This window comes from Musca vetustissima, unplaced genomic scaffold (genome assembly GCF_032173495.1).
Source record: "Musca vetustissima isolate MV318-11 ecotype Yass unplaced genomic scaffold, APGP_CSIRO_Mvet_v1 utg323967, whole genome shotgun sequence".
Classification (NCBI taxonomy): Eukaryota; Metazoa; Arthropoda; class Insecta; order Diptera; family Muscidae; genus Musca; species Musca vetustissima.
Window position 1 is genome coordinate 1 of NW_026884613.1, and position 57260 is coordinate 57260.

At 36.1% G+C, this 57260-nt stretch overlaps 9 protein-coding genes across 9 annotated transcripts; 3 read left to right on the forward strand and 6 right to left on the reverse strand.

Annotated features, from left to right (window-relative positions):
- Positions 1 to 2126: 2126 nt before the first annotated feature.
- On the reverse strand, positions 2127 to 2630 carry LOC133331650 (rhodanese domain-containing protein CG4456-like). Its single transcript, XM_061540031.1, has one exon. The coding sequence runs from the start codon at positions 2628 to 2630 to the stop codon at positions 2127 to 2129; it is 504 nt and encodes a 167-aa protein (XP_061396015.1).
- A 1190-nt stretch (positions 2631 to 3820) lies between these two features.
- LOC133331648 (general transcription and DNA repair factor IIH helicase subunit XPD) lies at positions 3821 to 6847 on the reverse strand. Its single transcript, XM_061540028.1, has 6 exons — positions 6260 to 6847; positions 5980 to 6200; positions 5380 to 5513; positions 5060 to 5307; positions 4435 to 4995; positions 3821 to 4372 (listed from the first exon to the last, which is right to left on the reverse strand). Exons 1-6 carry the CDS (start codon positions 6779 to 6781, stop codon positions 3821 to 3823), a joined length of 2238 nt encoding a protein of 745 aa, XP_061396012.1. The 5' UTR covers positions 6782 to 6847.
- A 1286-nt stretch (positions 6848 to 8133) lies between these two features.
- On the reverse strand, positions 8134 to 8734 carry LOC133331651 (rhodanese domain-containing protein CG4456-like). The gene is made up of 2 exons (XM_061540032.1): positions 8730 to 8734; positions 8134 to 8653 (listed from the first exon to the last, which is right to left on the reverse strand). The coding sequence occupies exons 1-2, from the start codon at positions 8732 to 8734 to the stop codon at positions 8134 to 8136; spliced, it is 525 nt and encodes a 174-aa protein (XP_061396016.1).
- Positions 8735 to 23468: 14734 nt separating this feature from the next.
- LOC133331641 (phosphatidylserine decarboxylase proenzyme, mitochondrial) lies at positions 23469 to 24784 on the reverse strand. The gene has a single exon (XM_061540023.1). It carries the CDS (start codon positions 24781 to 24783, stop codon positions 23473 to 23475), a length of 1311 nt encoding a protein of 436 aa, XP_061396007.1. The 5' UTR covers position 24784; the 3' UTR covers positions 23469 to 23472.
- A 3473-nt stretch (positions 24785 to 28257) lies between these two features.
- Positions 28258 to 29682, forward strand: LOC133331649 (beclin-1-like protein). The gene is made up of 3 exons (XM_061540030.1): positions 28258 to 28381; positions 28449 to 29493; positions 29567 to 29682. The coding sequence occupies exons 1-3, from the start codon at positions 28258 to 28260 to the stop codon at positions 29673 to 29675; spliced, it is 1278 nt and encodes a 425-aa protein (XP_061396014.1). The 3' UTR covers positions 29676 to 29682.
- A 455-nt stretch (positions 29683 to 30137) lies between these two features.
- Positions 30138 to 31019, reverse strand: LOC133331642 (splicing regulator SDE2). Its single transcript, XM_061540024.1, has 2 exons — positions 30930 to 31019; positions 30138 to 30866 (listed from the first exon to the last, which is right to left on the reverse strand). Exons 1-2 carry the CDS (start codon positions 31017 to 31019, stop codon positions 30138 to 30140), a joined length of 819 nt encoding a protein of 272 aa, XP_061396008.1.
- Positions 31020 to 31656: 637 nt separating this feature from the next.
- On the forward strand, positions 31657 to 32550 carry LOC133331643 (ribosomal RNA processing protein 36 homolog). Its single transcript, XM_061540025.1, has 3 exons — positions 31657 to 31728; positions 31794 to 32334; positions 32394 to 32550. Exons 1-3 carry the CDS (start codon positions 31657 to 31659, stop codon positions 32522 to 32524), a joined length of 744 nt encoding a protein of 247 aa, XP_061396009.1. The 3' UTR covers positions 32525 to 32550.
- A 37-nt stretch (positions 32551 to 32587) lies between these two features.
- On the reverse strand, positions 32588 to 33333 carry LOC133331647 (large ribosomal subunit protein uL11m). The gene is made up of 3 exons (XM_061540027.1): positions 33199 to 33333; positions 32852 to 33136; positions 32588 to 32785 (listed from the first exon to the last, which is right to left on the reverse strand). The coding sequence occupies exons 1-3, from the start codon at positions 33331 to 33333 to the stop codon at positions 32615 to 32617; spliced, it is 591 nt and encodes a 196-aa protein (XP_061396011.1). The 3' UTR covers positions 32588 to 32614.
- Positions 33334 to 35894: 2561 nt separating this feature from the next.
- LOC133331646 (spastin) lies at positions 35895 to 45075 on the forward strand. Its single transcript, XM_061540026.1, has 5 exons — positions 35895 to 36639; positions 39966 to 40136; positions 41170 to 41339; positions 41544 to 41817; positions 44289 to 45075. Exons 1-5 carry the CDS (start codon positions 35895 to 35897, stop codon positions 45032 to 45034), a joined length of 2106 nt encoding a protein of 701 aa, XP_061396010.1. The 3' UTR covers positions 45035 to 45075.
- Positions 45076 to 57260: the final 12185 nt, after the last annotated feature.

Below are 57260 nucleotides of genomic sequence, written 5' to 3' on the forward strand. Positions count from 1 at the left end.
CCTTATTGGCCTGGGCCTCTAGAAAATTACAATTTAAAAAATCCACGCCTTATTGGCCTGGGCCTCTAGAAAATTACAATTTAAAAAATCCACGCCTTATTGGCCTGGGCCTCTAGAAAATTACAATTTAAAAAATCCACGCCTTATTGGCCTGGGCCTCTAGAAAATTACAATTTAAAAAATCCACGCCTTATTGGCCTGGGCCTCTAGAAAATTACAATTTAAAAAATCCACGCCTTATTGGCCTGGGCCTCTAGAAAATTACAATTTAAAAAATCCACGCCTTATTGGCCTGGGCCTCTAGAAAATTACAATTTAAAAAATCCACGCCTTATTGGCCTGGGCCTCTAGAAAATTACAATTTAAAAAATCCACGCCTTATTGGCCTGGGCCTCTAGAAAATTACAATTTAAAAAATCCACGCCTTATTGGCCTGGGCCTCTAGAAAATTACAATTTAAAAAATCCACGCCTTATTGGCCTGGGCCTCTAGAAAATTACAATTTAAAAAATCCACGCCTTATTGGCCTGGGCCTCTAGAAAATTACAATTTAAAAAATCCACGCCTTATTGGCCTTGGCCTCTAGAAAATTACAATTTAAAAAATCCACGCCTTATTGGCCTGGGCCTCTAGAAAATTACAATTTAAAAAATCCACGCCTTATTGGCCTGGGCCTCTAGAAAATTACAATTTAAAAAATCCACGCCTTATTGGCCTGGGCCTCTAGAAAATTACAATTTAAAAAATCCACGCCTTATTGGCCTGGGCCTCTAGAAAATTACAATTTAAAAAATCCACGCCTTATTGGCCTGGGCCTCTAGAAAATTACAATTTAAAAAATCCACGCCTTATTGGCCTGGGCCTCTAGAAAATTACAATTTAAAAAATCCACGCCTTATTGGCCTGGGCCTCTAGAAAATTACAATTTAAAAAATCCACGCCTTATTGGCCTGGGCCTCTCGAAAATTACAATTTAAAAAATCCACGCCTTATTGGCCTGGGCCTCTAGAAAATTACAATTTAAAAAATCCACGCCTTATTGGCCTGGGCCTCTAGAAAATTACAATTTAAAAAATCCACGCCTTATTGGCCTGGGCCTCTAGAAAATTACAATTTAAAAAATCCACGCCTTATTGGCCTGGGCCTCTAGAAAATTACAATTTAAAAAATCCACGCCTTATTGGCCTGGGCCTCTAGAAAATTACAATTTAAAAAATCCACGCCTTATTGGCCTGGGCCTCTAGAAAATTACAATTTAAAAAATCCACGCCTTATTGGCCTGGGCCTCTAGAAAATTACAATTTAAAAAATCCACGCCTTATTGGCCTGGGCCTCTAGAAAATTACAATTTAAAAAATCCACGCCTTATTGGCCTGGGCCTCTAGAAAATTACAATTTAAAAAATCCACGCCTTATTGGCCTGGGCCTCTAGAAAATTACAATTTAAAAAATCCACGCCTTATTGGCCTGGGCCTCTAGAAAATTACAATTTAAAAAATCCACGCCTTATTGGCCTGGGCCTCTAGAAAATTACAATTTAAAAAATCCACGCCTTATTGGCCTGGGCCTCTAGAAAATTACAATTTAAAAAATCCACGCCTTATTGGCCTGGGCCTCTCGAAAATTACAATTTAAAAAATCCACGCCTTATTGGCCTGGGCCTCTAGAAAATTACAATTAAAAAAATCCACGCCTTATTGGCCTGGGCCTCTAGAAAATTACAATTTAAAAAATCCACGCCTTATTGGCCTGGGCCTCTAGAAAATTACAATTTAAAAAATCCACGCCTTATTGGCCTGGGCCTCTAGAAAATTACAATTAAAAAAATCCACGCCTTATTGGCCTGGGCCTCTAGAAAATTACAATTAAAAAAATCCACGCCTTATTGGCCTGGGCCTCTAGACTTTTTTTTAAATCCACGACTTATTGGCTTCTAAGCATAAAGTACAGATCTTCTCATGATAGTAATAAATCGACGATTTTTTTTTTTAATATTAAGAACACATTTTATTACAAACTTCAGGCTTATATTTATTTATGTTCAACATTTAAAGACATTCCAGGAAGTCGGAATGCCTCCAAATATCTTCAAAACATCAACAATTCTTTCCATCAACTCCTTATGTCTACTTTGGCAGTCCCTCCTTTTCAGCCCACTCGGTCCAGGAACCCAAATAATTTTTACAATTTTCAAAGCCCAGCTTCTTGGCAATTTCTGCAGCATTGTGGGAACGTCTACCGATTTTACAATGGAATATTATCTCAGTATTCTTAGAGGGAAAATCACGACCATATTTAGCTTTGAAAGCCTTAGCATCTACATTGCCAGCCAACACTTTTTCAACCTCACCCAGAGGTATGTTAATCGAGGTGGGAATTTGTCCTGTCTCTTGTAGTTCCTTGGGTTCTCGTACATCTATTAATAACTTTTCCGGTTGCTTGGGCAATTGTTTAATTTCTTCATAGCTAACAACGGGGATGTTACTGACGTTGGAGCAGAAATGCTTAGCAAATGCGGCCTGAAGTTGAGTGGTGCTGTAGGCTAATGGCTTGGTTTCGGCAATTTGAGAGACGGCACCATTACGCAAAGCGTTTAAATTTCTCAACAATACAAAGGTTCTGCTTAGCATTTTTTTAGGGAATTTTACTAAAAAACACGAAAATTAATTGTTTATTAGAATTATGCAATTAAAAACAACCGAAGAATCAACAACAACCTCTGCCTAGCAGCTTACCGGTAAACTGTTTATGCGGTAAATCAGCTGGTCTCATTGATAAGTTGTCGGCGGAAAACTACCCAAGTAGCATAGTGTTGATGGTGTATAAGAAGAAGCATCGCAAAGAGATTACTTCGAAAATTGGAGAAAGTACGAAGTGATAGCCACAAGGCGTACATTTTTAAAGATTACTTTCGTGGGACTGCGGCGAGGATTTTTAAGAATATTTTTTAAGGGACTATATAGAGAATTTGTTAAAATGATATTTTTCGAGAGGCCCATAAGGAGTGGATTTTTAAAATCATATTTTTCTAGAGGCCCATAAGACGTGGATTTTTAAAAACATATTTTTTCTTGAGGCCCATAAGGCATAGATTTTTAAAATCATATTTTTCTAGAGGCCCATAATGCATGGATTTTTATAATCATATTTTTCTAGAGCCCCATAAGGCATGGATTTTTAAAATCATATTTTTCTAGAGGCCAATAAGGCGTGGATTTTTAAAATCATATTTTTCTAGATGCCCATAAGGCATAGATTTTTAAAATCATATTTTTCTAGAGGCCAATAAGGCGTGGATTTTTAAAATCATATTTTTCTAGAGGCCCATAAGGCATGGATTTTTAAAAACATATTTTTTCTTGGGGCCCATAAGGCATAGATTTTTAAAATCATATTTTTCTAGAGGCCCATAAGGCGTGGATTTTTAAAATCATATTTTTCTAGAGGCCAATAAGGCGAGGATTTTTAAAATCATATTTTTCTAGAGGCCCATAAGGCATGGATTTTTAAAATCATATTTTTCTAGATGCCCATAAGGCATAGATTTTTAAAATCATATTTTTCTAGAGGCCCATAAGGCATGGATTTTTAAAATTATATTTGTCTAGAGCATATTTTAGACCTTGACCATTCCTTTATATACGTCGTTGAGACTTTCTTCAATTTTCTATCCTGAAAACTCCAATGATTTTTCTCCTGCCTCTTATAAAGAGTCTTTTATTCTGATATATGATTTACAATGAATCTTTGCATTCATATTAACACAACAAGTTATTATATTCTATATTTCAAAAAATATATATAGCTGAACATGCATTCTTCACAGTTCCATAACCTCCCCACCGACAGCTTCTTTTCCCTGAGCTTGACGTTCCAATTTATCCTTCGCCACACTTTCCAGCTGTTCTTTTGTCAGCAACGATATACCCAATTGATCTTCACGGGTAAATGGTTGTGCCATACGTTTCAACCAACGACGTGCCAATTGCATTGCCTCCTCCGTACTAAGATTGCAAAAACTATCCACTAGATGTTCTTGTATCCATTTGGGTAGACGACTACGTTTGTCTTGTCGTGAAAAACGTTTATCGGCAAATATCATAATACCATAATCGGTTTTGCCACGCAAAGCACGGCCAACACACTGGGCGGCGTGACGCATGGCATCGAAGGTGAGAAAATCATTTTCACGAATTTGAAATTGATCACGTAGATAATCAAGGCGGGCTTTTAAAATGCGCGATTGGGTAAAGACATAGGGTATACCGAACATGAGGACAGCACGGCCATAATGATGATCGAAATCGACACCCTCGGAAACTTTGCCACGGGCAACGGCAAGCAGCACAGCTCCTCGTCCGCAGTCACAGGCCTGAGGAAACGATGCAAAATATTTAAAAAAAAAGTAAATGATAATCGATCTTTCGAACTCACCTTAACATAATTCATAAGAGCATAACTGGTCTCGGCATTATCCTGAGTTTCAATGAATAACAATTTGTAACGTAACAGTGTGTCAACAATACCCTGATCATACCATGAGGCCACCACGGACTCTAAATACAAATAGGATGTAAAAAAGCATACAATGCCATCGGGCACTGTTTTAGCTGTTTCCACAAGCAATTGACCATAGTTCCGAATGACCGCAGTATCTTCTCGGGTTTCATATTTTGATGAGATTGCCACCTGATCATTACCCTTTGATACAATCATAGGTAATAGACAGGGACGCGCCAAAGTCATGGTAAATGAACTCATTACCACTGGATCGAAATTCAATATTTTCGGATACATATCCATGGGTGATAAGGTACCCGATGTTATTACCACTGATTGAAATCTTTGAAATACCGGTGCCATTGCTATCGATGAATCTAAACAACTAAAATGCAGTATGGGATTGGCAACGGTGGGAGTTTTATCATCAAATGGTTCGATGATAATGGTAAAACCTTTGGTATAGGTACTGACCAAGGTGGCAAAATGGGTGATCTAGAGAAAATAAATATTAGCTTTGAAGGGTTATTTTGGTATACGGAAAAGCTAAACCACCTACCAAAGTCAAAGCACCATATTCAGTCATATCGGTGATTTCCAAAGTCCTCAGCAAGCTGGCCAAACGTTCGGCACAAAAACGCAATGGTTTGCGTTCTATACAAATTTTGGAAGCCACATCTTTGAGGAAACCCGCCGGCGATTCTTGTATCACATGATGAACTTTTAATCGTGTCTTTATGTATTCAATAAAACGTCGCAGGAAGCTGAGAAAGTGATCGGCATTACGTATATTACCGGGAACAACCTCTGTGAAATAACAAAAGGAACATGTGAACTATTTAGTACGTTGTATGGGGTTCTAAAAAAGTACCTCCTTACCCTTGAGAATATCTGTGGGCAGAATTGGATTTGCCAAAATCATATCTGTGTCTCTCTGTACACTGGCATCTTTGAGACCCTGGACCATACGTTGATATTCATCATTGAGGCGTTCTGCATTGTCATCGCGAATGCTGGAAGAAAATAATAAAATATGGGTTTTATTATATGAGACCGACTATCGTTATTATAAGGGGTCATCCAACTCATTTGGGTCCCTCCCCAGCCTCTATAGGTAATATTTGTACAGATGGCTATGGGAAGCTGCACTGCTTCTACAAACAATGAGTTATAGACTGCGTGACATAAGGGTTGTTTCTATCGAACAAGTTGTTCTCGATCCTTTGACGAGTTTGACAGACTAGCTTTTAAACTCTTGCCTTCAATAATGGAAAAAATATTTTACAATAGATTTACTTACTCCTGCACCAATTTCTGTAGATTATTCAGTGCATTTGTGCACTGAGTTATAGACTGCGTGACATAAGGGTTGTTTCTATCGAACAAGTTGTTCCCGATCCTTTGACGAGTTTGACAGACTAGCTTTTAAACTCTTGCCTTCAATAATGGAAAAAAATATTTTACAATAGATTTACTTACTCCTGCACCAATTTCTGTAGATTATTCAGTGCATTTGTGCTTCGTTCAACAATACGCCGATTGATTTTCACGCTCATGGAATCAATGCAAACATTATCGATATTGTGGGCCTCATCAAAAACAATACAACTTTCACGGACCATTTCTTTGGACACCACTTCGGCAATTTTCGGATCCAGCAAATAATGGTAGCTGTAAACAACAATATGGGCTTGGCCAATCTAAAATAATAACACTTTTTTTAAATACATCTCTGAAATTTCCCAAAAAATATACCTACCGCATATCTAGCCAAAAAGTAGGGACACCAGTTGCGCATGCGACCGAACTCCTTCAGATCATCTAAACTATAAATACCAGCTGGCAGCGATGACTCCTTGCCCTCCAAAGAAAAACCCTCAAAATATTGGCATATCGGTGTTTCACCATCATGTTCATGTCTCTCCCGAACATAGCTAGCCGTTAGACCATAACATTTGCCATCCACGGATTTTCCTTCCCTTTCTTTGCTAACCTCCGGATGTATACACATATTTTTACGTGAACTGAGAACTAAACCCAGCAAGGCTGGTGGATCCGGTGAATTTTTCTCATAGTAAACCATTAAATTTTGCAGCTCCGCTATGACCTTTTCAATTTCCGGTACTGTACGTGAACAATATATGAGCTTTCGTATTGTCTCGGGCCGTTCAATCATATAGGCAACAATTAGGGAGAGCAAAGTGGCTGTCTTCCCAGTTCCTGAAGGCATTTCCAATAGGCAGTGGCCCTTGGCATCCAAGGTCCGTTTAAGTTCCAACATATAGGCATATTGTTCGGGATAAATATATTCGTAGGGGAAATATACCAACAGGCCATCGACACTGATTCTGAGTGGGAGGAAGGGATTCGTTAGTGGGTTAAATTTTATATTTTAATATGGAAACTACTTACTTCATTTTTGCTACTCCTGAAGCTGGTGTTTCACCGGCATTCAATGTTGTTTACTATTGCTGCCTGTCACAATGTGTTAGGGATTTATAGATCGATAGTGGAATATCGATTAGTATGGTTGTCAAGTTAAAATCGGATAAAATGATTTTGATTAAATTGAATTAATAATTATTAAAGCATAATTAATAAATAAATTAGTAGTAAATTAATATTTTAAATTTTTAAATTAATTTTTAAAAATAATTAAGGATTAATGCTTGCTAATGCTCGCCTTGGGTGAGTAGTCCCAAAAATTATTTTTAAAAAATCCACTTCTTGGGTGAGTAGGACCCAAATATTATTTTTAAAAAATCAACGTCTTTGGGTGAGTAGGACCCAAAAATTATTTTTAAAAAATCCACGTCTTGGGTGAGTAGGACCCAAAAATTATTTTTAAAAAATCCACGTCTTGGGTGAGTAGGACCCAAAAATTATTTTTAAAAAATCCACGTCTTGGGTGAGTAGGACCCAAAAATTATTTTTAAAAAATCCACGTCTTGGGTGAGTAGGACCCAAAAATTATTTTTAAAAAATCCACGTCTTGGGTGAGTAGGACCCAAAAATTATTTTTAAAAAATCCACGTCTTGGGTGAGTAGGACCCAAAAATTATTTTTAAAAAATCCACGTCTTGGGTGAGTAGGACCCAAAAATTATTTTTAAAAAATCCACGTCTTGGGTGAGTAGGACCCAAAAATTATTTTTAAAAAATCCACGTCTTGGGTGAGTAGGACCCAAAAATTATTTTTAATAAATCCACGTCTTGGGTGAGTAGGACCCAAAAATTATTTTTAAAAAAATCCGTGCCTTAGTTTAAATGTTCCAAAACAATATTAAAAAACAAGTCATCGAAGTCCGGTTGAATGTATTTTATCAATAGAATACCGTTCAAAGGTCTTCAAACTTTTTTTTTTAATTTTTGTTGTTACAGGAATTGGGTTTGTCATCCCCAATTTAACCTCAAGGGGTTATTTTTTTTAATTATATATTATTTCTATTTCACTACAACCAGAAGAACCGGAAATTATCTTCGATTGCACAGCAGCTTTGTTTTGAACTCGAACACCACTATATACACACACGCACACAAATATATTTTTTTTTAAATTTTTTCTAAAAAAAACTTTATTGCATAAAAAAATTAAATTAATTCTCACAATTGTTTTATAACTTAAATTACTTTTTTATTGGGGTAGACCTTCACGTTTTGACCATTCCAACCATGAACCTTTATAGTTCTTAATGTTGGTATAACCCAATGCCACAGCAGTTTCGGCAGCCTCTTGTGATCTTCTACCCGAACGACAATAGAAAACAATTGGACTATCCAACGAAGGTTTCTCACGCACAAACTTCTGTTTAAATTCTTCGGCGGATGTCTCGGGACCCAACACCTGCTTCACAGTGCCCAATGGTATATTAATACTGGTAGGTATCTGACCAGTTGCCTGTAATTCATGAGGTTCACGAACATCTATCAGCAGGATTTCCGGATGATCGTTGGGTAGATTTTTAACAAATTCATAGCTGACAATTTCAATTTTTCCACTCATTTTTTCCGTCGATGATGTTATGCCCATTGCTGAGGTGCCGTCAATGGCGACTTCTTGACCAAAAACAAATGTCGTTGACGTTGAAGATAAGACAATGATCGTGGTTACGATAAAAACTAGCAGTGTTTGACACTGATTTTGAGAAAGTAAACTAACATAGAAAAAAGAAAATGAAAAACGAAAACAAAATACAGAGCACATCGAAGATAGTTGTGGAAATTTCCTACCTCATAGTTATCGCTCTCTTGGAAGGTGCCTCTCTGGATGGAAGGTGTCTTAACTGTACAAGAAGCTTGATTAAACTAAAGTTTCTATTGAAGTACATACAAGTTTCAAGCCGACATTGAAAACAAAAACATTGGATTACGACATTGCCTTCTGAAGTACAGACGAAGATGGATAGAGAGGTACGAGGGCTGAGATTTTGAAATCAGGTTTGCTGTTTGTATTTTGATATGCCAAAAAAAGCTTCCTACCAAAATTAACAAAACAAACAGATGGAGATATTTCAAAATATGTGAAGCGTAAATGATGATTTGTCAATTAATTTGTTTTATTCCAATTATTTATAGCATACCTTAAGGCGCAATAAGGAAATGAATTTAATTAACAATAAAGTATTTATTCCTTGGTTTAATAGGTCCCAAAAATGATTTTTAAAAAATCCACGCCTTGGTTTAATAGGTCCCAAAAATGATTTTTAAAAAATCCACGCCTTGGTTTAATAGGTCCCAAAAATGATTTTTAAAAAATCCACGCCTTGGTTTAATAGGTCCCAAAAATGATTTTTAAAAAATCCACGCCTTGGTTTAATAGGTCCCAAAAATGATTTTTAAAAAATCCACGCCTTGGTTTAATAGGTCCCAAAAATGATTTTTAAAAAATCCACGCCTTGGGTGAATAGGTCCCAAAAATGATTTTTAAAAAATCCACGCCTTGGTTTAATAGGTCCCAAAAATGATTTTTAAAAAATCCACGCCTTGGTTTAATAGGTCCCAAAAATGATTTTTAAAAAATCCACGCCTTGGTTTAATAGGTCCCAAAAATGATTTTTAAAAAATCCACGCCTTGGTTTAATAGGTCCCAAAAATGATTTTTAAAAAATCCACGCCTTGGTTTAATAGGTCCCAAAAATGATTTTTAAAAAATTTAATAGGTCCCAAAAATGATTTTTAAAAAATCCACGCCTTGGTTTAATAGGTCCCAAAAATGATTTTTAAAAAATCCACGCCTTGGTTTAATAGGTCCCAAAAATGATTTTTAAAAAATCCACGCCTTGGTTTAATAGGTCCCAAAAATGATTTTTAAAAAATCCACGCCTTGGTTTAATAGGTCCCAAAAATGATTTTTAAAAAATCCACGCCTTGGTTTAATAGGTCCCAAAAATGATTTTTAAAAAATCCACGCCTTGGTTTAATAGGTCCCAAAAATGATTTTTAAAAAATCCACGCCTTGGTTTAATAGGTCCCAAAAATGATTTTTAAAAAATCCACGCCTTGGTTTAATAGGTCCCAAAAATGATTTTTAAAAAATCCACGCCTTGGTTTAATAGGTCCCAAAAATGATTTTTAAAAAATCCACGCCTTGGTTTAATAGGTCCCAAAAATGATTTTTAAAAAATCCACGCCTTGGTTTAATAGGTCCCAAAAATGATTTTTAAAAAATCCACGCCTTGGTTTAATAGGTCCCAAAAATGATTTTTAAAAAATCCACGCCTTGGTTTAATAGATCCCAAAAATGATTTTTAAAAAATCCACGCCTTGGTTTAATAGGTCCCAAAAATGATTTTTAAAAAATCCACGCCTTGGTTTAATAGGTCCCAAAAATGATTTTTAAAAAATCCACGCCTTGGTTTAATAGGTCCCAAAAATGATTTTTAAAAAATCCACGCCTTGGTTTAATAGGTCCCAAAAATGATTTTTAAAAAATCCACGCCTTGGTTTAATAGGTCCCAAAAATGATTTTTAAAAAATCCACGCCTTGGTTTAGTAGGTCCTAAAAATGATTTTTAAAAAATCCACGCCTTGGTTTAATAAGTCCCAAAAATGATTTTTAAAAAATCCACGACTTGGTTTAATAAGTCACAAAAATGATTTTTAAAAAATCCACGACGTGGTTTAATAAGTCCCAAAAATGATTTTTAAAAAATCCACGCCTTGGGTGAATAGGTCCCAAAAATGATTTTTAAAAAATCCACGCCTTGGGTGAATAGGTCCCAAAAATGATTTTTAAAAAATCCACGCCTTGGTTTAATAGGTCCCAAAAATGATTTTTAAAAAATCCACGCCTTGGTTTAATAGGTCCCAAAAATGATTTTTAAAAAATCCACGCCTTGGTTTAATAGGTCCCAAAAATGATTTTTAAAAAATCCACGCCTTGGTTTAATAGGTCCCAAAAATGATTTTTAAAAAATCCACGCCTTGGTTTAATAGGTCCAAAAAATGATTTTTAAAAAATCCACGCCTTGGTTTAATAGGTCCCAAAAATGATTTTTAAAAAATCCACGCCTTGGTTTAGTAGGTCCTAAAAATGATTTTTAAAAAATCCACGCCTTGGTTTAATAAGTCCCAAAAATGATTTTTAAAAAATCCACGACTTGGTTTAATAAGTCACAAAAATGATTTTTAAAAAATCCACGACGTGGTTTAATAAGTCCCAAAAATGATTTTTAAAAAATCCACGCCTTGGGTGAATAGGTCCCAAAAATGATTTTTAAAATATCCACGCCTTGGGTGAGTAGGTTCCAAAAATTAATTTTAAACAATCCACGCCTTGGGTGAGTAGGTTCCAAAAATTAGTTTTAAACAATCCACGCCTTGGTTTAATAGGTCCCAAAAATGATTTTTAAAAAAACCACGCCTTGGTTTAATAGGTCCCAAAAATGATTTTTAAAAAATTCACGCCATGCTTTAATAGGTCACAAAAATGATTTTTAAAAGAATCCACGCCTTGGGTGAGTAGGTCCCAAAAATTATTTTTAAAAAATCCACGCCTTATGTTAGGAGATCCAAAAAATTAATAAAAAAAATCCACGCCTTGTGTTAGGAGATCCAAAAAATTATTTTTAGAAAATCTTGGGTTAGGAGATCCAAAAAATTATTTTAAAGAAATCCATAGGGGAGAGGGGGGCACCTTTGAACACTTTTTGCTTTCAAACCTTATCAAATTTTTTATTTTATCATTTTTGGTTTCTTATAAATTTTAACTAATAGGTACATATGTAACCTTTAAAATGAATATAAATATGACATACTATAAGCTTGATAAATATATTTTATTACTGTTTTAATGGACGAACTCAAAGTGTTCAAAACTACCCCCCAGGGGGGCACCTTTGAACAGGGGTTGGCATTTTTGAACGACATGGTTTTTTAAAGTGTTTATGTTCAAATATGTATGTATTTTATTCATACGAATCAGAAATGCATTAATTCATTAAAAAATATATAAAAAATGTTCAAAGTTTAAAAAATTTAGATCAAAAGTTATTAAAACATAAAATGACTTAAAAATACAAATTAATATGGTGAAAAATACAGTTAATTTCGTAATCTTATTAGCCCATTTGAAATTTTGAGAAATCGAAGCCAAAAGTTAAAAACTCCTTTTTTTACTCGAGTTTAATGGGCATGTTCAAAGGTGCCCCACCCATGGCATTTTTCGGAAATTTAAAATAACTTTTTTTTTGTAATAAATATATCATGGTACAATTATAAAAGGTAACAGCAAATCCCAGCTGATTTGATTCCAACGTAATACTAGTGTCAATATGAATTTGACAAATTATGTTTTTAAAAAATCACCCAACAGGAAAATTGGGAACGCATACAATTTGAAATTGTTCTTTATTAATGTGCTCCCGTATTCAAATTACTCAATCTGCCTGCTGGGAATGTTTGAGGAAGCAAATATTTCTTGAAGGAATAACTCGCTATTCCCAGCATTGTCATATGTGTTACACATATATATGGCAATGGCTCAATTAAAGGAAAGATGTGGAAGCGATAGAAATATAAATTTGATAGATTTTCATTCATGTTTTTCAATTTTTATTTTGAGGATTCGAAAATATTCCATTTTCAAAATAAAAATAATTTGATGATAATTTGTTTGTTTGTTTACATTTTTCTGTCAAATGAGTTGACACTAGTAGAAATTACAACAACAAATTTCCATGTGGTTGTTGTATCGTTTTTTGTACAACAACACTTGCTGTTACCTTTTATTATTATACCATGTAAATATATATGAAAGAAATTACATTAGTTATGTTTGAAATGATTGTTGGAATGCAAAAAATTTGTTTGACGAAAGAAAACTATCACAGAATTCTTCCTGCGCCCTTACAACCAAATGAATAAAAGTTTACAATGACACTGAGAAAACATGGTCACCCATGCACAATTTTTCGACAACTGAAAAAGCAAGCCAAAGTGGTTTAGGCATATAGAGAGCAAGATTGCCATATACAAAAATGTGGTTGCGGGTCGGAAAAATATTAAACCAAGATTTTATGAGCGCTATTCAAAGGTGCCCCACGTTCAAAGGTGCCCCCCTCTCCCCTATATTTTTTATTGTAATTTGAAAATTTATTTCTGATGAGTGTACCGAAATCAACATATTATATGGACTCCCCATGGATAGAGATGGTATTTACCGGGTAAATACCCAAGGGGTGGGTAAATACCGGGTAAATACCCATTTGCGGGTATTTATTTGGGTATTTACTATATTGACTCGGTAATACAACATCTTACACCCTATTTCCGGATTTCTGTTATCAAATCGATTTAGAATGGATAGTTTTACGATACTTTAAAGACGTGGGTAAATACTTGGGTAAATACCCGAGTTTTTACCCAAAAATTGGGTATAAACTCATTAACTGCCGAACCACTTGACATAGGCGGCCACAATTTTGCACACATGTTTCTAATGACAAAGCAAATATAGAAATCCAACATGGGGACCCTGGGTCCAAGTTTTGATGTAGCCCCCATATAACCATATCTCCCGATTTAAGGTATTTTTTATTTATTAGACACATTTTACAACCAAATTGGCTGTAATTTGGCACAGAGTGCTCTTTTTGGGTACCAAATGTCCATGCAAAATTTTATGTATGTAGGTCCACGTTTACTGGTAGCCCCCATACAAAGGTACCCCTATTTTGAGTATTTACCCAAAAATTGGCTATAAACTCATTAACTGCCGAACCACTTGACATAGGCGGCCAAAACTTTGCACACATGTTTCTAATGTCAAAGCAAATATAGAAATCCAACATGGGGACCCTGGGTCCAAGTTTTGATATAGCCCCCATATAACCGTATCTCCCGATTTAAGGTATTTTTTGCCTATTAGACACATTTTAAGGCCAAATTGGCTGTAATTTGGCACAGAGTGTTCTTTTTGGGTACCAAATGTCCATGCAAAATTTTATGTATGTAGGTCCACGTTTACTGGTAGCCCCCATACAAAGGTACCCCTATTTTGAGTATTTACCCAAAAATTGGGTATAAACTCATTAACTGCCGAACCACTTGACATAGGCGGCCAAAATTTGGCTCAGATGGTTTTTATATCAATACAAAAATTGAAATCCAAAATGGGGCCCCTGGGTCCAAGTTTTGGTATAGCCCCCATATAACCGTACCTACCGATTTAAGGTACTTTTACGATCAAATTGGTTGTAATTTGGCATAGTGAGATTTTTTTTGCACAAAATATTCATGCAAAATGTGGTTTTTGACACACATGGTTTAAAATCAATATTATTTCCTGTATGGGAAAAGGGGTCTTCAAAACACACGTCAAATAGTTCGGCTGTAAAAGAGTTTATAAATATATATAAATACCCAAAATCAGGACCGCTATATAGGACAGAAAAAGTTGACCAGAGCAAACAATTGGTACTCATAGAGAACTCTCTAAGCCAAATTCCAGCCAATCAAATTGGCTAATAGATAAAAATGTCCTAAAATCGGGAGATACGGTTATATGGGGGCTATATCAAAACTTGGACCCAGGGACCCCATGTTGGATTTCTATATTTGCTTTGTCATTAGAAACATGTGTGCAAAGTTTTGGCCGCCTATGTCAAGTGGTTCGGCAGTTAATGAGTTTATACCCAATTTTTGGGTAAATACTCAAAATAGGGGTACCTTTGTATGGGGGCTACCAGTAAACGTGGACCTACATACATAAAATGTTGCATGGACATTGGGTACCCAAAAAGAACACTCTGTGCCAAATTACAGCCAATTTGGTCTTAAAATGTGTCTAATAGGCAAAAAATACCTTAAATCGGGAGATACGGTTATATGGGGGCTATATCAAAACTTGGACCCAGGGTCCCCATGTTGGATTTCTATATTTGCTTTGACATTAGAAACATGTGTGCAAAGTTTTGGCCGCCTATGTCAAGTGGTTCGGCAGTTAATGAGTTTATACCCAATTTTTGGGTAAATACTCAAAATAGGGGTACCTTTGTATGGGGGCTACCAGTAAACGTGGACCTACATACATAAAATTTTGCATGGACATTTGGTACCCAAAAAGAACACTCTGTGCCAAATTACAGCCAATTTGGCCTTAAAATGTCTAATAGGCAAAAAATAACTTAAATCGGGAGATACGGTTATATGGGGGCTATATCAAAACTTGGACCCAGGGACCCCATGTTGGATTTCTATATTTGCTTTGACATTAGAAACATGTGTGCAAAGTTTTGGCCGCCTATGTCAAGTGGTTCGGCAGTTAATGAGTTTATACCCAATTTTTGGGTAAATACTCAAAATAGGGGTACCTTTGTATGGGGGCTACCAGTAAACGTGGACCTACATACATAAAATTTTGCATGGACATTTGGTACCCAAAAAGAACACTCTGTGCCAAATTACAGCCAATTTGGCCTTAAAATGTGTCTAATAGGCAAAAAATACCTTAAATCGGGAGATACGGTTATATGGGGGCTATATCAAAACTTGGACCCAGGGTCCCCATGTTGGATTTCTGTATTTGCTTTGACATTAGAAACATGTGTGCAAAGTTTTGGCCGCCTATGTCAAGTGGTTCGGCAGTTAATGAGTTTATACCCAATTTTTGGGTAAATACTCAAAATAGGGGTACCTTTGTATGGGGGCTACCAGTAAACGTGGACCTACATACATAAAATTTTGCATGGACATTTGGTACCCAAAAAGAGCACTCTGTGCCAAATTACAGCCAATTTGGCCTTAAAATGTGTCTAATAGGCAAAAAATACCTTAAATCGGGAGATACGGTTATATGGGGGCTATATCAAAACTTGGACCCAGGGTCCCCATGTTGGATTTCTATATTTGCTTTGACATTAGAAACATGTGTGCAAAGTTTTGGCCGCCTATGTCAAGTGGTTCGGCAGTTAATGAGTTTATACCCAATTTTTGGGTAAATACTCAAAATAGGGGTACCTTTGTATGGGGGCTACCAGTAAACGTGGACCTACATACATAAAATTTTGCATGGACATTTGGTACCCAAAAAAACACTCTGTGCCAAATTACAGCCAATTTGGCCTTAAAATGTGTCTAATAGGCAAAAAATACCTTAAATCGGGAGATACGGTTATATGGGGGCTATATCAAAACTTGGACCCAGGGTCCCCATGTTGGATTTCTATATTTGCTTTGTCATTAGAAACATGTGTGCAAAATTTTGGCCGCCTATGTCAAGTGGTTCGGCAGTTAATGAGTTTATACCCAATTTTTGGGTAAAAACTCGGGTATTTACCCAAGTATTTACCCACGTCTTTAAAGTATCGTAAAACTATCCATTCTAAATCGATTTGATAACAGAAACCCGGAAATAGGGTGCAAGATGTTGTATTACCGATTCAATATAGTAAATACCCAAATAAATACCCACAAATGGGTATTTACCCAATTTACCGGGTATTTACCCTTTGGGTATTTACCCACTGCCCATCTCTACCCATGGAGTCCATACAACATTTTAATATAATGCCACCAATGCCGAAGAAATACAAATCTCTTATCAATTCCTCAAAAAAAAAAAAAATGAATGAAGCGCGTGCCATACTACGCGGTATTATTGTATTTGTGAGAAATATTTCGAAATGCTCCCCGTACTTGGTACACTGTGGAACAATATAGAATATTTCGATGAAACAAATTAATAATAATTATCAGAAATCCGGCAAAGAAGACACATGTATCAGTATTTTCAAAATTTACGTCGTAATGCAGTCAATAATTTCCCCCTTTTGCGTTGTTTTTCAAGATTTCTTTTTTGGTACTGATAACAGAATGGCTAAGAAATTTGTAGAATATTAGAAAACTCTGGCGCCGAACACAAACACATGTGTTTTGTACCTTAAACTCAATGTATCGAATTTCTTATATTTGATGTAAAATCCCATGGATTTTTTAAAAATAATTTTTGTGACCTACTCACCCAAGGCGTGGATTTATTAAAAATAATTTTTGGGACCTACTTACCCAAGGCGTGGATTTATTAAAAATAATTTTTAGGACCTACTCACCCAAGGCGTGGATTTTTTTAAAATAATTTTTGGGATCTACTCACCATAGGCGTGAATTTTTTAAAAATTATTTTTGGGACCTACTTACCCAAGGCTTTGATTTTTTAAAAATTATTTTTGGGACCTACTCACCCAAGGCTTTGATTTTTTAAAAATAATTGTTGGGACCTACTTACCCAAGGCTTTGATTTTTTAAAAATAATTGTTGGGACCTACTCACCCAAGGCGTGGTTTTTTTAAAAATCATTTTTGGGACCTGCTTACCCAAGGCGTGGATTTTTTAAAAATCATTTTTGGGACCTGCTTACCCAAGGCGTGGATTTTAAAAAAATAATTTTTGGGACCTACTCACACCAGGCGTGGATTTTTTTAAAATAATTTTTGGGACCTGCTTACCCAAGGCGTGGATTTTAAAAAAATAATTTTTGGGACCTACTCACACCAGGCGTGGATTTTTTTTAAATAATTTTTGGGACCTACTCACACCAGGCGTGGATTTTTTTTTAAATAATTTTTGGGACCTACTCAAACAAGGCGTGGATTTATTGCAAAATATTTGCAAATTGCAAAATTTTTGAGTAGTTGAATACTGAAGAAAAATTTCTATAATTACTTAATATTTTACTTTATTGTTTTTGTAAGTCAATTCAGAGTAGTTCTTATTTGATTTTTACTTTGATTTTTATCTATTACTTTTAATGAATAATTATGGAGCTTGAACAAATGTAACATGAAAAGAAATACTAGTGTTTAAAATTTATATTTTTAATTTGGTCTAAGTTTATTTTGTAGTATACTGGCTATATAAGGCTTTTTGGCTTGGCTTTGAAATGAATAAATAAATAATAATAATAATAAATAATTTTTTGGTACCTTTTCACCCAAGGCGTGGATTTATTGCAAAATAATTTTTTGGTACCTTTTCACCCAAGGCGTGGATTTATTGCAAAATAATTTTTTGGGACCTACTCACCCAAGTCGTGGATTTATTAAAAATAATTTTTGGGACCGACTCACCCTCCCAAAGCGTGGATTTATTAAAAATAATTTTTGGGACCTACTCACCCAAGGCGTGGATTAAAAAAAAATTTTTTTTGGGACCTACTCACCCTCCCAAGGCGTGGACCATTACCCATTTCAATATTTTAAATAGTAAAGTAGGGTCCATATCAATGACTTCTTTGACCAGCTAAAAAGTAAACAAAAATGATTAGATCCGTCTTCAAAAAAAGAACCTTGGCATTCGCCAAAAAGAAAACCCCCCTTGAAAAATGTGTGCCAGAATCCGTACAATTTGTTTTGTGGTTATTTTTAACAGACCCTGTATAATAATTGTCGCAATTTATATTATTGACATATAACACTCAGATGTGGTATATAAAACATACAATCATATAAGTACAATCAAATATTTAAACAAATTAATTGTTATATACACACAAGCACACACAAAATGTCTGCCTAAACAATTCACACAAGCCACACAAAAAACCATGTGGAGAAAGTGGTGATACAGCCTCAGTTTCCTAATCAAACTAAGGGTCTCGACGCTGTCGTCGAAATCGTTTGCTGATATTGCCGAACAGACCACAGCAGATTTGCTGTTGCTGCTGCCTGGCGGATGTTAGCCACCGTGACTAGCCGTAGTAGAGATTGTAGTAGGAACACACTTGTGTAGGGAAGAAGTTCAGTTCAGCTCTGATCAGATGTTTCGACGTCACAGTGAGTGTGGCGTGAGGTCTGGTCAATTTAGGTCCGGGTTCAACATTTTTGTATGAAAGTGTTTTGTTTTCCTTCTTCTTGTGGTTGTTGTGTGTTCTCTCTCATCGTTCCCGTTGTCGGTTTGAGTCGCGAAACAAATTACTAGCAAAGAAAGCACATTCCCACAATAGATTCAAAAGATGATAAGATTCAGTCCAGTTTTTTTTTATTTAATCAATTTTTGTTGTTCATTTTATTGGAAACTGTCTGTAGTGAATTACATTTAATGCTGACCTTTGCCCTGCCCACCAGCACCACCACCACCAGATCTTGATAACAGATTTAGGGCTTGAACTTCATCCTCATGCACCCGTTTCTTTTCTTCCTGCAAACGAGCCTCACGTTTGGCCTTCTGTTTAGCTTCCTCCTGGTGATTTTTTACTTCAATTTCCGATAATTGCCGGTGACGTACAACACCATAACCAATACCCGCAATTAACATTGACCATCTTGCCAATTTGATTAATGGTGAAACATTGACGGGAGCTTGAGACATTTTTTTGGAAAATTGTTTTATTTAATTTTTGATTTTTCTTTTCGTTTTTCAAATGCTACTTGGTGACAGTTAAGCGAAATATTGTCCGGTGACGTAGGGGATGATAGATACCAAGCAACGGCTCTTGTTGGCTTTAACATGGCGAAGTCCAGGCTTATCTTGGTCCCTCTTTCATCTCAATTGTGGACACTGACCTCCCCTCGCTGGTGACAGATACTGACAGCGTGCTGAGGATCTGGAAGGAGCATTTTGAAAATCTTCTGGTATCAAATAGTAGCCGTGAATAGCATACCCCAGGACCAATAAGAGATGACGGTATAGCCAAGATTATGTCAGAATAACACTCTATCGGCTATCGAACTATTCGACGTCAGGTGTTTGTCAGGAGCATGCAACAGCTGATTAGTACAATTTGGCTAGAGGAATGCATGCCCAATACGGAATTAAGCACTGTACACCAAACAACACATGTTACTCGCCTACGTTGACGACATCGATATAATGGTTCGGAAATTGTGAGCGGTAACAGCCATCTTTGGTCATATTGAGAAGTAATCAGAGTGGGTTTGGCAGTAAATGGCGAGAAGACCAAGTTGATGGTATCAACGCGCAAGACGTCCAGTAGACTCGGCCCAACTGTGGAACTTGAGAACTACAGCTTCGAGGTAGTTAACGATTTTATATACCTTGGTACCGCCATAAATAAAACTAATGACATCAGTTTTGAAATTCGGAGAAGGATAGTGTTGGCTAACATATGCTACTATGGTTAAGTAAGCAGTTTAGAAACAAGGCCACCTCCCGCCAGACCAAACTCACACTTCACAAGACGCTGATACTATCCGTGTTGTTATATGGATCTGAAGGATGGGTACTTGCGCAAGCAGATGAGGCAGCTCTTGGGGTGTTTGAGGGAAAATTTTCCGAAAAATCTATGGGCCGATCTGCGTTGACGCAGGTGAATATCGGCGTCGAATGAACCACGAGTATTGAGCTGCAGCGACTACGGTGGCTAGGCCATGTTGTGCTGATGAATGAGAATGCCCCAGCTCAAAAGGCATATAAAAACGAGCCTACTGATGGTTCCCGTAGAAGGGGAAGACCACGAATTAGATGGAAAGACCAAGTAGAAAACAACATCTTGGAACGTGGTCTTCCAAATTGGTGGATTTGCGCAAGAAGATCGATCATCAATGCCCATTGTGCGAAATCTAAAAATGTTACAGCAATATGGAACCCGGCATTGGAAAGCCCACTAGGTGTACTTTCAGAAAATGCATAATTTTATAAAAATCCATTTTGGATTTTTTTTTTTTTTAATTTAATTATTTTAATATGCATTTTCTGAAAGTACGCCTAGTGGTCCTTCCAATGCCGGGTTCCATATTGCTGTAACATTTTTAGATTTCGCACAATGGGCATTGATGATAACTTTTCAAATTTTACTAATATCTATTTTTATTCAATAAAACCATGATTAATTTTTTTCAGTTAAGCGGGTTTAAATAGCTTTTGGAATTGCCTTTCCGGGAGTGCTAATATTTTGCCGGTTTTATTTATATTTATTGCACAATTGGTCATTAAATTGTTATAAAAACGATTTTAAAATCTGTTATACTGAACTAAAGTCTGTTATACGTGTCTTTGCTAGTTAAAATCGATTTTATCTTCACGCACATATTTTCATTTCAAGTACCTGTCAGTATATCTTAACGCTTTTTCACATGTTTTTGTTAGAGTTGCGAGATGTTGGAACACCCTTCCACTTGAATTACATGTTTTTTTACATAGTAACAATGTTTTCCCTTTGAAAGTTTTATGTCATTTTGATAATTTCCTACAATAATGTGAGGATATTCTGATACATGTGCCGCTTATTGGACATACATATGTCGAAATCTATATTTATTTGTTATGTCTGGGGAGCCTTCATTCTATTTTTTATAAAAGTAAAATTATTTATTTATATTAATTTAAGTTTAATATAGAATTTATCTCAGGCTATGTATTATTCAGAACTTTAATATTCACTAAAGCCTTTCATACACAAAATATTTGTCTATTTTCCCAAAATGTTATCGCCCAAGCGGAGATCAATCCCATTTGCTGCCACAGCAAACACGAACGATTTTAGCCAAGCTATGTTCGATAAAAAGCAAACGCATTCATTTATTTTGAAGGCAAATTGATATTAAGATATCAATATGTTTTCCGCTTTACTGTGGACCAAGACATTCTATGTTGCACACTTTTTATGTATATTTATTTATTTATTTCAGTTGTTACGACGAATTGAGAGTTTAGGACAAATTATCAAATGTCGTTTATTATTATCTGACCCCATTTCCTTTTAATCTAACCCTGACAACAAACAAAATGGCTATATTCAGCGTGATTACATGTTTAAAAGACCGGTTAGAGATAGCTAGATGGTTTCATATTCGCCAAAAATAAAAAAAATTAATAATAATATAAAAAATAAATAATATGAAAATCATAAAAAAGGGTGTGTGTCTGGGAGATCTATTTTGGGCAAAAAAAAAAAAAAACGTAAATAATAGAGGGTTTTTTACTGTATACATAGTTGTAATAATTAGAAGTTAAATAGTATATAAAATTTCAAATGAAATGAAATGATTTAAACCGCACACGATACGCGTCTCTTTTCTTCTCGCCGTCCAGAACTCCCTAAAATAAATCTTTTAAAAAATTATAAATAAGTTAATTTTATAATTCGAAAATCTTACCTTAAAATAAAGGTGAACAATTTTCTCTAATCCAAACAATTTTTTTTTTCTAATCTTCCGATACATACATATATACCAAGCATATTTTTCATATTTTTTATGTTATACCTTTTGATGATTTTCATAACAAATCCATTCCAACTTGTCCAGTCCAGTTTTTTAGATTATTGAGAAGATGTAATTTAAATTAATTACGAAATATTGAAAATACATTTACTTGTAAGCTCGAATTAAAAGATTGTATATATTCCATTCACAGCCTCAAAGGTTGTATATGCGTGTTGTTATTCCCCAAATAAAAATTCAAAAAATAATTTATATTTTATATATTTCGTAAACAATCTTTATTTCAGTGTAATGTAATTTTCTAAATCTTAATTTAATTATTTTTTATACAATTGCCTAATACAAAACAATATGCCGAAAAAATATATTTCATTAAGTCTTAAAAAATAATACAAAACAAAATATATATAATAAATTATTTAATAATAGTAGTATAGGAAATGTTTTCATTCAATACGATGAAAACAAAGGATAAATATTAATAATAAGAAGTAAATGGCATTAAATTAATTAAATGAATAAATAGTTAAATAGAAAAATTATACTTAAAAAAATTAAGATAATTTCAAATACGGTTTTGTTGTTGTTGTTTTTTTTTTCTTATCGCAAGGCACAATGTGCGGGTGATTGATAAAAAGCTAGCTAAGGCATTTTATCATAATGGGAAAATGTAGTTTCAAAAACAAAAAATTATCAAAAAGTCTTGGCTTTAGAAATTGCCTACCACATATGACCGAATGACATTCAATTCTGATAAATTTATATGTACATACATGTGTGTGTTGTTATGAATTAAATAGATTTGATGTTTATGGTTTCAATTAACATGGGGGCGGACATTGTGTTTGGATGGCCTGATTGTTAATAAATTAAATCAAATATTTATATGGCAAAAAATGTTGTATGTTGTGTTCTGTAGGATATTAAGTAGTTCTATTTAAAAATAATATACAAAGCTTTTCGTTACATTATTATCGCTGGCTTCAAAATGAAGCCTTAACAAACCATAAAAATTAAATACACAGCTATCTATGCTCCTGATCATTGTTGAGTCAAGACCAAAACTCCCATTTTTCCCAAAATCGGAAAAATATAAAATATTTACACCTGCTGCCATCTTGTGCAAATGGCCAAAACAAAATAAAAAATACATACACACAAAATACTATATATGGAACATACATAGTAGCCCATCATCATCTTCCATTGCCGCAACATCTATCTACAGGCTGCTGAGGCATTGCTTTTCACACCTCCATCCATTCCATTTTGATTTTCAACAACTAAAAGTTATTGAAATTAAATTTTAGACTCTTTGCTTGGAAATTTAAGTTGGTTGCTCTTCTTCTACGGCTCTACTCCAAATAACCCAATGGCTGTCCAACCTTGATTTTCTGACCAGCTTCAATGTTGAATTTAAAATTGGTTGGGGCCTCGAACAACAACACAATGGTACTGCCCATATTGAACAGACCCACCAATTCTCCCTTTTTCAGATCGACCTTTTCGCCCAGGGCCAATTCTTCATAGCCATGTTGATTTTTCCATCCCAACCAGCGATTGGTTTTCAATTGTTTGTCCATAACAAATTCCATGGAACCGACATTGGTGGCACCCACAGCTGTGTAACTAAAGAAACCATGTTTCCATTCACCCAAATACAGGGCACGTTCATTGAGACAGAACAATCCTGGCAACCATGTGGCAATTTTGGGATTTACCGACAACAGCTCACCGGTAAAGTGACGGCGTAATACAGCCTGCCATTCGGTGGGCGAATGGAAACGATGATAATCTCCAGGAGCCAAATAGATGACACATTGATACAGACTTGTCGAACCATCACGTTTGTGTTTAATCATATCCGAATAATCCTCAGCCTCGCTGGCGGTTTTATTATCCACCCAGGATGCTGGACCCAAGAAATCTTGTATACTATAATTGACACCCTTTACTTGTTCTATCAGCGACTTTGAGGCCGTACCAAAATGCAGAATTTTTCCATCCGCCGGTGAAACCAAAGGCGCCTTTTCATCTATCGGCCTTACCCCCTCCCTTAGGGGTCGCGTAAAGAATTGCGATAAACTTTTGTAGTGTTTATAGTCGGGATACAAAGCCTCATCTATGTTCACATTAAATGCATTCGAATACCAGCCATATATATAGGGTCTTAGATTCTCCGGAATTTGACAAGCGGCCAGCCATCCCCAGGCTCTACTCAGCAGTCTCAAGGGCAACGAACAATAGACTTTCGATTGGAATTGTGAAGCGGTATGGGGTACTTGGTCTTTGACGGCATTTTGTTTGTGTAGCTGCCATTCAATTGCACCGAAAACGCAGATCCCAACGGGTGCAAATTTCAGCAGAAAGCCGGTCCATCTCAAGAAAATATTGAAACGTTTCTTTTGCAGGTCCTGTTGACGTTTAGCCTGTACCGAGGGAGGGGTGCGTATTTGGGCGGGTTTGTGCAGGGTGGTATTTGATTTAATTAAATTCTCCACCTTAGGGTCGGCACCAGCCTTTTGGGAAAATGATTGGCGTATATTTTTAATCAATGGCCATTTGCCGGATTTTTGTTGCACCTGCTGTTGTTGCTTTTGATGGATTTGGCGCCAATTGCCGGCCTTCATGAGGAAACGGCCACGGGGAATAAAGTAGGAAACCATTATTACAGGAGATTTGTATAATCCTTTGATAATAACAGAAGTCTCTACTAGAGTTAGGAACTTATTCCGCACAGTCTAAGCTGTAATTCAATTTTTTATTTCAACACACAGCGAATTGAGCAAAAACGTCCTCTTCGTTAGAGGTAGCAAAACTGAATGAAGCTCTGGCTTGGTTTGTATTCCAATTAAATAATTAATTCCGCAGCAGCTCACAATTCTAAGATTCGTTTCTTATCAGTAGCGGCGGGTTCTCAGTTTTACTTTTCAAGCTTCTTCTTCTTCGTCGTATGGATGTTTTTCGTTTTTGTTATTATTCCTCTTTCGTTGGATTGTCGGTCTTTTCAAATTTTCTGTGAGGGTTTTTTTCAAGGTTAGTTTTCGTTTTTTGGTTGTTGGAGGTGGGGGGTTTGTTGTGTTTGTTGTTGAATAACCTTCTAGTGTAGCTTTACATGTGAATCTAAAAAAATAGAAAAGTAAATTATTTCTTCTGGAGATTTCGAATTAAATACAAAAACAACATGCTTATCACTTAAAGTTTACCTTTTCGAAGATTTCCTTTAATAATTTGTTTAGAAATTTGGCAATTTTGTAGCAAAAAGTTGGGGATTTTTTGAACACTTGTGTCGGCAAATGGATTTTTAAAGAAAGGAACCAAGTCGCGATTGAGCAAAAATTAGCGGCGTTATTAATATTTTCTTCTTCTTTTTTTCCTTTTTGACAGACAGAGGCGGGAGTTATTTGCGTTGACCCAAATAGACAAGAGATAAATGACTGACTGAAAAGTTCTCGAACATCTGAAGATGTTTGATGTTGTAATAAGTGCTTTGGACGCCACATATGGTGAGTGAGTTCTTAAATGGTGACGAAGAACCATGTGGCAATACATATTGTATCCAAATAATATCTAAAGTGGCATGGCGACATATCAAACTGAGTTGTCATATTAACTTAAATTGAGACAATTGGTCTGTTCCAGAAGTTTTTTAATAGTAAAAGGAAAACATTTCAAAATCGCTTTCAGAGTTTTCAAAGGGAAAGCCAATATGTTTTGTGTTCTCTTAAATTTTGTTGAACATATCACTAGTTTTGTGGGTTCAGAAACAGTTTTCGAGTAAAAAGTTAGACAACTTGTCAAATTAGTAGAATCTTTTAGGTTCTGGAACGGAACTTTAAACTGAGACAATGTGCGAAACGTGATTAAATTACAGGGTTATTCGTTTCGTGGTTTCAAAAGTATGGAACTGGAATTTGACATCTGTCAAAATATGTTGTTAATCTAATCTATACCTTCAGCTTTATGGCTAATGAGGATATATACACTTTAATACGCCAAAAATGTGCCTCATCGAAATATTGATTTTTGACCTCATGTATATTTGGATCAAATCCGTTTCAGAAAATTTGGAGTCGTTTGCATTGTATTGCTAACAAAGCCCCGTATTCGTACAGATGACAACGCTATGTTATTTTTGTAGCTAACAGGAGATGTGAAAAACATTGAAAACAACATTGACTCTGTTTGAAAAATACATTAGGCTGGGGAAAAAGAAATCCATTAGGCCGGTCTTCGAAAATATCGATAAAATCGGAGAAATTATCGAAGTTGACCGGCATGTTAGCAGTCGTAACATCGCCCAAGAGCTAAAAGTCGACCATAAAACTGTTTTAAAACATTTACACAAAGCTGGATTCAAAAACAAGCTCGATGTTTGGGTGCCACACCAAAATAGGACGGATCGAATTTCCATCTGCGAAGCCTTGGCCAAACGGTTAAGGATGGAAAATCTATAAGTGAGATTTCCAAAAATAGTAGTGTGATGACACTCAACCTATTGCGACTATAGATTTGGATCTCATTGACAAGGTGGTTAGCAGAAATAAGATACGTTGCCCAGTCAACATATTCAAACCATATAAATCACCAGGACCAGATGGTATTACACCGGCGCTGCTTCAATTTGCCTCGCCTAGTATATACCTGATACTTGAGAAGATCTATATAGCGTGCTAGGCTCTCTCGTGCGTTCCGGGTCTATGGAACGAGGTAAAAGTTACGTACATTCCCAAAGCGGTTAAACCAAGTCTGCAGAGTGACTTGCTGACAAAGGGCAAAATTATAAATTCAAATGTAGGGGGTACGAAAATCAGAGCGGGGTGCTCTCACCGTTGATAAGGCCCATCCTTTCCTATGGTTCTCTTGTTTGGTGATACTGCTTGCGCCACAATTCAGCAAACTAGACAATAGCCGCCTAGATTCTAATAAATGCAGCCGAGAAAAGCACCCCACAAACAGCTCTGTACGCAATGCTGAACTTAAGGCCTCTATGTCACAGCATTAAGTGTCAGGCAGCGCGTAGTGACCTAAGGCTGCATGAACAAAATCTATGGCGAAATTGTACCTACGGTCATGTATGTATCCTGAACGATCCAACCGTAAAACTAAAAAACAGACGGATGCAAGATGGAAGAACAGGTACAGGGGCTGGCGTCTACTGTGAAAGACTAGGCCTTGAGCTTACCTACAAGCTGGATAGCAACTGTAGTGTTTTCCAAGCTGAAATCATCGCTATTAGGAAGGCATGGGAATTGATAAAAATTCTAGATGCAGAGATCGTTGAAACGGTGATTATCTTTGTGGATAATCAGTCGGCTCTTAAAGCCATCAAATTCTGTAATATCAAATCTGATGTCGTCCTCGAGTATAGAACAGTTTTGGAAACACACACAGCTATCGGCTGTGTTGGGTACCAGTACACCGTGATATGGGTAATTAAAAATCAGACGAATTAGCTAGACGAGGATCTCAATCTACAGATCTAGCAATTGATTGCTTAATCAATCCACCCATCTGTCATCACTTTTTGAACTTTGAGGCGTTCTTCGACGAACGGACCAATGAAATCTGGCACAACGAGCCTAGGTGCAATGTGTCAAGATCTATCTGACCGATAGGACAAACTCACTGTTGAACCTGAGCAAAGCTGAAATTAGAGTAACGACAGGCCCTTTACCAAATGAAGGAGTTGCCAGATTGAAACAAAATTGAACATGTGTTCATAACGGAGATGGAAGTTTCCAAAACATTAAACTTTTTTCTGTTTATACCGCGCTTTTTGTGCTAGGCTAAGAACGAACTGCCCTCACACATATGCGTCCCAATACAATCTATTTTACTTGATATCAAACAACATCCAATAAAATTTTGTATAACTTATTGTGTGAACGGGCATCCCTATCATCTAGTGTTGTTAAATGTTGGTAACGACATGAAACAGCTGATTTACCCACCATTAATACTGCGATGTCATTTTCGATTTCTAGATACCTAATATCCATTGTTCATTTTGTTTTGATTTTGAGATTTATCAACGTTTTTTGTGTATGTTGAAAAAACAATACAAACTAACAGCAGTTCCACAACCCAATCCCAATTGGATTCACAAATAACAAATATTTATCATCACATTCGAAAAAATGAGTCAGTCGGGAGATGTAGAAAAAGTTCCGGTGTCCTTTGCCTGCCAAAGATGTTTACAACCGATATTATTAGATGAAAATCTGGAAAATATAAGTGTTCATGCAAGGGCAGAATTATCGTGTAAGTTGTTGAGAATATTTTGTTCTTTTTTTTAATTAAATAAAATGATTAATCATATTATTCCCAGTACCCATATATGCCAGCAATGTCAATACCTTAGACAATCAGGACAATAGTTTTGATCATTTTGTACCACCCTATCGTTTGACGGATTCAATAAATGGTACTGGGTTTATGCTCGTGTCCGATGGTCGAGATAACAAGAAGTGGAGTGCAGCCTTTAAATTGAAAGCTGAACTATTCGATTCGTTGTCCTCCAATTCGGAAATTGATCATCCACTGTGTGAAGAATGTGCCGACTCCATGCTGGAAATCATGGATAGGGAATTGAAAATAGCCGAAGATGAATGGAGTGATTATAAGAATTATCTCAAGCAATTGGAACAGCAGCAGGATTGCCCAAATATCACAGAATTGGAAAAGGAATTGGCCGAGTTAAAAGAAAATGAACAATCACTGTTGAATCAGTTGAACGAACTGAAGGTGGAGGAGCAAAGTCTAAATGAGGCCATTGAAAAAGAGGAGGGAGAGAAGCAAAAACTTCAAGAACAAGAAGCCAGCTATTGGCGTGAATATACCAAACATCGCAGGGAGTTAATGTTAACCGAGGATGATAAACGTAGCCTGGAGTGTCAAATTGCCTATGCCGAACAGCAATTGGAGAAGTTGAAAGATGCAAATATTTTCAATATTACATTCCATATATGGCATGCTGGACATTTTGGTACCATAAATAACTTTCGATTGGGCCGGCTGCCCTCGGCCTCCGTTGATTGGTCGGAAATTAATGCCGCATGGGGACAAACTGTGCTGCTGCTATGTGCTTTGGCGCGAAAAATTGGACTGACATTTGAACGATATCGTATTGTCCCATTTGGCAATCATTCATATGTTGAAGTATTGGGGGAGAATCGTGAATTACCCTTGTATGGTACGGGTGGTTTTAAATTCTTTTGGGATACAAAATTTGATGCAGCCATGGTAGCATTCTTGGATTGCCTAACACAATTTCAACAGGAAGTAGAAAAGAGGGATCCAGAATTCCTATTGCCCTACAAAATGGAAAAGGGTAAAATTATAGACCCCTCCACGGGGAATTCATATTCAATAAAGTGAGTATTGGGGTACGTCTATTTAATTGAGGAGTATTTTTTAAATGTGTTTTGTTTTTTTTCCTGCTTTCAGAATCCAATTCAATTCGGAGGAGCAGTGGACAAAGGCCCTTAAATTTATGCTTACAAATCTTAAATGGGGTCTAGCCTGGGTGTCCTCACAATTTGCAAGTAATCAATAGTGTGATAGAAATTTTATTTTGTTAATACGTATATAATTTTATTTTAGAAAAATTAAGAAATACATATATATTATAATTAATAATTATTTAATGGAAAATAATTTTGTCATAATTTTTGGGACTATAAAATATTAATTACTTAATATTAAGAACAATTTGTTTACCATCGATGGATTTTGTTGTGTATGATAATGTTGGGAAATGATTTAAAGATATAGATCCGATGGACTTTGGGCCACAATCAAAACTTGACAGGTATTCCTATAATGATCACAACAAAATCGGTAGATGATTGTTGCTGTAGTAGCGACTGGATATTTTTCAAAAAACTGCAATTTTTGGTCCGATGGACTTCGGGGTTTAGGTGAATGCGATTTTTTTCTAAATGGTCTTGTGATTGAGATGTTCACCACAAAATCTATCGATGGTAGGAAATTGTTTGGCTAAATATAAATTCCACAATTATTTACTAACAGCTGATACTGCCGATTTTGAGTCATCTGATGAATTTGTTTCTTCGTCTGGTGACACTTTATTTGAAAGGGATTCAGAATCATTTGAAGAACTCGACTCATCCTGTGCTATAGATTTCGTATCAGCTGTCTTATCTTTTGTTTTGTTATTTTTCTTGCCAGCATCGTCATCATCACTATCATCTGAATCAGTATCCGAGGAACCTGACAAATCATCATCAATCCATAAGGCTGGCTTTTTTGCCTTAACTGGAGCCGCCTTTGCCGATGTAGATGGTTCACATTTACGTTTTAAATCACTTTTGTCCGCCGCCTTCTTAAAACCTTCCTCCACAGCATCACACACCTTTTCGGTTAACTTCGAACGTGCTTGTTCATATTCTTCATCTTTGAATTCATGTTTCGGCACGGCCAACAACTTTTCAATTTTACGTTTTTTCCTTTCCTCTGCTTCACGCTCACGTTCACCCTGCTTTTCCAACCATGCCTTTAAACGTTTCTCTTCGTTTATATCACGCAACCTACGACCACTTAAATCACGGCAGGCCTCCCTGTTGGTGGTCTTTTCAATTTGTGCCCCAATGGCTCGAAGCATAGAACCGAAACCACCTTTACCACCCAATAGCCGCAGACGTAAATAAACAGGTGCATCGTGACTGGGGTTGCTTTGTAAACGTTTACCATTTTGTTCCAAATAGAAGCTATCTGGTGTTAGGTTCTGCAAAAGGTAAACAAACAAATCTGTTTTCATTAAATTTTAATAACAATTTTTTCCACTTACCGTTTCTTGGATCACATAGCCAACCAGGTCGTCATAATTTTGTTCGGGTATTGCCACAGATTTACTTGGATTTATGAATAAATTAATCATTTTTTAATAATTTTGTTAAGAATTCTCCCCAAAAAAACAAAAGCTGAGTCGTTTATTACTGACAGAGTTCAAGAAAATAAGTCACACAAAGAAACTAACGGAACTAGTTGCATCTCTCTCTTTGAGAGAACAGAGACTATACACATTGTTCCTTTTAGTGAACCCGAGTGTTCAACTGTACAAAACACTCTTTTGGCAGAAATTATAAAGGTTATTATTTAAATTAAATGTGTGTTTGGTGATAAAAGAGAGCAATGACGGGGGAGTGGGTATAAGCATTTTTTCTTTACCCGCAAATACATTTTCTTTTTTATATTTCGTGTCAAAATAGTGCCAACAGTTTAATTCCTAGAGAGAGAACCATGTCAGTTACAAAAAACAACGGCGTTGCAAATAAAAGTGGCCACTGTCAAACAGTTGTCAGATGAGAACATTATTAATAGCATCATAGCAATAAGTATATAGCAATTAAAAAAATTTTTTTAGTGAAACCCCCCAATGCTACTAAAAACCAGTGTTGGAAAACGATATATTTTGACATATGTTTTCATACATGAAAATATAACAACAAATGTAAACAAATACACGTGAGATTCGGGAATAAAAACAAACCCTCTACAAAACTATACCATAAAATATGAGTTACTCCGAAGATGAACATAATTCCTCTGATGAGCAAAGCTCTTCCGAAGAAGAGGAAGAACAAAGAGTAAGTAAAACCTACACAAATTCCATTATTTAATAAAAAATACTTATTTTCTCTCTCCAAAATAGAATGAAATTCGCGAGGACTTAAAGTCCATGTCCTTTGAAGAAATCATGAAATTGAAAGAGGAACTTGGTGCTAAAATCTATAAAGAAGCTGTCCTCGGCATTGATAGCAGTAAACTTGAGAAACCCAAAAAGGAAGCTAAAGATTTTAAACGTCTTAACAAAAATCGTCCCCGCGAAATGACAGCAAAACGACAGGTACCATTTTTGGGCGCAGAAATGCGCACCAAACGCAAAAAGGATAATGAAATACGTGATCCCAGATTTGATGAACGTGCCGGGGAATATGATGTGAAGAAGTTCAAAGAAAATTATAAATTTGTAAGTGAAATTCGAGAAAAAGAAGTGGTGCAATTAAAGGAAGTCCTAAGTAAGACCACCGATGAGGATGAACGTCGTGAACTTAAGAAAACCATACAGAGATTAATCAACAAGAATGTGGAGGAGAAGAAATGGCATCAGAAACAACAGCAGCTTAAGGAGGAGCAAAGTGAAATACAAAAGGCCATTGCCGAGGGTAGACAACCGCATTTCATAACCAAGAGTATGTCTAACTACTTTATATTTTTAATTTCTTAATTAATATAACTCGTATTTTTGCAGAGGAACGACGAACCAAGGAATTGGTGGCACAATTCGAAGAGTTGAAAGAAAAAGGCAAACTGGCTAAACATTTGGAGAAACGTCGCAAAAAGAATGCCGCCAAGGATCGTAAAAGAATTGGCTTTGATTAGAATCTAATTTAAAAATAATATTTTTTTATTTTGTATTTTATATATTTACTTTCTTTATACAACAATAATAATAAACAATAGTAAATAAATCTAACCAGTACGTAACATTTTCGCCTCACGTTTCTCTTGTAATTCACGTCTCTGGGCCTCGACAATAGCACGTCTTTCTTCCAAGAAGGCAGCATAATCTTCGGCTTTTAAGTCGCGGACAATTTTGATGCCACATGTACGGGCAATGCCCACCAACATTTCACACATTTGCTAAAAAAATAAAAAAAAAACACATTAAAAAATGTAACAATCACATCATTTTTATCGTCCTCTCACCTGCATTGTAAGCAAAGCATTTGGAGGATCTTGAATTTTAATTGCAGCAATTTCATATAAATGCTTTAGCGTAATCATACCAGCCACCTCACGTCCGGCACTCATAGCACCTCGTTGTATGCCGGCCGCCTGTTTCAACAAAAATGCAGCGGGTGGTGAGTGAATAACTAAATTATAACTACGATCACTGTTAACGGATATGCGACAGGGCAATGGTATGCCTTCCTTGATGTCAGCTGTGCGGGTATTGAAATCCTTGCAAAACGCAGCAATATTAATGGCACGCTGTAAGGCAAAAGGGGGAAATTAAAAATAAATAATAAAAAAACATATGAGTATTTACAAACCTGACCCAACATAGGTCCCAATGGTGGACCGGCTGCAGCCATACCAGCTGGAATATTTGTTTTAAGCTTTGTGGTGTGAGTTATCTTCTCCACACTCTTTTTGATGTTTTTTAATTTGCCCGCCGCCTTGGACATGCTGTCGCTTGTTAAGTTTTATTTAGAAAATTTTGGAATATAAAATATTAAAATATCTCTTGGTTGGTTTGGTTGTGGTTATGCAAAAAACTGAATTATTTGACAGATGGTGTAAGGGTTGCCATATAATTAGATTCTTTCTCAAATTGGGGATTTTTTCTTTTGAGGGCAAATATGGGAGACAGGGAATTTATGAATGGGGATTTCACTTGAAATTTTGTGAAATTATAAATTATTAAAGTGCCACGGGTTGAAACTCAATATGGTCTCAGATTGAAGGTCAATATACACAGCTCCTAACATCTCATATTGCTGTCAATCTCAAAGCAGCTGCTTCAATGCACCAGATTGATTCGAACGAAGACCTCCATCGGAAGCTGCCAGTTCAACAACATTTTACGGAGATTGAAAGGAAAACCACAGATCCTTATAGATGAGATGCTATGTTTATGAGGAATGGGTACATTTTCGAGATTGTTTCGGATTAAGCAGTAGAAAGGAGTATTGCGATGTTTTCAAATGTTTCATAGATGTTTTTCAATCACAGATTCTGATGCCGATGCCTTCAGTTCTTCGCTTCAGAGGTCACAGAGTAGTGTGGTATTGTATGTGGTATACCTACAGGCATGGTACAATAATACAAGGTAGGACAACTTGAGGTGAATAACAAAAAAGCAACTATGCACGTGTGGTCTCTTCTGCCAAAAATAAAATAAATATACGCAACAAGTGTTTGTGTTTATTTGACATTTTTCCAACACAAAACTAAAAACGCGAAAAATGAATGAAAGGTTATGATTTCTTCCCAAAATCGAGTAGGGAATACCATAAAATGTTTGTTTCGTCCATAACAAAGTAATTACTTCCAGAGGAACGTGTTAAAAACTTTATTTTCATTTCAATTAAACTTGAATATATTTCAATTTATTTTGAATTTATTTGACATTGTATTCAAAACAATACACACACACATACACAAAATATGTATTTTGATTTGATTGAACAAGCCACCTTGAGAAAAAATTGTAATCAGTTGGTAGCTGTGCCCTACCTTGTAATAATTATACCATGGGTGTAATGTGTCAAGATCTATTTGGCCTACTCTGTCTACCAAAAGGACACACTTACTGTTGTAAAGCTGAAATAAGAGTAGTGACATGAATTAGTACTGGTCAGTGCAATATCAGGGCCTTTACCAGTAAATGGAGCCATAATGTTAATGATTACTGTAGACTCTGCGTAGATGAGGAGGAGACAGAGACAATTGAGCATTTCCTGTGTCGCTGTCCAGTCCTGGCTTACAGGCGGCACAGACTAGTGGGTGCTCATCTTCCACCATGTCTTAGTTTCTTCTCAACAACGGAACCTGCTCTAGTCTACAGCATAATTAGAATCCTAAAGTGTTTGGGAAAGTGCATCCTTGACACGTAATAATCTTCTGTCCGCGATCTCTATAGCCATCGATACTATCTCATACTTACCTTCTCACACTTCTATGTCAGCTTCTCATCTCTCTCTATCCCCCCTTCTTTTCACCCACATACATCTCTCCATATCTTTTTCTTTTAGTGTATGATCATAATGGACCTGACGGTCTCAGAGTGCTGCAGTGTAAGTGACTGCACATCCCCAATCCTAACCTAACGGATGCTCCAGGATGCCTTGGTATATAAAAAATGTTGATATTTATTTTCGAATTAATTAAGTCCAAATAACTAAAAATAAAAAAAAAAAACTGAAGAAATAAACAATTTTGTTTGAGCATGTCTCAGTTGCTCTGTGTGAACTGGTCTTTTGTTTGACATTAATAGCTACTTGTAATGTGAGCATCCTAATAATATGTCATCTGGCAAATGTCATGTCATTTACTTTGAAAAAGTATTCGGTATTAATTCAAACATTAAACAGTCGATTTCAAATATTAAAATAAAAAAATAAACAATTTTTCCAATAGGAAATATAATTTCAACAAATAACGAATTAAAAAAAAAGTGTAAGTCATAAATATTTTTTATATCTATCAAGCGATAAATTTATCATTTGTCTAACTTTTGTGCAATAGCGCCAAAATATCCGGCTGCCAAAGTCACACACATACATGTATACAAATATTCAATATTTTTATAGCACTAGTTGTTGTTTCTTTGTTATAAGGGTTGAAAAAAGGGGGTTTGACATAACGCAAAAAAATAAACAGCAAAAGTATGACATATTAAAATAAAAAACGAAAGAAAGCAAGCAACTAATTCAAGTCAACATAAAAAAGAAGTTTTTATCAATTATAAAATAATGAAAAAATAAAAATTATTCGGGAAAACAAAACAACAAAGTGAATATTAACGAAAATAGTAAAAATATCTTTGATATTTATTTCAAAAGAAGAAAAATAATACAAAGTGAAATCCTATGCTAACGAAAAAGGGGGTTGCAAAAAGAAATTTGAAAGAATTTTTTTTTCGTTGAATCTATTGTGGGGGTCTGTTTTTCGGTTTTAACCCCCCAACAACTGGCTGGAGTGTCGAAGATATTATTTTTGATTAATCAACAAATTAATCCATCCGATGGTGCGTAGCAAATCATCATCGTCCTCTTCATCGGGTAATGCCAGTAACAACAGCAGTACCAAATCACCCATACGCCAGTCGCATCGTAAAACCTCCAGTACATGTAGTGTAGCCCTGGACGATGTCAAGCCATCCACATCATCAAATCGACGCTCACCCAACTCCTCGCCGGACGATGATTCCGACGACTATGATGTTCCAATGAACACCCGTTCACCCTTTAGTTCCGTACATAAACAAAACCTGTATGTGGTTTCATTTCCTATCATTTTTCTTTTCAACGTACTTCGTACGCTGATCTATCAGCTGTTTTGTATATTTCGCTACATCTACGGTGCGAGCACAAAAGTCATTTATCGTCCGCATAAGCGTGAATGTAATATTGAAATTGTTGTTGGCTCCTCAGGCTCTGGTGCACAAAATTCCAGTTTGGTGGCCGTCTCGTCCAAGGATAAACATCATCATCATCAGCAGTTGTTGGAACAACAGTCAGCGTACAGCACAAATTCAATAACATCGACAGCGATTGCCCCCTACCCGTTGCCGGGATCAAGAGGAGTACGTCATCCACAACAGCAGTTGGAAATGTTCAATAAGAATAGTACGGTGGGAGCGGGCGGTGGTGGTGCTGGAGCATCGGGTCCAGGTCCCGGTGATCCATTGTTGGCCAAACAGAAACATCATCATCGCCGGGCTTTCGAGTACATTTCAAAGGCCTTGAAAATTGATGAAGAAAATGAAGGTGAGTTTTAGAACGCGACGTAGTTATTGTTGTTTTATTGCATTTAATTGTGAATTTTGTTATTATTGTTGTTGTAGCTGAGAATTGTTATACTTCAATGAGTCATCTGAGCCATTTATGGTATTGTAACAAGGGACACACAGCATATTACATCGATGTTTAAATAGGAGTAAGGAAATCCATATTGATATTGAATTGAATAGGATAGTATTATTGGAATATTAATAACAAGCATACAAAAAGTTGAGCTAGGGGCTTAATCGATGACGCCATATATGTGTATTTGTTTTGGAATGAGTTCCTCTTTTTAACAATTGAACAATTTGACTTAAGTAAAGTTTATATCTCGCATCGTTTTGAACTATAAGTAGCACAAGAGGCCCTAATTACAATGTCTTTCCTGGTACTGATGGCAGAAAAATTGAAGAACCTCCAAAATTCCGGTTTTTAAATTAAGGGCATGTGTATAATTTTGTAGCGCATCCGTAAATCCACTTAAAAATAATATTATATTTTCTATTTATACGGATGATTTATACGGATGGTTATATTTATCCGGATGATTGGTTTCAACAATTAAAATTAAATTATGATAATATGTGCTTCTCGGAGGAACATTGAATATTTAAGGGTTATTACTTAATTGCCTACTTCCCTCAAGAAGGGGTGCTCTGACCGTTGCTATGGCTATTGGTAATTAACAACATACTGATGGAACTGGACGGAAAAAGGTATCAAAGTCGTAGCTTATGCGGACGACACTGTGTTATTGATTTCCGGAAATTTTCCGTCAACCATCTCGAAGCTTATGCAAAAAGCCTTACTGACGCTGTCACGCTGGGCCAAGGCGAACGGTCTTGATGTAAACCCAACAAAGACGGAACTGGTATTGTTCACTAGGAAGCGTAAGCTCGGCGTCTTTGCTCCGCCAACACTGGATGAAGTGCAGCTTCATCTATCACCCGAAGCAACGAACCTTGGCGAAGAGAGGGCTGATGGCACTCTATGCATGCAAGAATTCCATTGGGAAAAGTTGGGGGGCTAAAACCATCGAACGCATTGCTGAACTTAAGGCCTCAGACCGCACGTAGTGCCCAAAGGTTTCATGAACAAAATCTTTGGCGAACTTGTACCTTTGGACATGGTTGTATCTTGAACGAAGCAGGTATGACATTGGACCAACGCATAAAACTATGCGACTATATATCACCAGTCCTGAAATTTGACGATGTAGATATTCCTAGTAGAGAACCGGGGTAACCCTCCTCTGGACCGTCTGGATTTCTATACAGACGGATCCAAGATGGAAGAAGGTGCATGGGGCTGGCGTCTACTGTGAAAGGCTTGGCCATGAGTTAACCTACAAGCTGGATAGCAACTGTGTTATCCAAGCTGAAATTTTTGCGATTTGGAAGGCAGCGGAATTGATAAAAAATCTGGATGCAGAGATCATTGAACCGATGACGGAGACAATTGAGCATATCCTGTGTCGCTGCCCAGTTCTGGTTTACAGACGGCACAGACTAGTGGGTGCTCATTTTCCATCGAGTCTTAGTTTCTTGCTCAACAACGGAACCGGCTCTAATCTACAGCATAATTAGAAACCTAAAGTGATTGGGAAAGTGCAACCTTGCCACGTAATATATCTTCTGTCCGATCTCTATAGAAATTGATACTATCTGACCTTGTGCCACTCAAAGTTTTCCTGCATAGCCGTATTAATTTTGCAGGAATTCTTAAATAATATTTTTTCAAGGGTCACAAACAGGCGTGGATTTCTTAAATAATATTTTTTCAAGGGTCACAAACAGGCGTGGATTTCTTAAATAATATTTTTCAAGGGTCACAAACAGGCGTGGATTTCTTAAATAATATTTTTTCAAGGGTCACAAACAGGCGTGGATTTCTTAAATAATATTTTTTCAAGGGTCACAAACAGGCGTGGATTTCTTAAATAATATTTTTCAAGGGTCACAAACAGGCGTGGATTTCTTAAATAATATTTTTCAAGGGTCACAAACAGGCGTGGATTTCTTAAATAATATTTTTCAAGGGTCACAAACAGGCGTGGATTTCTTAAATAATATTTTTCAAGGGTCACAAACAGGCGTGGATTTCTTAAATAATATTTTTCAAGGGTCACAAACAGGCGTGGATTTCTTAAATAATATTTTTCAAGGGTCACAAACAGGCGTGGATTTCTTAAATAATATTTTTCAAGGGTCACAAACAGGCGTGGATTAAAATCGTTCATTTTTTCAAGTGTCTTTACAAGGCGTGGATTGAAAATCTTAAATAATATTTTTCAAGGGTCACAAACAGGCGTGGATTTCTTAAATAATATTTTTCAAGGGTCACAAACAGGCGTGGATTTCTTAAATAATATTTTTCAAGGGTCACAAACAGGCGTGGATTTCTTAAATAATATTTTTCAAGGGTCACAAACAGGCGTGGATTTCTTAAATAATATTTTTCAAGGGTCACAAACAGGCGTGGATTTCTTAAATAATATTTTTCAAGGGTCACAAACAGGCGTGGATTTCTTAAATAATATTTTTCAAGGGTCACAAACAGGCGTGGATTTCTTAAATAATATTTTTCAAGGGTCACAAACAGGCGTGGATTTCTTAAATAATATTTTTCAAGGGTCACAAACAGGCGTGGATTTCTTAAATAATATTTTTCAAGGGTCACAAACAGGCGTGGATTTCTTAAATAATATTTTTCAAGGGTCACAAACAGGCGTGGATTTCTTAAATAATATTTTTCAAGGGTCACAAACAGGCGTGGATTTCTTAAATAATATTTTTCAAGGGTCACTAAACAGGCGTGGATTTCTTAAATAATATTTTTCAAGGGTCACAAACAGGCGTGGATTTCTTAAATAATATTTTTCAAGGGTCACAAACAGGCGTGGATTTCTTAAATAATATTTTTCAAGGGTCACAAACAGGCGTGGATTTCTTAAATAATATTTTTCAAGGGTCACAAACAGGCGTGGATTTCTTAAATAATATTTTTCAAGGGTCACAAACAGGCGTGGATTTCTTAAATAATATTTTTTTAAGGATGCTGATTTTCCAAGGATGCTGACACGCTGTCTGTATCTGTCACCAGGTTTCCATCTATAAGAGGATGTGCCTGCACCAAATTCTTTTGTTTCGGTTGGTTAACTTTCCAGACTTCATTCTGACTCCTGTACATACCGATTTGCTCACGCTCACATTTTTCTTGTTCTTTCTTCTTTTTTTTCGGAAAATACGTTTCTCCATTCTCCTCTATAATTCCCCTATTCGATTTTAATCGTATTTTAATCTACATTACAGGTCACAAGGAATTGGCTATTGAACTGTACCGCAAAGGTATTAAAGAATTGGAAGATGGTATTGCTGTCGATTGCTGGAGTGGTCGGGGTGAAGTTTGGGAACGTGCCCAGCGACTGCATGATAAAATGCAGACAAATCTATCAATGGCAAGGGATCGTTTACATTTTCTAGGTGAGTATTGAAGTTTATAAAAAAACATAAACTCTTAGTAGTTAGCATGTTGTTGTTGTTATTTTAGATGTTGTTTTTGTTCAATTATTTTGTTTTTAAATTCATTTTTTCCTTTGTTATGTTCTGTTTTTTATTTGTTCTTTTTTATTTATTTTTATATATCATACAACATCATTTTGTGGTTGGTTGTGTCATGTATTATGATGTGGTTACAAAAAAACAAATAAACGAACGAACAAACCTAATACCATACCGCCTTAGAATTGCGTGATGAACAATTACGTTTGGAAGCCTTACATCTAAGAGATGAACAGCAACAAAATAAAAAACAAGACAATACAAGAAATCGCACAAACCTAAAATATAGAAAAAGTACTAACAGCTCATCCGCATCATCGCCGTCCTCCTCCACAACTTCCAAGCAAACGGGAACAAAAAATGTTCAAATTGTACAGCCAATGCAAATGGAAAACAGTAATACCAATAATAATAATAGTTCAAATAGCAATAATACTGGTGCGAATTGTTCCATACCCATGGTGCGTATTAATAATACGACCAAATTACGCAGTATTGCTGCACATAATATAAGAAATAATAATAATACCACGAATAAAACCTCACCTAATGCGGGGTCCACGGCCACAGGTAAGCTGCTGTTCTTTTTTTCTTTACTCTCGTTATGACACAACTCATGCAAAACCAAAAAAATCAACGTCAAAAAAAAAAAACCTAAAAGGAAAATCGAATCGCACTCACATTTTGATCTCAATTCAATTTTAGTTCATAATTCGTCTGCTATTTGTATCAAGAAGAACAATCATTTACTCTACCACATTTCATCACATTTTTAACTTGAACCTCCTTTTGTAGAGCACATTTTTTCAGTTTCATTATTTATTTTAAGTTGAGTTTTTTCTTCAATTCGCTTTGTTTTGCTTACCAAATGAAAACACAAACCTTTTTGTTGTATTTTCTAAATTTTTTATTAATAATTGTTTTTAATATTTTATCATTTCTTTCTTTTTTATAGCATCGGGTCGTAAACTTACCGTTAGTTCAAAACGTCCAGGAAACTTAGCTGTTGTAAATAAATCTCAAACCTTACCAAGAAATTTGGGCTCAAAGAATGCAATAGCAGGGGTATCACAACGTCAGCCCATAAAAACTGCTGCCACACCTCCAGCTGTTCGAAGGCAATTTGTAAGTATTACATATTAAATATCTTATGGAAATCTGTAATAAGATCATCGTCTAGAATTAAGCGGCATAATTATCATATTTCAAAACCTCCATTAAAACTCTCATTAATGTGGAAATATTTTGGCTTAAATATTTCGACAACCCTGTACGAAATAAAAATTGCAAATACTAATTCATCATTTGTTTCATAATATTGCTTTGCAGTCTTCCGGTCGAAATACACCACCGCAACGTTCTCGCACACCCATAAGTGGTATTGGTGGTAGTAGCAGCGGTGGCGGTCAATCGAATAGTGGCGCCAGTACACCCGTTGTCAGTGTTAAGGGTGTTGAACAGAAATTGGTACAAATAATATTGGATGAAATTGTCGAGGGCGGAGCTAAAGTGGAATGGTCCGATATTGCTGGGCAAGAGGTTGCCAAACAGGCCCTACAAGAAATGGTAATATTACCAGCTGTACGACCGGAATTATTTACGGGTAAGTGTGTTGCTATTTACAGTTAAAATAGAAATTTCTGAAAATATTCCATATGAATTGTGTAACATTTCTAATGAAGAAGATGCAATGTGCGTTATATGTTGGTTTTGATTCAATCGGTGGCATGTTAAGTGTGTGGGCGATTTGCATTATTGTTACGCCATTCTATCTCGGATGACTAAACTCTAGTGATGCATACATTGAATGTATAGGGGTAGTAGTTGAGTGTAGAACTGCCAGGTATAGGCGCTAAATGTTTAAATACCACCGATGAATAGATATACCACGCATTGTTTATCGGATATCAGTGCGCCTTTAGAAGGCAATAACAGCTTAGTACTCGGAAATTTCAATGCCCACCATGAATTGTGGCATTTTGTCCTGGGTAATGACCAGGGGGATACGGCGCTGGCTGAGCTGGGTAGCTAAGAGACATTTCAGTGGAATAATCACTACTAATTCTGTACCTTGGTAAAGGCATCAATAAAACTAATGACATCAGTTTTGAAATTCGGAGTAGGATAGTGTTGGCCAACAGATGCTACTATGGTCTAAGTAAGCAGTTTAGAACCAAGACCAGCTTCCGCCAGGCCAAACTCACATTCAACAAGACGCTGATACTGTTATATGGATCTGACGCAAACAGATGAGGGAGCTCTTGAAGTGTTTGAGAGAAAAATTCCGATCTGTGTTGACGGTGAATATCGGCAATGTCAGACCTATCGAGCTGCAGCTGCTACGTTGGTCATGTTGTGAGAGTGAATGAGGATGCAAAAGCACATGTAAAAGTGAGCATACTGATGGCTCACGTAAAAGGGGCCACGAAAGATCAAGTGAAAGAGAACATTTCGGAACATGGTCTTTCAAATGGAAAGAGTTGCGAGCAAGACCGACGCGCCTGGAAATCTTTTTAAGCTTGGTTTATGGAACAAATGTTCTGTCACAAACCAGGCAAAAATGGACGACATTTGCGAGAGGCTAAACACCTGTCTCATGTATATTGCAGAGTTTTTCCGGACGAGGAATATGGAAATATCGGCCACTAAATCAACATCGAGAGCGGAGATGCATCTATCATAGAATTTGCAGTTCGTAGGGTCCACAACTCCGACCACTATTTACCCCACGGTTGTAGGAGTCATATTCGATAGACTTTATATATGTCGTTCGTAAGGTTAAGAGGAGGAACAAAATTCTCAAATCGCTAGCCGGCAGCATTGAGCCTTGTTAACATATAATGTGATAGATCGGTCTGCGGTAAACTATGCGGCTCTAATGTGATACGCCAAAGTTTGTGCAACGCAATGGAAAAACATTCAATTCTGTCAGAATGTCTATCTGCCGATGTGATTTGATCACCTCATGAATCCAACAGACCACTTCATGAGGAGAAGAAGATTATTTTTATTTGTCAACACAACCATCGTCTTGGAACGTGGTCTTCCAAATTGGTGGAATTGCGCACAAGACCGACGCGCTTGGAAATCTTTTTTAGGCTCGGCTTATGGAACAACCGTTCTGTAACAAACCAGCTAAGTAAGTAAGCAGCACAACCAGATGTTGTCGATGTGTTATCTGTTTTAGTTTTACAGAAGTTGCCATTCGAACCATCACCTTATGGATAGAAGAATCTGAATGGATAGAAGAATCATATCAGGAAGAATCTTCATGATATGGAGATAGAGGACCGGTACAAAAGAAAACATATAGAAAAACTGTTCTACCAAGCAGGATTGAATCGTATTCACACTGAAGTAGTTGAGAAGCAATTCAAGCATGCAGCGTTAATACAATCCTCGGAGAAACCCCACCCATATAGCAGCAGAAGAGCAGTAGCAATCACGACAAACCAGAGTGGTCTTAGTGTAACTGAGATCTGGATGGTGTAGCCGCCTCAATTCATATTGGGCAACAATTGACGGAACTGTTAACAATATCTGCCCGGCATGTGGTAATGGTTCACATGACACGCTGCACCTCTTCAACTGCCTTGCCAAACCCACTCACTTAACCCCATTTTCCCTATGAACGCAACCGGTACAAGTCGCAGCCTTTTTGAACATAGAGTTAGAAACAGAATCCGATTAGCAGGAAATCTTGACACATAATGGCCATGAGTAAAAATCGCCTTCTTGAACATGGAGCCAGAATCAGACCCATGTTTTGACATAAGCCCCCGATCCAATTCAAGGTATTTTAAAAATGTTATCCGCATTTCTCAACAGAAGGGAAAGATGTACGGTTTTTGAAGGGTATACTATTTTTCAAAGTATGCACTCTGTTTTCGATAGCCCCAGTTTCGTCCTATTTCAGATATTTTTAAGGTCATAGACGAATTTTACAAGTGGATGTAATTTGGTACAGAGTAAGAAATTCTCGCCCGAACTTAATGTTAGCCTGTTTAATTTTTAAATACATCGATTGCCTCATTTTATATAACCAATTTTTTTCTAAATTAAATCTTTCCCTAGGTCTCAGAGCACCCGCCAAAGGTTTACTCTTGTTCGGACCACCTGGTAATGGTAAAACCTTACTCGCTCGAGCTGTTGCCACCGAATGTAGTGCTACGTTTTTGAACATCTCAGCCGCCTCGCTAACAAGTAAATATGTGGGGGATGGTGAAAAATTGGTGCGAGCCTTATTTGCCGTTGCCCGTGAAATGCAACCATCCATAATTTTCATTGATGAAGTCGATTCACTGCTCTCAGAACGTAGCAGTAATGAACATGAAGCTTCACGACGTTTAAAAACTGAATTCCTCGTCGAATTTGATGGTCTGCCGGGTAATCCAGATGGTGATCGTATTGTTGTTTTAGCGGCAACAAATCGTCCACAAGAATTAGATGAGGCGGCGTTGCGGCGTTTTACAAAACGTGTTTATGTTTCGTTACCCGATTTGGAAACACGAGAATTACTGTTGCGTCGTTTGCTGCAAAAGCAAGGTAGCCCCTTGGATACAGATGCCTTGAAGCGTCTGGCAAAACTCACCGAAGGTTATTCTGGTAGCGATTTAACAGCATTGGCCAAAGATGCAGCATTGGAACCAATACGTGAATTAAATGTGGAACAAGTTAAGTGTTTGGATATCAGTGCTATGCGTCCAATAACCGAAAATGATTTTCATAATTCCCTGAAACGTATACGTCGCTCAGTGGCACCCCAAAGCTTGACGTCATATGAAAAATGGTCTCAAGAATATGGTGATATTACCATTTAAAAAATAATTTAAACTAGGTATTATTTTTCTATATATATATACATACATATATATGTGTGCAGAATAACAACAAGAACACACCTACACAAGCTGAGAAAAAACAACACATACAAAAAAAACACACACACATTTACATAATTTACTATAAATTTTGAATAATTTAAGTTATGTAGTCTTAAATAACTATTGTATTCTATTTCTCCTATAACTACAGCTGCAAGAAAATGCATTCGTTATACAACTACATTTCCTTCCTCCACCCCCCTCAAATCTATTGTCTGCCTGCATAACCCCCCTCTACTACACACAATACTAACAAGAAAAATCGAAATGATTTTCCAAGCACAACAGCGGATACTTTTGAACGCTGAGTGATATTTCAAAACAATTGTAAGGCATTTCAGAAAATGTGAGTTTATCCTAAACAATTTCCGAATTTTTGTTTATTATTTTTTCCATTAGTTAATTTTTCCTACTTTTCATCTTCTCATAGCTATATGTTTTTCCATAAATATATAGATTCCCCATGCTATAGTTTATTTTATTTTGTGCTATAATAAAAAAAAATACTTTGCCTTTTACATTTCATAGAAAAAAAATTACTAGGTTAACACTATTTTTTTAATTTAGTGTCTATACATATAAATATTTAATGTTTAGGTTAATTAGTTTAAAAAACGATTTTCATGGCAAAACAACAAAAAAACTCATTGTATATTGCCTTTCATTAACTTTCGTGAGACAAACATACCATATACCCAGTGATTAACCCAAATTAATATTAAAAATAAATATTTTTTTATTATTATGGATTTGTTTTAAAATCTTTATTATATTATAAATATGTACACACAATTTTTGTTTTATTTAAGCTATTTCTATTGTTATAACACAAATTTTGCCTTGGCGACACGAAGACATTTTTGTCGCCTTTAATATGTCTATATTAAAATCTTTGTTTAATTTTAATTTCCACATATGTTCATAATTCATTATACAAATAATATGTATTGCACTCTCACTATTTTATATAAGATTTTTTCTAAATGTGTAGTATTATTTTTTAAATCAATTATTTTATAGTTCTCTGCCACTAATCTTGCTCTCGATCTACTAAGCAAGAACTAAAATACATAAATTACTATTATTACAATTTTTTTCCTTTAATGCGTATTTAAAAAAAAAAAAAACTAAATGTATGTCAATTTAGAATATTCTTGTGTAGAGTTCGTGGTGATAGCTATCTCTACAAAATTAGTGCTGTAATATAAGCAATATTTTTAATCTTATCTTTTTGTGTGTATTTTCAAATGAATATGTTTATATTTCTAAATGTTAAATTTCGTGTAGTTTTTATTCTTAAATGATTCTCCTAAATCGAAAAATTAAAACAGGGATGGCAGAAAAATATTCCAATATTCCTATCATTCAAATGAAAACCAGTAAATGAATGAACTCGGATTCGGACACCGCCTAAGCCAGGAGAGCATCCCAGCTGGCTTCTCCGAAGCAGAACCCGTCGTAGATACGTAGGCAAAATTGAAGGGATAGAAGTTAAAAGCAACTTTAGAAACCTCACTGGCGGCTTTTGCACCCAAAAGTGCCACGCCAATTTGTTATTGTCAGCGATATTCACAGATTTGTGCTGTGGGGGAGTATTCATTCCACCAGAAGACGAAGGTTCCTTGTCTGACATGAACTTCTTCCCGTTCCGACAACGGTGGCTCCTGCACCCAATAGTACGAAGCAGTATTCATTCCTCCAGAAGACAATGGTTCATTGCCTGACTTGACCTTCTTCCTTTGCCGAGCAACGGTGGGGGTATTTCACCTTTGTTAATTGGCGTAGAATCAGGCTTTGAGACAGAGTCCTTCACTCATCGATCACCCTTATGGGTGTCAGTTGGTTTCGGGGTGTACTCAACAGCTTTTTCCATTGTATTTCGACTCGGGTTAGGCTTAGGATCAGAAGTAGCCTCCACACCTTTGCCAGAGACAGTGGGTTTCGCCGACTGTGTTATTTTACTTTCGGGAGGAAGATCCTCACCATCGGGAGCTCACGATGAATAGCGTGCGGATACGTTCTTTCGAATTTTCTTGCGAATTTCAACTTAATCTTGATGAGATGCACTTTTCTCTGCGCAAGTGATTCGAATCGGATGCTTTTCGGGCAGTTCCGACCTTTGAGTCGTTGTCCGTTGTTGGGGTCTCGATAGTTTCCCCATCCCCGGACATCGATTCAGTCGCGGTCTGCCTTTGGAGCTTGTGCCAATACGCGGTGTACAGCTCATCATCAGCCAGGGTTAAATTTTGTAGCAGTTCCTAGGGAAGGGTATCCCCACTTTGCAACTCCCCTAGGCAGTCCCTTAAGGTCGTAAGGACGTACGAAAAAAGTATCTCCATAGCTTTCTAAAGTCGTCCGCGGTAGCCACAGCTAATTGTGATATGATGAGAAACGGCACATCGTCACAACAGGATGTTGTCGAAGCAGTACCTTTTGAGAGTTTTCGCCGGAATCATCTATGCCATCATCTTATGGGTAGAATTCCGCCACAGCGGCATGTAAGGAGAGAGAAAGGTCCAACGGTATAAAAGATAAGCCCTAGACCAATAGGATTATCGGTCAGGAATTACCAGCATTCACACGGAAGCAGTGACCCAGACAATGGACAAATACCATGTGAATGCAGTACTTGGAGTCCACCCAACACCTATAGCAGCAGAACGAGAGTGGCCCGAATTTACAGCAAGTTACCAAACACATGCCCTGCGTGTGGACTTGGATCTCACGATACGCTCCATCACTTTAACCGCCCTGCTAAACCCACTCAACTGTCTCCATAATCTCTTTGGACGCAACTGTCTCCATAATCTCTTTTATCATATGTCGATTTGTTCGGGGGGAATTGAGCTTTCATGAGGAATCTTAGGCTGTCTCCCTCCTTATCTCCCATGGTTTCGGTTTGAGTGTTTGTTTTTTTTTTTTTATAGAAACTTCTTTATTTTTGAGACGTCATTTACGCTATCTACCTGTTCACATAAACTTTTCTATTTTGTTGTTGTCATTCCTTTTAGCGTGGAAGTTAATCCAGTAGACTACAAAAATTGTTGAGTCTTCTGATCTGTTTACCTTTGTTCCGAATTTCCCCATTCATCCAGGGTTTTTCGTAGCCAAATTTCCTTAATAAATTGATACGGCAAAAAATGCGCTTCATCGAAATAATGGTTTAAGACCCCATGCTTCTTTGGACCAAATCCGTTTCAGACAATTTAGTGTCGATTTACAAATGTTGGTCTGTCTGGCCACCTGGTGCGCAAGATAACCGATTAATCTTTCAAACATAAATCAAGTAGAAGATGGGTTTCCTTTGTCTTATGAAAATGGACTTAAAAGTCTATACGGCTAGTTTTTGCAAGTCTATAACACACTCTCAAAGCACTGAAGTTTTTGTTGCAAAATATCTAAAAACGGGTCTTCCCTTGGGGATATGCCTAAACGTCCACCGTTTTAGCCCCCATCTTCACGTATGACTTGCCTGCAGGGAAATTTTAGCACCTTATCGCAGTCTGCTTAAGAATCCCCGGTATATAATTTTAAATTCTTACAATTTTTGGGGGGAAATAAATATTCACTTTAAATAAAACATTCCCAAAAAAAAAAAAAAAAATCAGGTTAATATATAATTTTATTCTGTTACTTGTTTTATTTTCTTATATTTATTATTGAAAAAAAAAAAACTAAAAATAAAAATCAACTTCCAAAAAAATTATAGTTACCAAAACAAACAACCTACCTAAATCAAACTGAAATATAATTGTTAACTATTTAACTTAAAAACATAAAACAAAAGCAACTCACCATAATGTACATTTTAAAATAGTAACAAATCTGAAAAATCGAAATACATACATACACATTACCATGGTATATATATAAATGTATAGCAAAACAATAAATGGAAACTAAATATTGTTATTTTGTAGAATTTTTCAAAAAAAGCAAGCAATAGTTTAAAAAATATTTATTTTACTAAACTACGTTATAATTATTAGTTTATTCTTTAAAGTTTTTTTTACATTGCATATTAATTTGCAAACAACAAAATAACGAATTAATACTAAAATAAAGCATAAAGAAACAGAAATTATGATCTATAGATGTAGTTAAAGAATATAAAAGAAAAAAGAAAATAACGAAAAGCAAATGCAGAAAATAATTATTAAACAATCAGAAATGGTATATTATATTTTATGATTAGTTTACATATATAATGCATATATACATATAGATACGTTACAATTTAGCACAACAGCCTAATAACTTTTTGTACATCCAGAAACAGCATTTTTTTCTTAAGAATTATTTTTTTTGTATTTTTTCACAAATTCAATGTTCAGTTTTGTTGGATGTTTAGATTAGAGCTCTTGTAACATCATTTTGTTGTTATGAATGGTGGCTGTTGTTACAACAAAAAACCACTTGATTTACACAGCGACATACACACTCAACACAAAAAACACCAGAAAAAGAAACGTATTTTGCGAAAATATAATTAAAAAAAAACAAGATTGAAGAAATGATAATTAAATGGAGTTTTATTGTGGGGCATCATTTTTTGTTTAAGGTAATGTACAAACTAGATATGTCAATAGAATTTTATATATTATATTGTTACGTTCTTGGATTTTGCTTAATCCCGTGTAGACGTTGTTTTATTTCCCGATACAATTCGTACCAAATAAAACGCGGGTTCTTTCGGATTACGATTATTACAATGATTTTATTCACACAACTTTACTTTGCACTTTACTTTACTCGACGGTTTCAATTCGCGATCTGATTCACAACTGACTCACTGCCTTTTCATTTCCTCTATTTATATGCCCCTTGCTACAGAAGTTTCTAGACGATCTGGTAACGCCTAGATTACGAACAATCTACCAATGCAACAAACACATACAAACTTACATTGAGTAAACAATAACAACAACACATACAAACTTACATTGAGTAAACAATAACAACAACACATATACAGGCGAGGGGGTAACAAAGAAAGAGGAATTAAGCGATCATTAATGATGACGTTTAACAAGAATTGTACGACAATAACAAAATAGGAAATGGAAGAGCAAATGGAAGGATGTAGAAAAATCTATACAGTAGTTGTTGTTGTGAAGTTATTCGAATAAACTGCGTAGTAGAAATTTACGTTACAATTCAAATTCTTAAATTAACGGAATTCATCTAAATTAACTTAAATCTAAAGTTATATTCGTAACATTGCCCCCCGCTTAAGCCTGTTCGTCCCGAATAGGCACAGTTCCCGTTCCGTAGGGGACCAGCCGCTCCAAATGTACAACTTTCATCTTCGACCTGGGACTGTCGCTCCTCTGGATGCGATAAACCACATCATTTATTTTCGTGACAATCTTGTAGGGTCCTTCCCAGTGCGTTTGCAATTTGGGGCATAGTCCTTTCTTTCGTTGTGGGTTGAACAATAGTACCAGTTGCCCTTCTTGGAACCCATCGGTATTTGCCGCTCGATCGTACCTTGCCTTCATGCGGTTGCTAACCATTTTTATTCGATGGCGAACTGCATCGTGGACTTTACTAAAAGAGTTTTGACTGTCTTCATCTTGGTTCACATCGTTTGGGGTAGCACCGAATATCAAGTCGCCAGGTAGCTTTAATTCATTTCCGAACAGAACTTTGGCTGGAGTCCGGGATGTGGAATCATGAATGGCCGATCTATAAGCCAGTAAAAACTTTGGAATATGCTCATCCCAGTCTCGTTGGCCACTGTCCACCACTTTCCGTAGATGTTCTTCCAGGGTACGATTGAATCTTTCCACCATGCCATCTGATTGTGGATGTAGAGGCGTCGTTCTGGTTTTCTTGATTCCGTAGGAGTCACACATTTCCTTGAAGATCGCTGATTCAAAGTTCCTACCTTGATCGGAATGAACCTCCGATGGAACACCAGACATACCGGTTCCCAGAGTCGCTTGTGGGGAACGGTCCAGCTACATCCATTGCGATTCTTTCAAAAGGGGCTCCTGAATTATACTGCTGCATGTAGCCTCGACTCTTCCGCGTTGGGCCTTTAGCTCTTATGCACCTTTCACAATTGGCGATCCAGTCGGCAATGGATTTTTGACAGCCGACCCAATAGAATCTCTGCTTTACCTTTTCAGCGGTTTTTGCTATGCCAAGATGTCCCCCACTTGGCCCATCGTGAAACTCCGACAAGACATCTCTTATTTTGGAGTCTGGGACGACGATCAAGTTCCGGTGAGATTTACCGTCCTCACTTTCCCATTTGCGATATAGGAAGAGGAATGGAAATGGAAGAGGAAATGGAAGGATGTAGAAAAATCTATACAGTAGTTGTTGTTGTGAAGTTATTCGAATAAACTGCGTAGTAGAAATTTACGTTACTATTCAAATTCTTAAATTAACGGAATTCATCTAAATTAACTTAAATCTAAAGTTATATTCGTAACAATATATTGATAAAAATGACTGAGAAAACTTAGAGTGCAACAGTGTTTTTTAAATTCGTAGTTGGTCGAAATGTTAAATCCATTTTTAAGCGCAGCCCAATATTTGTTGTCTACTTTGGCTAGTGAGCCCCTAAATCCTTCCTTAAAACATCTACGGATATTGCTTTGAAAGACCACCAAATATTTTCCCTTTTCCATATTTTTTTTTTCTCATTTAATATGTTTTGAAATAATTGTTCACACATAATTCGCCGTAGTATAATTTCAACTGAGGCTGATGACTCCATTGGATATAAATTTGACTTTATGACCATAGACACAAATCAGCAGCAAGTCACCCAGTTACTTATACATATCGGTTACACAGATAAATGTTATCTAAATTTGTTGCAGATGTGATAATATCGTAAAGATGAAACGGTTATCAGTACAAATTTTATATACGTAACACCAACGGGTTCATGTCTACAATAGTAAACGAAGTTATGATTGGTTTATGACAACAAATTGTGACAAGAGACACACCTTGTGCAGCAACGACCTTAGCTAATATTACAACCATTATTGAAATATATTACAGATTCTCTGAATCATATTGTAATACTGAACAGTTTAGAACTGTTCCGGTAACTATTAGAAATTATTGAAAATACAAAAAACAAAAAACTTAAGAATTTGGAATTTCTTAATTGAGGGTATACACACTTTATACTTTGCTACGGTAAAAATGTGATTCATCGGTCCCACAGGTCCACTCCGTGAACTCAATAACAATGGAGTGAAACATCCGCATGATGCTGAATAAGTTCATCGTAATACTTCTTTCCAACTTAATTCAAGTAGGAAGATGGGACCCACCGGTCCCCTCCTTCTGGTACCTCCCACACAAGTGGTAAAATTTTGCTGAACGGACTATCCGTTTTGAACTATACTTTGCATAACTTAATATGTTAACCTTGCCTGTATAATTAAATTTAATATATAAAAGAGCTTAGAGTTAAGTGAGTGAGTGACTGACAGATTATCGCCCAGACGAAACGACTGAAGCTTGAAATTTTGAGTGTGTGTTGTTGTGGTGGAAATTCGAACTAGAAGGGTACGAAAAGTACTGAAATATTCTAAATATGGTACCCTTTGAATTAGGCAAATGGAAAGAGGTAGAATTCTGAAATTTGGAATGTGGGTCACTGATGGAAAGTTAGAAAGAATGTTTCTAAATTCGACCTTTAAGTGTACGAAAAGTACTAAACATTACTAAATTTAGTTCTAATTGTATATATATTGAACATATATTTGCTAGAATCTTGAAATTTTACATGGAATACAGGTTGGGAAGTGGTGTTGGTGTATGGAAATGGTTTTTGAAATTCGTACTTATGTGTATGTAAAGTACTAAATTTGGTACAAGTTGCATTTAGGTGAACAGATAGAGATGAAGTCTTGAAATTGGGAATTAAAATGACTGTTAGAGTGTATGATTGAGGTAGTTTAGGAAATTGGTACTTTTGGGTACGTAAAGTACTAAAAGACACTAAAGTAGTAAAGTATTTAGTACAATTTGGATTTGGGTGAAGGGAGTGAGCTGGAAACCTGAATTTTGAAATAATAGTTGTTGTTGGAGTGTAGAATTGAGAAATGAAAGTATAGTACTTATGTATACTAAATGGTACAATATTTGGTACAACTTGATTATGTGTGATCGGATAGAGCTGGACTTCATAATTCTGGAATTAAATTTAGTGTTATAGTACAGGATTGAGGTAGTGTTGGAATTTCGAACTTTTGATTGTGATAGTGTTGGAAATTCGAACTTATAATTCCAAAAACACTATATGGTACAATTTGGATCTATGTGATAGGGCTGGGATCCTGAAATTTATGATTAAAATTACTGTTAGAGAGTAGGAAGTTTTGGAAAAAAAATTACGTCTAGGAAAAGTAATAAGTGGTACTAAATTTGGTACAATTTGTATGTTGGTGAATGGAGTTAGCTGGAATCCTTAAATTTGGACTTTAGATGATTATTGGAGGGCATCCTCAGTCATGCACTCCAATAATAATCGTAAGTTTTGGAAATTCGTACTTATGGGTGCGAGAGGAACTAAATTTGGACTTTAACGAACGAGTAGAACTGGAAGACTGAAAGTTTTAACTAAGGTTACTGTCGGAGTGTATGATTGAGATAGTTTTGGAATATGGCTACGAAAAGTACAGATACAGTTGGAATTCTTAGATTTGGATTTACGTTTACTATTGGAAAGTAGGATTGAGGTAGTTTCGCAAATTTGTACTTATGAGTACGAAAAGTACTAGATTTGGTATAATTTGAACTTTGGTGGAATTTAGATTACTATTAAAGTGTAGGATTGATGTAGATCCCAATTTGCTACAATCCTCAGATTTTGATTACTGTTGGAAATTCGAATTTATGTGTACGAATAGTACTAGATGCACTCAATTTGGAATAATTTGCATAACGGAGAAAGGTGGAAATCTGAAATTTGGAATAACGATTACTGTTGGAATGTAGAACTGAGATATAGGTGGGTAAAATTCATACTCATGTGAAATATACGATACGAAATTTTGAACACTTTGATTTTGTGTGAACGAATAGTGCTGTACTCCTGAATTTTTGAATCAAAATTACGGTTGGATTGTAGGATTGAGGTAGTTTAGGAAATTCGGTAATAAATTTAGAACAATTTGGATTTTAGGTGAACGGAAAGAGCTAGAAACCTAAAATTTGGGATATTAATTGCTGTTTGAGCGTAGAATTGAGATGATGGAAATAGTACCGAATGGAACTAAATGTGGAACCTGTAGGTATTTGCAAAATATATAATTGGAATTCTGATCACTTTTCAATCTGTATTCTGGAAATAAGAAACATATTTCGGATATTAGTGCTTATGTGTATGAAGAGTACTAAATAGTATTAAACTTCATATTAGATGTAGGAATACAAGTGGAATTCAGAATTATAGTACAACAAATTATACAGTATTCACGATATCCATATAAAATATTATTTATTTGTTTTGTATTCCTTTTCCGCATACGAAGTAGCGGGCACTTCTTTTAGTACATATAAAACAAATTTTTATTACTACCTATATCATACAAATAAGACTTCTATTTCCAAATTTCAGGATTCCAGCCCAATCGGGACACCCTAATCCAAATTTAGTACCACTTAGTACACATTAGTAAGAAATACCAAACCTGCATACCCCAAATTGCACGATTCCAGCTCCCCTTTATCAAATTGTATCAAATTTAGTACCATTTAGAACATATAAGTACGAATTTGATAAACTACCTACATTCCTTAATTCTATAAAGTAAATTATCCAAATTCTTACATCCAAATTACGGCGTACCAGCTCTATCGATTCACCCAAATCTAAATTTTATTGAACATAGTGTCATTTAGTATTTTTCGTACACATAAATTCAAATATCACAAAACTAACTATATATCCCGATAATGATAATTTAAAATTTTACGATTCCAACTCCATCCGTTGCTTCAAATTGAAATTGTATTAAATTTAGTTTCGTTTAGTACTTTTCGTACATATAATTGCAAATTTCGAAAACTACCTACATATCCCAATCCTACACCTCAACAGGAATCCTAACTCCGAATTTCAGGATTCTGGTTCTCGGTTCTCTGTCAGGATTCTGGTTTTCCCAAAATTCTAATTGTTCTAATTTTAGTACATTTAAGTACGAATTCACAAAAATACCTACTTACCTCATTTCCTTATCCTACTTACCATCATAATTTCAAATTTTTACTATTACAACTGTAAATCCAAATTGTATCTAAATTTAGTACAATTTAGTACCCATAAGTACAAATTTCCAAAACTACATTCATACCCCCAATCCTACACTCCAACAATAATGCAAATTTCGTACACATGAGTACACGCTTTCAAACCCACCTCCTTATATCGAATCTACAACTCAACCTTGATTCACATTCCGAACTTAAATTTTTTAGCTCTAACCGTTCCATGTACCAGTACTTAAAACCCTTTGGTACTTCTATCCTACACTCTATCAGTGACCCTCATTCCAAATTTAAGGCTTCTGGCTCTTTCGGTTGTAGGTTACAAAAATATATTATTTTTTATTCGAACAATAATCAGCTGATGATGATCTCTCTCTTTCTTCCAACTCTATTATTTGATTTACAAGTGATTGCATAAACTATTATATTTCCCGATTACCCTTCCCTGTGTAGGGAATTCCCAAACCTCACGAACAACCCTTTTGGCCGAGTGTAGTGGCAAATTTGTTGTAACAGATGCGATGTCAAGTCAGTTAGTCAACGATCTTAACCATGGCTATTGGTTGTGAGAATGTTTGTCTCACATCATTGTTATCATCATACAACTTACAACAAGGTTTGAACCAAGTTCGATGCCTGGCCATCAAACCCGCAATGAAATGAATGACCACAGTAATGATCGATGGTAGGTAGTGCTGTTGTTCGGTTATAAAGTTGATTCAGTTTCATTTTAAGTTCGAGTTCGAGAAGTAGTTAAAAATACGCATAGCGGCGACGGTTAATTCGTATCTGTCGGTCGTATAGAAGAAAAAAGGGAAGGCTGAAAAAAACAAATAAATAAGAAAAACAAAAACAACCAAACAGAAAACTTAGTTTAGTTAATATACAACAACACCAACAACACCAAGCAAAAATCAGTTGTTATTGTAGTTGTGCCATTGTTGTTGTTAATATTTGTTGATTCTTTGCACAAAAACAAAAAATACGCGACCGAAAGAAAAATCATCATCAAGTCAAGATACGCGACCGGGCATCGAGTGCGTGGTGTTGCCGCCTATGGGCCAAAACAAGAAGCGTTAAGCCTTCGTTTTGGTTAAGCTGTGATTTTATAGCCTTTTAAGTGTTAATTAAAGTAGCGAAAAATATAAAAAAGAAGTTTGTGTCGTGATTTTTGTTGTTGTTGTCGCTGTCGATACGCATAAATAAATAGTGGCTTATTAAGTGAGTGAAAATTAAAAAAAAAAAAAAATACAACAACAGCAACAAAGTTAACTAATCGGAAAACAACAGATGGTGTAACATCATTATCACCTGTAACTGTGATCGGTGTCTCCACCACCTGCTTGCTGTCTTTTGGTGTATCCTCAATAGGCTTCGGCGGCGATCAGGCCATCATCCGACAACATCGACATCAACGAAGCCATCTTTAGAGTAGCCCAACACCATATATAGAGAGATAGCAAATATCAGGCCCAGCATCCATAAAAAGGCAGACAAACAGACAACCAGAGATCTCATCATCACCATCAGAAGCAGCTTCGTCGACTTCGAAGTCTTCGAAGTCACCTGGCCGGCTTGTTAATAGGGTAATAAAAACAGTTAATGAGGTGTGTTTTGTTTAGCATTTTACATATGTTTTTGTGGACATTCAAATTAGTTACAACAACTGTTGATGTTTTGTTGTTGTTGTTGTTGAGCGAGAGGGGGAAGCATAAAAAGTGATTCGAATCAAATGTTTAATACCCCCTATCCCTCCCAAACAAAATTATACAAAAGAAAATCAATTCTTCCTAACGAGGTCCAATTGAAAATGTTAAGCAGTCATTATAAAAAATCGAATATCTATGTGTGTGTGTTTGTGCGTACGTATGTGTGTTTAATAATAAAGTGGTAATATCATAAAATGGAAAATTAGAGC

Bases quoted from the DNA above. Each gene is read 5' to 3' on its own strand.
- LOC133331649 (XM_061540030.1), top strand. From the start codon at position 28,258: ATGAGTCAGTCGGGAGATGTAGAAAAAGTTCCGGTGTCCTTTGCCTGC. The intron at 28,382-28,448 runs GTAAGTTGTTGA...TATTATTCCCAG, and splicing joins TGCAAGGGCAGAATTATCGT to TACCCATATATGCCAGCAAT. The intron at 29,494-29,566 runs GTGAGTATTGGG...TCCTGCTTTCAG, and splicing joins GGGAATTCATATTCAATAAA to AATCCAATTCAATTCGGAGG.
- LOC133331642 (XM_061540024.1), bottom strand. From the start codon at position 31,019: ATGATTAATTTATTCATAAATCCAAGTAAATCTGTGGCAATACCCGAA. The intron at 30,867-30,929 runs GTAAGTGGAAAA...TACCTTTTGCAG, and splicing joins GCTATGTGATCCAAGAAACG to AACCTAACACCAGATAGCTT.
- LOC133331648 (XM_061540028.1), bottom strand. From the start codon at position 6,781: ATGTTGGAACTTAAACGGACCTTGGATGCCAAGGGCCACTGCCTATTG. The intron at 5,514-5,979 runs GTAAGTAAATCT...ATTTTCTTCCAG, and splicing joins CTACAGAAATTGGTGCAGGA to CATTCGCGATGACAATGCAG. The intron at 4,373-4,434 runs GTGAGTTCGAAA...TCGTTTCCTCAG, and splicing joins CTCTTATGAATTATGTTAAG to GCCTGTGACTGCGGACGAGG.
- LOC133331646 (XM_061540026.1), top strand. From the start codon at position 35,895: ATGGTGCGTAGCAAATCATCATCGTCCTCTTCATCGGGTAATGCCAGT. The intron at 41,340-41,543 runs GTAAGTATTACA...ATTGCTTTGCAG, and splicing joins CAGCTGTTCGAAGGCAATTT to TCTTCCGGTCGAAATACACC. The intron at 41,818-44,288 runs GTAAGTGTGTTG...ATCTTTCCCTAG, and splicing joins ACGACCGGAATTATTTACGG to GTCTCAGAGCACCCGCCAAA.
- LOC133331643 (XM_061540025.1), top strand. From the start codon at position 31,657: ATGAGTTACTCCGAAGATGAACATAATTCCTCTGATGAGCAAAGCTCT. The intron at 31,729-31,793 runs GTAAGTAAAACC...TCTCCAAAATAG, and splicing joins AAGAAGAGGAAGAACAAAGA to AATGAAATTCGCGAGGACTT. The intron at 32,335-32,393 runs GTATGTCTAACT...GTATTTTTGCAG, and splicing joins ACCGCATTTCATAACCAAGA to AGGAACGACGAACCAAGGAA.
- LOC133331650 (XM_061540031.1), bottom strand. From the start codon at position 2,630: ATGCTAAGCAGAACCTTTGTATTGTTGAGAAATTTAAACGCTTTGCGT.
- LOC133331641 (XM_061540023.1), bottom strand. From the start codon at position 24,783: ATGGTTTCCTACTTTATTCCCCGTGGCCGTTTCCTCATGAAGGCCGGC.
- LOC133331647 (XM_061540027.1), bottom strand. From the start codon at position 33,333: ATGTCCAAGGCGGCGGGCAAATTAAAAAACATCAAAAAGAGTGTGGAG. The intron at 33,137-33,198 runs GTTTGTAAATAC...TTTGCCTTACAG, and splicing joins TGGGACCTATGTTGGGTCAG to CGTGCCATTAATATTGCTGC. The intron at 32,786-32,851 runs GTGAGAGGACGA...TTATTTTTTTAG, and splicing joins ATGCTTTGCTTACAATGCAG to CAAATGTGTGAAATGTTGGT.